This window comes from Nicotiana tabacum, chromosome 5 (assembly GCF_000715075.1).
Source record: "Nicotiana tabacum cultivar K326 chromosome 5, ASM71507v2, whole genome shotgun sequence".
NCBI lineage: Eukaryota > Viridiplantae > Streptophyta > Magnoliopsida > Solanales > Solanaceae > Nicotiana > Nicotiana tabacum.
In genome coordinates, this window is record NC_134084.1 from 57,413,109 (window position 1) to 57,485,197 (window position 72,089).

Consider the following 72,089-nt stretch of genomic DNA (forward strand, 5'->3'; position numbering starts at 1 on the left):
GTGGTACTTTCTTTTATCCCCGTAACACTCCTACGGTACCTTTAACTACCCCAACTCCTATTTGAATATACCTCAAGTATTATAATGACATTACTGCGAGGTTGAATTCTCCATGTTGGGGTTTACTATATTTAGCTTGTATGATCTGCTGATTTTTCTGTAATATCCTGTCTATCCATGACTAGGCTCTTCCTAAATCAACTACTAACTGCTCGTCGACCCATTCTCCTATCCATATTCCGCGTAATCTCTCTTGGGTTATTTCCTTTGTCTAACTTACCTCTTGCAATGGCGCCTTATTTATCAATAACCTTCCGGGTAGGAACCCTTACTTCCTTTTTTTGAAGTTGTTCTTACATAATGTTCTCGAATCATAGCATATCTGTAGGATTCGGATAAGTACAATCTCATCCCTTTCTCATTTTTATCGCATTCTTCCTTTATCATTACATATTCCCCCCTTTTAGGGGGAGTACTAAGACTTGGAGTTACGACGACCTGCCTATAAATGTTTTTCCTCTCCATCTTTGGCATCCTTTCGCATCATCAATGACCCTTACTCGCCTTGCGGTAATCCTTATGTACCAAGGATAAAAAATTCCTCACTCGCAATGGTGGCACTTAGTGAAAGTGGAACATATAGTCCCTTAAGCTTAACTTTGCTCACATTGCTTGCTTTAGGGAAGCGTTTTCCTGAATGACCATCCTCTGAATTCGTCATGGATCTTCTTCTGTTGTCCATTCTATTATTGCTGGAATGCAATATGAAATTGTCATGATGTTGACTATTATCAAATCACTCAGTTCCTAATTCATGTTTGGTTTATCTTGTTCACCAGTCCATATTGATTTCCATTACTCCTTGGTCTATCTTTCCCTTTTGTTAATCACGTTAGAGTCGCGAACTTATTTCTAGAAATGAGGACGTGACTATATGGCATGTATTCTTTTGTTGTCTTAAGGCCCATCACCCTTCGTCTCTTTCTTCATTTTACTATAGATTCTATAATACTGTCATCTTTTTGACCTACCATTGTCATTCAGGTATCAAATCTTTCTCTTAATGCTTCATTAGCTCTCTTCTTATTTCCTGCTAACATTTCTGTCTATCACTTTATTCTGAAACTTTCAACAAGATATTCTTTCGCTTTTAGCTCTCCTTGCTTCATTCATCGGCTCTTCAGGTTGCTCAAATCCCTCGCTTTACTAGGGACGAGAGTCATACTAAGGTAATATTTATCCCTTCTAGGCTTTCAGTGCCTATCTCCGAAATTTGTTTTGATCACGCAAGTATTCTCATCTAATCGTAATATTCTAGAGTGCACCACCTGGGTGTCTCACAAGGAGATCTATTAGCACCTTTGTAATATACTTCGGAAATGTCAACTAACGCAAACCATCAATTCCTCATCATTTGGGTTACTCTAACCCCAGCCGGATCCTAATATCTTGTCCTTCTCTTAAACCATATCTGTTAGCTCACATAGGGCATAACTGAGTTCGGCAGTTGTTGATACCTAATTTTTTCCTATATATTTTTAATACATATAAATACAATCAAATAGCATATATGCATATATAAGCATGCATAAGCATTTTTTATAATTTTTCTATAATTTTTAAAGGCTTCAAATTGATTTATTTCCTCCCTTTTTACTCATAAAATTTCTAATAATTATCTTTCAAACTATTTTTTTGAGGTAATTTAGCCATCTAAATTCCATATTTATGCCAAAATACTGCTTAAATATTTTTAGTGCATTTTCTATAATTGCATCTACATTTTTTAGTTAATTTGCATATATTTGCAATACTAGCCCTATTAAAGCATAATTACGTTTTAATACATAAAATGGTCTTTTATATTTTAAAAATATTAAACAATTATTTTAAATCATTTTAATACATGAAATTATTTTTTCAAAAATCATTTAGCATTTCTTATAAATTATTAGTGTTAAAATGGTTATTTAAAATATGGCCTAGTCATATTTTAATTTTAGCCCCAATCCAATCCCAATACCCAGCCCAATTTCTGATTAAAATACTCGGCTCACACCCCAAATACCCGATCCGGCCCCCACAACCTTTAATCCCAGCCATTGATCACAAAGATCAACGACTACCATTTCCCCCTTCCTAAATTAAACCAAAGACCCCCTAAACCCTATCATTTTCATTTACACCACCGTCTTGAAATCCCCTCTGCTCTCAAACACTCTCAACCTAAACCCTAATCTCCAAACACCGACCCCTTATCTATGGCCATCTCCGGTGACCTTTCACCATCTCTCAAGCCTCCAATGGTTTCTCTCATGTCATTCGTGCCATCTCTAAGGCCCTCAATGGACTAGGGCCATGTCGACTTGCATCTAGGGTTCATCTCTCGACTGTTCCTAGCCATCCCAGTGTGATTTCGAGTGAAATTGTCCTATACTAGCCACGATCTATGATTTTCTAAACAGGTTTCTTCATCTTTGTATGGTTCTCTTCGAAACCCTAATTTCGTTTCTAAAACTCCTACATCTGTACAGATCTAAGACGATTTGAGTTTGTTCTTTGTGTGTTTTACAATAGCCTTGAGTTTTTTTACAAGAATCATATGATTTTAAGTGACTTTTCATCTTTTTCTAAAATTAGGGTTTCCAGAATTTCTTTTAAAACTCTGTTTAATGATTTTTTGAGTTTAAACTTCTGTTTCTCACATATTTTGACTGATTCTATGAGTCTACTAAAGCCTTACCTCGCATGTCCTGAAAGCCCTAATTTTTAGGGTTCTTTGTTTGGTTTTTGAGTATTATTATATCTGAATGGTTCTTTCTTTGGGTTCTTGTAACTTTCTTGCCTTAATATGCTTCTACTGAGTTTCTTAGTTTGAGCTTTCACTGATTTTTTGTGATTGTGTTCATCTTGACTACTCACATCAAAACTTGTATATTTCTCCTTGAATCAGTGTTGTTTAACTTTTTTTGTTAAATTTATGTATTGATTTTTTACTACTCATGCTTTACCTCATTTTATATGCTTTACTCCTTTCCCTAAATACTAAGTATGTTTTACCATTGGTTGAGTTGTCCATTGATTAAAGGAATCTTGCTGATTCACGTATGGTTCCCCTGATTTACTACTTAATTGATTTATTACCTTGTTTGTTAAGTTTTTGATTCCTATATAAACCTCATCTTCTTTTAAAAGAAAAGGAGAACAAGGAACTCTAGTTCATCTACACTATTATACTCTCAAAAGCTCTCTACTCTCTACTGTTCCTTGCAACTCCTATTAGTTTAACTAGTTGTAAGCCAAGTTTGATTATTGGCATCATCTTTACTCTGTATTGTGCATTGTTTACCGTGAAAATGGTAACAACAATTAAATTTGTAAATGGGATTCTAAAAATATGTGATCGATTCCCGAGCTAGTTGTTAGAGCAGTTGATGATAAGAACGTGAAGCTTAACAATGAAATGCAAGCTAAAACAAGACAGTAATCAGATCGAAGGGGCCTGTTGCCCAGATGCAAAGTCGGTCGATAAGGACCTTGGGGTCGGGACTCTAATCGAGCTCGAGCTATCGGGGTCAACTAGGAATAGGATAACAATTAAGGATATGATCAAGCAAGGCTCTTTACGGTCAAAGTTGCGCAATATAGCATGAAATAAGTAAGAAGAAAATAGATATTAAAGTAGCCTCGAGCCACTGAGAATGAACAAAATAGGAGAAAGCGAAAGAGAGAGATTATTGCTTTTGTAGAGAAATGAAGCAACATCAGCCCTTACAAAGTGGTATGGGTTCCCCTTATATAGGTGAGGGAACACGGTATGGCACAAATATGTGGAGATTAAACACAAAGTATGGAGATGGGATGGTTAAACGTCATGCCTTAGCATAGGCTCTGGATAGGCCGGGCCTGTCAGACGCAGCCATGTGCCTTGGGGGCTTCCCCCTGCATCCTGGCTTCGGGCTTTGTTTCCTTCGAGTTGGGCTCCGACGAGCCCCAAGTCGGGAACGTGGTCGCGGCCTACCGCCCTTAAGGTCCCAAGTCATGCTTCCGAAATGCCCCAATAGCGAGAAATCAAGTCTTCTGATTTCGCCGCATACAGATAGTCTCCGCATTTCCCATAATGAAGAGATGGGAAATGATTCTGACACTTGATTCCTCGAGCTTCTTTCGGCGATGACATACAGATGATACAACTCCTGGCCTGAGCTTCGCGGTGATTGGACATCTACGGGCCCGTGCTTTTAGACTTTATTCATTATGCTCCTGTAGGCTTTTGCAAGTAGTATGTAACGACCCCTCGAGGGCTACTTGTACACAAACTTTTATTAATAAGAATATACCCCGTTGACTTTTGCTTTTGAACTTTGCTTTGTTTCTATATGCTCTCATTCCCTTCGGGGCCCTTTGAATGTTTTCTTTTGTTTGCTGGCTGCTGATATTGGGCTTGGGCATGGGCGTCCGTCCCAGTCTTCTACTGATCGGCATAGCTCTCATCCGAACCCATCATCATACTTCGGACCAATGTTGGATTGATCTGATAGGTACGGGCTATCTAGGCCTTCCAAGTTGTATGGAGATCATGCATCGAATTCTAGGGCCTTCGGGAATGTTACCCTGGATGAAGGTCATCTTCGGGTACCCCAGGGGCCCTATTGATCATGATGTAGATAGATTCTTTAGAATGTATAGGATAGACTTCTGCTGAGTAGTTTTCCTGTATTTTGGCGCTTCCTCGGACCTTCGTGGAGCATTCGCGATCGGAGCTTCCTGTATTTATTCCTCTTTTCAGAAAGAGGGGATCACGAGACCACGTACTTGCCTTGTGTTAAGTGTTGGCGTTTAAAGCTTCCCGAAGTCCGACTTCTTTGGGTCGGGGGTTCTTGATGTAGAGTGTTATCTTGAGCTCAGAGATAATGTGAACGGCCCCTCGAGTCTTTACTTCTAGTCGAAGGGTGCTTTCTAGATCGGGTATTGACAAGTCAACCTTTATCGAGGCTGTTGGCTTCCCGGGGCTTGCCTCGGGCAGGCGAGTCGTCGCTAATTCTCGCATAAATGTGGGGCGGCTTTGGCTTTTTCGCAAGACTTCACTATTTTTAGACAACTATGTTTCTACTTTGGAATGGGGTATTTCATCTCTTTAGGCGCAAAAAGTGTTGGTGCGCGCCCTTGCTTTGACCTGTTAGTTTTACCATAGTCATGGAAACCACTTCGGGGCCGATCCGGTAGGGGACGGGGGGTGCTGCTCCTAGTGCTCATGAACAGAGGGAGTTCACTCTGGAGACGGCATCCTTGATAAAAGAAGAACACCTGGAGATGGCGAGGAGATACTGCAGGTGGAGCGAGGGGATAATACTGCAGGTTCTTTCCCCAGATGAGGGCATTGCGGACTCCACCGATGGATTCTTGAGCGTGTACCTATAACCTTTCGAATTAGGCCGCCCTGATAGGGTTGAACTTGATATTTTCTTGAAGTATCGGGTTACCCTGGCATAGATACATCCGTCATTTTGGAAAATGCATTGATGATAAGGTTATTCGCGGAGAAAGTCGGGCTTGAATTCACGCTTGATCACCTTGTCAGGATATATCGGCCCTTCCATCATCGAGGTCTTCTAACTCTGAGGTGTCGTTTGTCCATGCCCTTTGTTATTGATGACGAGGAAAGCGGGGATCGAGAGTGGTCCAGTTGGTTTATCCAGGTCCGGACGACCGACATTATTCCTGTGGAGTTTTTGCCATTTCCCGAAGGGTGGAATTATGCACATGAGTGAGGCGTTTGGCGCTTTTCAGGTTTTGCCTATAGCAAAAATCAGCTGAGTAATAATGTTGTCTCCATTGTTGCAGCAACTTCGTGGACGTCAGGTGAAGTCCATGATCTGCCTGGCTGGGTCCGGAAGTTGGTGACCCATTCGTCCTACGACGAGCGTAGGTGACGACTGTACTTCGTACCGGATGGGGAGCGTAGTACCAAGGTATGTGTGTATGCTACCTTTTGTCTTACCTTAGCATACCCGAGGTAATATTTTCCCTTCCATTTGTGTTGGATTTTCCGTTTGCAGATATCGGGTGGTTCCTTGGGATGAGGCACCCGCGGTGTGACGGAGCCTTTAGTGGTGCTGGTCGGGCTCACACTTCCAAGGAAGGGGATTCACCCGGTTCCGCTACTCCTAGAGTGCCTAATCGCTGGCCGGCGGTTCCTTTGAGCGAATACAATGCGAGGTCGGTTCTTCTGGGTCCACAGGGGCAAGATTAACAGGAGTGTGTTCCGACTTCGAGGAAGTCCATCGACTTCACTTTGTGGTGTGTTTATGTACACTTTCCCTGTGCCTCGTGCCCTCCTCCCTCTATTGAGCCTTTCTTGTGCAGGCCTGTGATAGGCTCAGGTCTGAGCTGCTCCATCAAGGGGCCAAGCTTCAGAAGATTTTGGATGAGGGCGAATCCCTTAGGTTCCTTAGCGAGGAGAAGGAAGTTGAGCTACAGTATTGGTGATATGAGGTGTACCAGAGTTCAAACTATGAGAGCTATTTGATGGAGTAGGTAACTTCATGTAGTACGTGCTTCACTCCTTTCTATCCTTAAGGCTAACCCCTTTTGTCGTATCAGTTGTAGAGGAAGGCGGAGGTCTTGGAGTACCTCAAAGGCACCGTCAACCATGTCAGAGTTGCTTGCAGGGAGCTAAAAGCTCAAGTTTAGGCTCGAACTTTGGAGGAGATGACTGCCTCGGCTAAGGTTCCTTCCTTCAAGGTCCAACTCCACTTGAATCATGACAACACCAAAGTTCAAGCGGAAATGATTGGGAAACTCAAACTTGATCTCTCGAAGGTTAGAGCTGAGATAAACTTGAATCATATGAAGGATGCTGTTGATGCCCAGGCTGAGCTAAAGCGAGCCCTCGACCGGGGGAAGAGGATCGAGGAATTGGATCGAGCAAGGGTGGATGAGCGTGACGCTCGGTCATTTCTTGTTTTCGTTGCGGAGGGCGAACTCGACAAGCCCTTTAGCGCAGAGTGTAAACTTTGCCATTTTGTCGCTTTAGACTTTGACATTTTGTCGCTTTGTCTCTGACATACATAGGGCATGCCTGTAGATGGAGAATGCGCTTTTTTCGCGCATGTAATATATAAGAAGAAACTTGAAGCTTTATTTCTTCTGTACCTTTTTCTGTTGTTGCTTTCGATTGGGCCGGCTGGTTTTGGGGTTTAGCGAGGTCCTAATAGGGCTAGAACTGATCTGACAGACCTGGAGGCTCTTAAGTGAGATCCTTGGTGTGAGCAGGTGCTGTGGACTCCATGCTTGGCTCGGCTGTTTAGGCTTAGTCCCCGAGTCGGGCTCCGGCTCGAGCCTTCTTGTCCTCGAATTATTTGTGCCCGTGGGAGCAGGTAGCAATCATTTTTATCTCTTGCCCTTGGGCATTTGCCGTTCAAACTGTTTTGGGTCCAGTCTTCGAGTCGCATTGTGACTCGAGCTTCAATTGACACTCAAGCACTTTCCTGCCTGCATGGGCGGATGATGATGGCCCTTTGTGCTCTGGGTCAAAGTGACCTTACGGGCACGTGGCTTGGAGGTTTACTCGGCCAGTGATACTCGCATTTATGCCATGCCCTTAGGCGTATTGCAGTTTTTGGGTCAAGTCTCCGAGTTGCGTTGCGATTCGAGCTGTAATCGACCCTTAAATTTCCTTGATTTCCCAGACGGCGACAGTGGTTCGTATGTCGTGCCCTTAGGCGTATTGCGGTTTTCGGGTCCAGTCTCCGAGTCACGTTGCGATTCGAGCTATAATCGGTCCTTAAATTTCCTCGATTTTCTGGTCGGTGATAGTGGCACTTATGCCGTTTGGCTATTGAGATCTTTTAGTATGTGGCCCAGAGGCTTGCATAGTTAACTATTTTGGATCCGGTCTCCGAACCAGGTTACGATTCGAGCTCATTTTAATCCTCAAGTTGTAAAAAAAAAAATTTTAGCTGGCGACAATGGCTCTTACGTTGTTTGGTCATAGAGACCTTTCAATATGAGGCCTGTAGGCTTGCTTAGCTGGCAACAATGGCGCTTATGCTGTTTTTGCCCATGGGTTTTTTTGTAGGCTTTGTTTACGCTCGTTAAGGTATTTTAAAGTATTTTTTCCTAACCTGTCATCAGTTCCAGAGATACCTCGATTTCAAGTCGTTGTCGGCGATGTTTCGAGCACCTCATAAGGTTCATAGCTCATAGGTCGAGTAGATCGACGCTCTTGCGATTTGGAGCCAACATGGTCGGAGCTCGTTTTTGCCTGTTGAGGGAAGCCTGTTTTAACCGGTTTTTTCTGGAGTATATTCAAAGTAGTGGCTTGCGATTTTTAGCGACAGTCAGGCGTCCTCGAGTCGCGTTATTTTGGTTGTATCAGCCGTTTTGACCGTAGTCATATGCATTTGGCCGTAGCCATTTTTGATCCCAAACGATAGTTTAGGCATCTACACCGAGGGTATGCCCTTTAGGGATTCTTACAAATGCGATGTATAGCCTAAACTTCGGGGTTTTCATGCTTGTTGAGGTCTTACAGTTTGTCATGCCTATTGAGGTCTTTTAGTTTGTCATGCCTATTGAGGTCTTACAGTTTGTCATGCCTATTGAGGTCTTACGTTTGTCATGCCTATTGAGGTCTTATAGTTTGTATGATGTGGAATAGATATAGTTATGCCGAGTTTACTCGTTAGGGGTCCTACAGTTTCGGATTTTCCAGTGCACGGCATTTGGCGACAGTCTCCGAGTCATCAAGTTTGTTTAAGCTTGAAGACCACTTACCGTGAACTCGGAGTTGCATCGTGAGGGCTTTATGAGCCCGGGGTTCTGACCCTAGGGTCGTGTGGGCGTTGAACCATTTAAGTCTCCGAGTATCTTGGGACGTATTCAGCGGAGAGGCCTTTGCTGTGAATATGCTGAAATAGCCCTTTTCAAAGTATTAAATGCCAAAAAGATACTCTTTATTGCTTGGCATAAATATAGACTGTAAATACATGTTGTCCTGTTGCTGCGAGCTCGACCCACGTGGGTATGGCTCGTGGTTAGATTCTTTGCTAGCGTGCCGAAATCTGGCGCTTGGTTCCCCGACCTTCACTGTTATTAGTGCTTCGGCACCATACAGTAGAGAGAAAGGTGTCTCCCCTATGCTTGATTTTGGAGTCGTCTGATACGCCCACAGCACCTCGGGCAGCGTCTCTCGCCATTTTCCCTTGGCGCTTTCTAATTTCTTCTTCAGGTTTTGAATGATGGTTTTATTCGTGGATTCGGCTTGGCCATTCGCACACGGGTAGTATGGCGTCAAAAGGATCCTTTTGATTTTGTTGTCCTCAAGGAACTGTGTTACCTTGCTCCCGATGAATTGCCTCCCGTTGTTGCATGTTATTTCGGATGGGATCCCGAAACGGCATATGACGTGTTCCCATATAAAATTGATGACGTCCTTCTCTCTTATCTTTTCGAAGGCCTATGCTTCCACCCATTTTGAGAAGTAATCAATCATAAACAAAATGAATCTAGATTTACCTGGTGCCGTTGGCAAGGGGCCAACGATGTCCATTCCCTATTTCATGAATGGCCATGGTGAAAAAATAGAATGTAGTTGTTTGCCGGGTTGGTGGATCATGGTGGCAAATCTCTGACACTTGTTGCATCTTCAGGCGAACTCCTTGGCGTCCCTTTCCATGCTATCCTAGTAGTAGCCTACTCTGATTACCTTTCGGACTAGGGAGTCTGCCCCGGAGTGGTTTCCGCAGGTACCCTCGTGGATCTCTCGGAGCACATAATCCGTGTCGCCTGGTCCTAGGCATATTGCCAGGGGGCCATCAAAAGTTCTCCTGTACAGGGACCCATTTTCGTCGACCGAGAACCGAGCCTCTTTGGTTCGCAAGGCCCTTGACTCTTTTGAATCGGCGGGCAGTTTCCCGTCCTTTAGATAAATGGTGTATTTGTTTCCCCAATCCCATGTCAGTCTGGTGTAGTTGATTTCTGCGTGATCTTCCTCGACCACGGACATAATTGGACAACAGCTCTGGGGAGAAGGTCTTACTCCTCAGTAGACGATCCCATGTTGTCTAGGGCATCAGCCTCGTTGTTCTGCTCTCGGGGTACATGGACTAAGGTTCATTCTTTGAAGCGGCACAACGTGATTTGGATCTTATCCAGATATCTCTGCATCCTGTCATCCCGGACTTCGTAGCTCCTGTCACACCTCCTTTTTCCTACACCCGAAGGTATATAAGGGAGTTTTTCCAATTAAAGGACAATCGGAACCGGATTATTTTAATTTAAAATTTAGAGTCACCACTTGGGAATATTTTATGGTATCCCAAGTCACCGGTTCAAATCCCGAATCGAGGAAAAGATTGGCTCTGTTTTACAGTCCGCGAACATAGAAATCCGGGTAAGGACTTTATTTAACCCAGGAGAAGGTATTAGGCATTCCCGAGTTCCGTGGTTCTAGCATGGTCGCTCAACTATTATTATTGGCTTAATTATCTAATTTAATCACATGTTTTAAAACCTATGTGCACTATTTAATACTTTAAAACTGCATTTATTCAAATTTTAAAGAAGATTGAACGTCGTTTTAAAACACGTCTTTGGATCGCGCCACATGAAATGCACTCGCAGTCCTAAACATATTTTATTCAACGTTGTTGAGAATTGAAATTGGTCACATGAAATGCACACCCGAGTTTAGGAAGGTAACATTATTAAACTAACGCGCCTAAACCAACTATACATTTGCAGCTTTGCGAGTACCGTGGTAATTTTCCTAAACGGCGCGCCTCGAATCTAAGGATAAAACAGAATTTAATTAAAACGAGGGCTATGCAATTGTCATTTTTGTTTGGCATAATGCATCTTGATTCTAATTTAAAAGGGTTCTCAAATTACATTTGGAGGGCCATGGACTATTTATTATCTACTACGGTTCACCCCTAATCTACTTTGAAAAGAAAACCAATTAATTAGATAAAGAAAGAAAATTAGAGAACCTCTATTTGTTCGAAATAAAATTTCAATCTACTGGCTAATTAGAAAAACATTGAATTAAGGGAATATTTAATTCAAGAATCTAATTCACAACTGCTTTCAAACTTGACCCAACAAGCCTACTTAGCCTTCCAATTTCCAATTATCTCATTTACTACCTACTTAGCCTTCCAATTTTAATCATCTTATCCCGTCGTGAATAACACAACTCAGTATTATACAATCAGGTAAGCATGCTTGATTCAGCTTTTACTAATTTTAACATGACTCTGAACCTTAGCTTCACTAATGGGCATGTTTACAAGGCAGAATATGAGTGAATCGATACAAGCCAATATTTAGCAATTCACTGGAATCAAATGGTTACCCAAGCTAAGGCAACTAGTCTACATTATAAGCTAAACAAGAATCTACAACCCAAAGCATTACATTATACCTTTATACAAAACCTTAGTAAATCTTTTAACTAGCACCCACTTAGATTCGTTAAAAGAAAAATAAGTAAATGGAATCCATAGTTCATACATCAATACAAATGCGAACTTATTACTGCAGACTACTCTTCACGCACGAATTCAGAAAAACCTAACTGACATTTGTAATTCAAAGACTAACTACATAATATTGAAACAGCAAGAGAAACATGGGAGGTCAAATTCAAATGCAGCTTCTATTCAACCAGAATTTCGTTAGAATTACATGTCCAACAGTTGTACTGTACTCATAAGCTAAAGAAAAGTACCTGAAATTCGAAAACAACACGGAAAATGAGAAAGCAGCAGCATGACAGTAGCAATAACAGTGATCAGCAAAAGAAACCACCAGGTAAACCAGTTTTAAACCAGGAAACGAAGTGCAACACTCACGAGAACGCGGCCAGAACTTTAAAAGAAACAAACTTTCTAAAATACCAAACTCAAATCATTTCAGCCTAGATAGCACGGAAACTATTTCAGAAATTGAAAACTTTAGAAATCAAATCAAAGCTCAATGGAACAGTAGCCAATTTTTTAGCAGTTTCAGTTTTTCTTTTTTGAGTCCTTCTCTCTTCCCTTAGGTCTGTCCCTTCTCTTAAGTTGGTATCTCTCTTAGAAAGTTTTTCTTCCTAATCTCCTCAGCCCTCCCTTGTCTCTGTGTGTGTCTATTTAAAGACTAGAGCCAACTCCCTTTTTATTCAAATTTTTTCCCTTTCCATCTTGTATATTCCTTTACCATGTGTATTCCTTAGCCTTTTAATCACCCCCCCCCATGTTCTTTTGATTTCCAACTCTTAAAAGGGTCCTTAAACGAGTGTAGTTTCCACTATCAATGGCCTTTTCTATTTTTTAATTCATTCCATTAACCTAGTGCTTTTAATTAATTCATTAATGCAATTTCTACCCTACCACTACTTCCTAAGTTAGGTAAACAATCTCCTTCTATTGAATAATTCCCAGACTAACCCTTTAAGTTCATAATTATTCAATTATAATCTCTGAAAGTTATAAACATTTACAGAACTTCTAGGCAACAAAACCAAAGGGCATCAGTTTCTGAAACCTAAATAGGTTTAGCATTAAAACAGAGTCAAAAATAACCCTTCATATGAACAATCTGAACTAACATTAACAAGAAACGAAAATTGAAGAGCCTATTTAAGATTCGACCTTTGACACATTTAACATAATCATATTAACAAGGAATCAAAACATCATGAGGATACTAATATGCTGCCTATTAGAATAATATAAACCTAAATTGAAAATTGACAACCTATTGATTCAAAGGCAAATCCATGAACTTTAAACAACTATTCACAGAATCTGTAAAACAAACCTACAATCAGAAATCAAAACAAACAGGACCAAATAAATTTAAAAGGAAAATTGAAATTAACAGAAATAAATATGAATAAATAAACTAACCTAAAGCAAAGAAATCGGGTTCGAAGCTAGTCGTAACTTTACTCAGAAAAATTGACCAATCAAAAACATATGTAGAAGAGAAGGAGAAGAGGCAGAGGAGAAATGGATTTAAAGAGGAACAGAAAACAATAAAGGGAACTCACCGGCTAGACTTGAAATTACCCTTGATACTTCAATTCACCCGAAACTGATGTTACTCATTTGTTCTTTGCCAAGAAAAAATGAGTAACACCGGTTTTGTAGTGAATCGGCCTTCTAATCAAAGAAAATTAGAGGCTTGACTCGATGCATGTCATCAGGTTCAATGGAAATTGATTTTGAACTTTTAGGGTTAAAACTTGGATTTAAAATTCGACGAGTCTTGGTTAGATTCGAAGGAAACTAATGATGGATTTGGTAAGAGGGGATCGGGGTGGTTCTATGGTATAAAGATGAGAGTGATTGGATAGGCTAGGGTTTTTGACTGAACTTCGATTGAAGATTCGAGGCGCTTGGCTATGATTCAAAGAGAGGTGTTTGGATATTTGGAATGGGGAGGTCGAGGGGGTTCTGGGGTGTATTTCTGGGGTTGTTTGGCCACCGTCCATCGCCGTGGGCGATTTCCGGCGGGCGGAAGGCGGTGGTGTGTGGTGGTATGTGTTTTGGTCTCTGAAGAGACGAATGGGGGGTGTTTGGCATATTAAAATGAAGAATTAACCGGGGTCGTTGGATTAGAGGAGATCAACGGTCCAGATCAATTAGGAAAGGAAAAAGGGGGTCGTTTGGAGTTCTATTAGGCGGTCCGGGTATGGGAATGGGTCGGGTTGTGGGAAGGCTTGGGACCGTTTGATCAAAGGAGATCAACGGTCCTGATCAAAGCGTGTCCAAACGATGTCGTTTGGTTCTGGTAGGGGCTGGACCGGTTGGGCTTTGGTTTTGGGTAATCGTTTGGGCTTCTTGAATTAAACTGAATTTGGACCATTTCCGACTTCCTTTTCTTTTACTTAATTCTTTTCCTTTTCTTTTCTTCCCTTTTTTGAAAAATTAAAACTAAAATCCTAAATTAAATTATAAAAACCCAAATTAATTTTAAAATACTAATTAACTCTAAATGATAATTATCACGAATAATTACATGCTAAATTAAAAGAAAATCACACAATTTGATTAAAAATACAAAAATATGTTATTATTTTTGAACTTTCATTTTTTGTAAAACACCTAAGCATTTTCTTAATCCGAAAAAATGTAAAAATCAAATCCTAAATGCAGATACTATATTTTTGTATTTTTAATGCGTTAATAAAATTAAACATGTACACAAATATATGCAAACAATCAGGCAAATTGCAAAGTAATCCCTAGAATAATGCATAATTAAAGAAAAAGACCTAATTTTGAGATCTTTTGGAATAATTCATGTGAGGCAAAAATCACGTGCTCACAGCTCCCGTTCACTTGACTTACCACGAGGAGCGAATCGCATTTTTCCTCGATAACCTCGGCTCCCAAGCCCTTAGCCAACTCCAAACCTACAATCATAGCCTCATACTCGGCTTTGTTGTTAGTTAGCTTTGTGGTTTTTATGGATTGTCTGATCATGCCGCCGACGGGCGGCTTTAGGACTATATCGAGTTCGGATCCTCTGACGTTTGTGGCACCATCCGTGAACAGGGTCCATACCCCGGAGGACATGCCTGATTTTAGTAAAAGTTCCTTCTCTACCTCGGGGACGAGGGATAGCGAAAAATCGGCCGCAAAATCTGCCAGGATTTGGAATTTAATGGCCGTCCGAGGTTGATACTTGATATCATATCTTCCGAGTTCAATGGCCCATTTGGCCAGTCAACCCAACAACTCAGGTTTGTGTAGTATGCTCCGGAGAGGATAAGTCGATAAGACACAAATGCGGTGGCACTGAAAGTAAGGCTTCAGATTGCTTGAGGTGCTTATTAGTACGAGCGCCAATTTTTCTAGATGGGGGTACCGGGTTTCGGCGTCCCCCAAGGTTCGGCTTACATAATACATAGGAAATTGCGTACCTTGCTCTTCTCGAACTAATACACCGCTCCCCGCTATTTTGGACACGACCAGGTATAGGTACAACATTTCATCCTCCTTAGGCGTGTGTAGCAAAGGCGGGCTAGACAGATACCATTTCAGTTCTTCCAGGTCGTGTTGGCACTTCGGAGTCCATTCGAAGTTGCTCTTTCTTTTGAGTAGGGCAAAGAAGTGGTGGCTTTTGTCTAACAACCTCGATATGAATCTGCCCAGGGCCGCGATCCACCCCTGTCAGCCGTTGGATGGCTTTCACATTGTTCACCACCGTGATTTCTTCGATGGCCCTTATTTTGTCGGGGTTGATCTCGATCCCCCTGTTTGAGACCATGAAACCCAGGAATTTGCCCGAGCCTACTCCGAAGGCACACTTTTCGGGATTGAGCTTCATGTTGTAGCTTCTAAGGAAGTTGAAAGTTTCCTACAAAATGGGTCAGATGGTCCTTTGCACGCAGGGATTTAACTAGCATATCATCAATGTATACTTCCATTGATTTACATATTTAATGCTCGAACATTTTATTAACTAGGCGTTGGTATGTCGCTCCTGCATTTTTTAGCCCGAAGGGCATCACGTTATTGCAATATGTACCATATTTCGTGTTGAATGAGGTCATTTCCCGATCCTCAGGGTTCACCTAGATCTGATTGTACCCCGAGTAGGCATCGAGGAAGGTGAGGGTCTGGTTGCCGGCCGTGGCATCGATCAGACGATCGATATTAGGCAGCGGGAAGGAATCTTTGGGGCATGTTTTGTTTAAATCTTTATAATCTATGCACATCCTTAGTGTATTCCTCTATCTTGGCACTACATCTACGTTAGCTAGCCATTCGGGATACTTTACCTCCCTAATAAATCCAATTTTAAGAAGTTTTGTTACCTCCTCTTTGATGAAGGCGTGTTTTACCTCGGACTGCAGTATCCTCTACTGCTTTGCGGGATTGAATTTAGGATTGATGCTCAGCCAGTGGGAGGTTATTTTTGGTGGGATACCTATCATATCCTAGTGGGACCAGGCAAAACAGTCGATATTGTTACTAAGAAATTGAATAAACCCTGTCCTGAGTTCGGGGGTCAACCCCGTTCCCAAGTATACCTTGCGATCCAGGAGGTTCTCGATCAGAATGGTCTGGTCCAGCTCTTCGACTATCGACTTGGTCGAATCGGATTCTTTAGGGGCGACGAAAGTTTGGGAGGTGAAGAAATCTTCCTCGTCGTGTCCAAGAGTCCGCATGCTTATCTTCTCGTTTGAGGTCGAGTGTATAGGGGTCGGCGTCTCATGGTGGAGCGCAAACATTTCTCTCGTTGCCCGCTATTCTCCATGTATTATCATGATGTTGTCCCTTGTGGGGAACCTTATCACCTGGTGTAAGGTCGAGGGCACTACCCTTATATTATGTATCCAAGGCCTGCCAAGCAAGGCGTTGTATCTCATTTCACCGTCGATGACCTGAAACTCGGTGCTCTGGGTTGTGCCAGACGTGTTGATCGGGAGGGTGATTTATCCTTTCGTTTCTTCTACGATCTTGTTGAAGCCGTGGAGGATTCGAGGGATGGGAACAACTCGATCGAGCAAACCCAGTTGTTCTACTACTTCTGACCTGATTATGTTGTCCGAACTGCCCGGGTCCACAAGCACGCACTTTATCCTTGTGTTGTTTAAGAGAAATGAGATCACCAGCGCATCATTTTGTGGTTCCCCCATGGCCTCGAGATCCTCTTTTCTGAATATAAGCGTTTCTCTGGATAAGAGTTTTCGGGTCGGTCCCTCTTATGTAGCGGATGTTTTCGTTCGTTTGGACATAGGTCCTTGGAGATCGTTAGTCCCTCCGATAATCATGTGGACACTTTGTTGGGGACCTCTCTATTTCGCCCTAATTGAACCCGGGGGTGCACCAGACTCTAGGTTGGTCGTGCCCACTTCTCTGTCACTTTTGAGGTTTCGATTTCTCATTTCACTAGTCGAGCCAGGCGTCATGCCTTGAAAGTTAAGATCCTGGGCAAGAAGAAGTGTGAAAGATAACTTGCATTTTTGCAACGAAACCAACAAGAAAATAATCACTATTATTTTTAGCCCCACGGTGGGTGCCAAACTGTTTACCGTGAAAATGGTAACAACAATTAAATTTGTAAATGGGATTCTAAAAACACGTGATCTATTCCTGATCTAGTTGTTAGAGCAGTTGATGCTAAGAACGTGAAGCTTAACAATGAAATGCGAGCTAAAACAAGATAGTAATCAAACCGAAGGGGCATGTTTCCCGGATGCAAAGCCGGTCGATAAGGACCTCGGGGTCGGGACTCAAATCGAGCTCGAGCTATCGGGGGCAACCAGGAATAGGATAACAATTAAGGATACGATCAAGCAAGGCTCTTTACGGCCAGAGTTGCGCAATATAGCATGAAATAAGTAAGAAGATAATAGATGTTAAAGCGGCCTCGAGCAAGTGAGAACGAACAAAATAGGAGAAAGAGCGAGAGAGAGATATTATTGCTTTTGTGGAGAAATGGAGCAACATCAGCCCTTTACAAAGTGGTATATGTTCCCCTTACATAGGTGAGGGAACACGGTATGGCATAAATATGTGGAGATTAAACACAAAGTACAGAGATGGGATGGTTTGACGTAATGACTCAGCATAGGCTCTAGATAGGTCGGGCTTGTCAGACGCAGCCATGTGCCTTGGGGGCTTCCCCATCCATCCTAGCTTCGGTCATCATTCCCTCCGAGTTGGGCTCCAACGAGCCCCGAGGTCGGGAACTTGGTCGCGGCCTCCCGCCCTCGGGACCTAAGGCATGCTTTCGAAATGTCTTGACAGCGAGAAATCAAGTCTTCTGATTTCGCCGCATACATGAATACTCTTCTTAACTGGTATGTTCTGATTCAATTCACATTCCAAGCTATGTGTTTACTTTGTTCTTGCAGTTTATCAATCTTGATTTCCAGTTTATGAGCTATTTTACTTAGTATACAATCAGCATGCCTAGATTATTGTATCACAAAGCATGTTTTAAGTTTATGGTTTCATAGTGTTTAGCATGACCAAACCCTGCTTGTTCTAAAATCTTGAATGTTTTTCTGGTACAATTTGTTCTAATGTAATTATGTTTATGTCTTAAACCTATGTGTTCTCAACTTAACTTTGCAACTACCATATATGTATTTGGTTTCCATCACTAAAGTGTATGATAGGTGTTCCCCTACCTCTTCCCTTTGTGTGAGATCTATTCTGAAGCTGTATGTTCTCTAGCCTGCTTTTTGACTATTTTTTAAATGTCTTCTTAAACTATTCCTACTCTTAACTCTGTTCTAACTTTCATAAAAGTTCTTTCTGCTACCAAGATCTTCTTTCTCTGTCTACCAAACCCTTTCAAAGTCATTATGCACTCCCACATTACTCCTAGAGTATTAGGTTCTGCCCATCTGGCATGTGTATTGCCTTGAGATCCTTGAGATCTCTCTGAATTCGGGCATGTCAGAGCTGGCCCTTCCACACTGCACTTAAATCAGTTATTGTTGAAAAAGGGTCTAAGTGTGAGCACGGCCCGGAATTCTTGAGGTCCTTAGGGAACTTTGACACACCTAGACATAATATAGTCTATGGAACTTTGGTATTGAGGCTATCAGAGGCTTAGGAAGTCATTTGAGCCTGTTTCAGGCTCCCTATAGTTAACTTCTTCTTTTTCTTCTTTATTTGTTTATGTTATTTATTTCAGTTGGTCTGTAATAATTATTTGTAAACAACATTGGGGTGATTAGTGAAAAGAGATGGATAGTTATATCTGTTAGGGTAATTCGGGTAGATACCATGCGTATAGGATTGTGTTAATACACTTGCTATGTTTGCTTTACTTTCACAATATTAGAAATCATGTCTATAGGGTTAAAATCAACTTTATAATTAGAAATCATTCCTATATGAACTGAATGTCTTTGTAATTAGAAATCATGCCTATAGGATTTAAATGGCTTCAATAACTAGATACCATGCCTATAGAGTGTAAAGTAATTGAGTTCAATTTCTGCCACTGCATGTATTTGCATTTGTTTCACTAGAAATCATGCGTATAAGTTCCAACATCAACTATTAACAAATAGATACCATGCTTATAAGAATTAAAATCAGAAATTCTGCCTACAGAACTAAAATCAGTTTGGTTAAACAAGTCAGTTTAATTCATGTCTAATTCGTGTTCAAATTGGCTCAATTACTGTCCGTTTCTTTAAATGAGTTTCCAAACACTGCCTTAATTTACTACCACTAGAAAACATGTCTATAGGATCTCAAGTATTCGTTTAAAACTGTTCGCTGTTTTACTAAATCAATGTAGATATCCTACTCTTAGGACATCACTGTGTGCGTTTAGGCAAGCTTATAGGGCGATTAAAATTCTGCAACTCTGAAATTGTGCTTTTGCTATTTAAAACTATCCAGATCTAACAGGTTTAAACCAATAGGCAAGCTAAATAGGATTTTGACACTTTGTCCTAATTCAAGGCTGTGTAATCCCTGCTCACCTAGATACCATGTTCTAGGATCTTCTCTTAAATACTTGACTGTTGTTTGAAGACGTGCAATTACTTGTTATATTTGTGGAGGTAACTGTAGGCCTATAACTTGTTCCCTTTTAAATGCAGTCCTAACCGTTCTTGATTGATGCCTAGACTTTTATCCTTTACACCTTTAGGAGGGTCTAGAACTGTCCAAAAGTAGAGGTCCTGAAATACCTCCAAGGCCACTAGGAGGGGACGGGTAGTGCACGCATAAGACATTTTAAGGTTATTTAGAACACTTTAGTTTATGACCAAAGAGGGGGAAATTGGGTAGAAAAGGATATGATGACTACGCGCTAATGTCACGTGTAGCCCCTTATTAAGGAGTGTTTACCGGGCATTATGTGGGGTGATCCTGTAGGCTAATCAACGTAGGACCCCTTTCTCCAATTCCCAATGTTTAAACTTTACTCTTTTATATGCAACTTGCTCAAATTCTTTGTCTTATTATTATTTGAGTCAAACAGTGTCCGATATGCTTTCATTTACAAATTATGTGTTTCAACTTCTTGTTTGTTAAAGGACTAATTCATAAGTATCAGTTCGGCCGGGACCCACTATTGTGGACAGAGAGGGGTGCCTAACACCTTTCCTCTAGGTTATTTCGATCCCTTACCCTAAATCTCTAGTAATGCAAACTAGTCTAAGAGTTAATTACTCTAGGTGCCCTAACGCACAATAAATCTGTTAGGTGGCGACTCATTAAATACCCAAATCCCAAAAGGAAATTATTTATTACCCCCATGAACGTCGGAACTCGGACTTCTCTCCGCGGAGGGAAAAATGGAGTGCGACAGGTGTGACCAATTGTACATACCTCAGTTACTGTTGAATATTACAACAACAAAAAAACTTATGTTCCTCTGCCGAAATTATAAACACTATTAACCTTCATTAACTGGGCACCTCATACCCTTCTTCATCTTGCTTCCTTTGCTTATTGAAACTTGTATTCGTCTTCTTAATCTCTCGTTGTCTTGTACCATAGAGGTGGATAGGCATTCTTTCCTTAAGGCTTCTTATCAGGAAGCTTACACCTTTCAGTATACCCATGATCTGCTAAAGACCTCACATTTACTTATCGTAGGCATCATACAAAAATCCAATTCCTCTGACTCAACTCTTCCACAACTATCTATCTTTCCAACCTTCTTTCCGGATGTAGGTATTGTCTTATTATGAATAAAATAGAATTTCAGAATTTGAATTCTTATAAGTGAGCTCTATCACACGATCTAGAGTAAGAAGAAAGAGTGACAATCCTAAATGCCCTATAGCCTCCTACTTATAATTGTGGTGCACGACACATCCATAAACAAGACTCTACTAGACACGGCGAGTAGACTTCCTAGGACAGAACTACTCTAATACTACTTTTGTCACGACCCAAACGGATGGGCCGTGACGGGCACCTGGTACCTTACTCAACCGAGTACCAACGTAACATATATTTCATATCATTCTATCATAGGTAAATGAATCGGAGTAAAGCATGAGGGAATACAAACTTATACATATGAAGTACAGGCCTATAAGACCAAAATAGCCACTCGTGTACTGAACATGGGCCGATAAGGCCATAGAATCTTTTACGTAAATGGCATTTGTCTACAAGCCTCTAAGAATATATAATTTTCATAAAGATCGAGACAGAATGTCATAAGACCATTTTGCCTTTGAGTAATATCATAAAGTAAACTCTTTTCAACTTTCGTATTTTTCTGAGACCCATGAGCAGATGATAGAATAATATGACACATGGGGACTCAAGAATATAGACATCCCTAATATTTCTATGAATAGAGTCATTTAAGAAAATTATGTATTTTGCGTTTCATTTGTATAATATGGATCATACGAAAAAAAAGAAGGGATAGCCTTAACATACCTGATCTGATTCTCTTGACGACCCCTCTAACATACATCAATTACAACAAAAATGTAACAGCGGATCGAAGTAGAGGAGAATCCGTATGATATTCTTGAGAAAGATTGCACCGTACCCCCTTAGAATCGCAAAATCCCGCTTTTGGAAATTCTTGAGCTTCCTAACTCATACCAGGCTCATGCTTCAAAAATTTGTTGCAAGGGAAGGCCAAGACCTCAAAACCTTTATCCTTGTTTTGGTTATAGAGTTGAGTCATTTAGATATAATTGGTGCTTGTGAACCCACATTTGGAGGCAACATTAACGACAAGAAGCATTTTTCCTTTGTACATGCTAAGGTCTACATCTTTCCCTTTAATGTTGTAATGACCCGGCCGGTCATTTCATGAGTTACCGCTCCGTTTTCCCCAATTCTGCTTATTATTCCCTTGTTCAGTTGTATTATGTGTTATCGGGTTTGTTGGCTTGGGTTTGGAGAAGTTTTTGTAAGGTTTTAGACACTTAGTCTCTTTTGAGTGAGCTTAAATTGGAAAAGTCAATCGGATGTTGACTTAGGTGTTAAAGGGCTTGGATGTGAGTTCTGATGGTTCGGATAGCTTCAAGAGGTGATTTGGGATTTGGAATTTTGGCATTTTTGGGTTGATAGGTGAGATTTTGATGTAGGGGTCGGAATGGAATTCCAGGAGTTGCAATAGGTCCGTGGTGTCAATTGGGATGTGTGTGCAAAATTTCAGGTCATTTGGACGTGGTTCGATAGACCTTTTTGATCGAAAGCGGAATTTAGAAGATTTTGAAATTCTTAGGCTTGAATCCGATGTGTTTTGGTTGTTTCAATGTTGTTTGAGGTGTTTTGAAGATTGGTATAAGTTTGGATGGTGGTATGTGGCTTGTTTGTGCTCTTGGTCGAGGTCCCGGGAGCCTCAGGGTGATTTCGGATAGTTGGCGGAAGATGGAAGTTGGGTTGTGACAGCTGAAGTTTTTCCCATTGCGATCATAACCGCACCTGCGGCTAGGAGACTACAGGTGCGGTCTCACGGAAGCGAGTTTGGAGCCACAGATGCGGCCAAGGAAGACATCAATTGGAACCGCAGAAGTGGTTGAGGTGGCGCACCTGCGATAGCGCAGGTGCGGGATTCGCTTCGCAGATGCGTTGCCTGGGATTTAAGTGGTGACCGCAGAAACGGTTGCGCAGAAGCGAGGACTAGGTCGTAGGTGTGAAAAGCCTGGGCCAGAAGGTATAAAAGAATTCCTTCGCTCTTCTTGAGTTATTCTTCACCATTTCAAGTCGGTTTTGGAGCGTTTTGGGACATTTTAAAGAGGGATTCAAGGGATATCGTCTGGAGGTAAGATTTTTGAACCTAATAATCGATCCTAAGGCATTATTTCACTGATTTGGCCTATGATTAATGGAAATTAAGGGTTAAAATTTGGAAAACTAGGGCTTGGTATTGGAGATCTTGACTTGGGGATTTGAGGGGCCATTTGTGGTCGGAATTTTGGGACTTTTGATATGTATGAACTCGTGAGGAGATAAGGAACCTATTGATGTAAATTTTATCGAATTACGAGACGTGGGCCCAGGGTCGGGTTTTTGTTAATTTGGGGATTTTTGTTGTAAATTTATTATTTTCGCATGGGGTTCATTCCCTTAGCATATTTTAACATCGTGATTTTGATTTTCGATAGATTCTACGCGAGTTGAGGCCGATTCGAGGGGAAAAGGCATCACAGGCTATAGTTTGGACCGGGTTGAGGTGAGTAATGATTTTAAATGTTATCCTGAGGGTATGAAACCCCGGATTTCACATCATTATGCTATATTGAGGTGACGCACACGCTAGATGACGAGCGTGGGGTCATGCACCGTTGTGGATTGTGACTTAGCCCATCCCGAATGACTGTTTTAACGCGTAGTTGATTGAAAACTGTTTGCTATCATCTTGTTTTGGGTTGAATGCCATATTTGTGCCTCGTGCCAACTATTTGGACTCTTAGGGGATTTTTACTAATATTTCCTCACTGTTTTGTATTTTTATATTTGTACTCAGTCATGGTATATTATATTGTTTTCATAACTCAGCCATGTTTACTCTGTTTTAACACTTTAAATGATATTTTGGGTTGAGCATCATGTTTTACTGTTGCCGAGTGGCTTATGAGATTCTGGCTGAGTAACGTCGAGGGCTTGTATTGTGAGGATACATTGGGTTGGGCTGCACGCCGTAGCAGTGATACACTGATTATGATTATGAGGCCGAGGACCTGAGTTGTACGCCACGAGTTGTCTTGATATGAGACTGAGAGCCTATTGATTACGCCACGAGATGGATTGATATTGCACTTGGGCCATAAGGGGCCCCTCTCGGAGTCTGTACACCCCCAGTGATCGCGGGCACCCATTGTGATATGAGATATAGCCCGAAGGGCTGGTGTTATTCCATGTTGTTGCCCGAGGGGCTGACTCTGTTGGTATTATGCCCGAGGGGCGATTTTTATGTGTTTATCTTTTCTAGTTGCCTGTCATTTACTTGTTTAACTGTTAAAAAGGTATTTCAAATAAGCTTAAACTGAACTAAGGTGTTTTCATGAGATTTCACTGTTTTATCACACTTTACTGGTTTTGCTCTGCTCTTTATAGCATGTTGTTGTGTTTCTACGTGATTTCTTATCGCTCAGTCTTCATTTATTGTTATTACTCACTGATTAGGAGTACTCACTTTACTCCCTGCACCCTGTGCATAGATTCAGGTGTTTCAGGTCCCGCTAGCGAGTGCTGATTACTTCCAGCTCAAGTGGTTCGGAGTTCACTAGGTAGTTGCTCGGCATTCGCAGCCTAGTGCTTCTCCCGCTATCTTATTTTTCCTTGTTTTAGTTCTATAATAGACTATGTAGACTCTTCCTACTTTTAATCAGTTATTAGATGCTCATGATTGGTGACACCCCGATGTCGGGCTGTGTTTGGTTTTCCGCAGTTGATGTATTTCACTCTATTATGGTATTTATTATTATTAATGACTTAATTATGAATTATTATCTATTAATTTAATTGGGTGTTGTGTCGGCTGGCCTGTCTTCACGAGAGGCGCCATCACGACCAGGTATGGGTTTAGGGTCGTGACAAGTTGGTATCAGAGCCTAGGTTACATAGGTCTCATGAGTCATGAGCAAGTTTAGTAGAGTCTCGCGAATCGGTACAGAAACGTCTATATTTATCTTCTAGAGGCCGCAGAACCTTTAGGAAAAACTTCATATTCTTGATTTTTTTGTCGTGCGAATCTGTTGATCCGAGTACTAAACTTCTGTTATTCTATTCTCTCACTAATGGTGAGGACACGCATTACTGGTCAGGATGGACGACCACCAATACCACTAGTTATGGCCACTAGAGGCCGAGGACGCGGTCGTGGTCGCAGTAGGGGCAGGGGTGTAGCTCGCACAGTAGCTATGGCAGCACCCGCAGATCCATCAGCCGCCCCAGTTCAGGATCAGGTCCCAGTTATGGGTGCTCCAATAGCACCAACTCAGGCACCAACTGTGCCCATTGTGATTCCGGGTCTTCAGGAGGCCTTGGCTCAGATTCTATCGGTATGCACTGGCCTAGCTCAGGCGGTTTCAGTTACTACAGCCGTAGCTACTTCTCAGGCCAGGGGAGGCACTCAGACTCCTGCCATTCGCACACCTAAGCAGGTCATGTAGGGACTTTATATATTGGGGGCACATCCAGCTCAGCCAATTGCAGCTGCTCAGGACTATGTAGCTCTTGCCATGCCCGAGGACGAGCAGCACAGGTTGGAGAGGTTTGGTAGACTTCAGCCTCCAACTTTCAGTGATGCAGAGGGCGAGGATGCCTAGGGTTTCTTGGACAAGTGTCAGAGGATTCTTCGCACAGCGAGTGTTCTGGAGACCAGCGGGGTCGCTTTCACTACTTTTTAGTTTTTTGGAGTTGCCTTCATTTGGTGGGAGGCTTATGAGAGGCGTAGGCCTGTTGGTGCAGCACCCCTTACCTGGAGCAGTTCTCCATTCTCTTTTTAGAGAAGTATGCGCCGCAGTCTCGCATAGAGGAGCTGCGCAGGCAGTTTGAGTGGTTGCGCATGGGAAAGATGACTGTGACACAGTATGAGATAAGTTTCTCTGAGAGAGGATTAGGAGGTTTGTTGATGGCCTCACATATCAGCTTCATATTCTCATGACCAAGGAGAGGGGGTCTGGTGCTACTTTTGAGGAGGTTGTTGACATTGCTCGTGAGATTGAGTCAGTTCGTCGCGATGAGAGAGATGAAAGAGAGGCCAAAAGGTCTCGAGGATTTGGTAGTTATGGTGGTGCTCCTTCGAGAGGTCAGTTTCAGCATGGTAGAGGCCGTCCATTCAGGCATGCTCAGCCAGCTTGCCCAAGTTATCGTGGGGCGTCATCGGATCATGGTTCTCACAGTTCTCATCAGAGCCAGTCATCACTTAGTGCCTTTCCAGCTCAAAGTTCGTCTCGTGCTCCATCACTTCAGGGTTCTTATATGCCAGGTGCATCTACTAGTCATTCTGGTGCTAGGGGTTCCTTTCAGTCCCCGTCTCTAGCACCCAGGAGTTGTTATGAGTGTGGAGAGATGGGTCATATAAGGAGGCAGTGTCCTCGTCGTCTTGCGAGTTCATCTCAGCAAAGGAGTCAGCCATCGGCTTCAATGCCATTTACTTCACCACCACCCACCCAGCTATCTAGGGGTGGAGTTTAGTCGGCTAAGGGTCGCCTTAGAGGGGGAGGTCAATCAAGTGGCGGTCAGGCCCGTTTCTATGCACTTCTAGCTACACCCAATGATATTGCTTTCGATGCTATTATTACATGTATTGTCTCAGTCTACCACAGAGATGCTTCTGTATTATTTGATCCCGGTTCCACTTATTCATATGAGTCATCATACTTTGCTCGTTATTTGGATACGCCCTGTGAGTCTCTTGTTTTACCTATTCATGTATCTACTCTGGTGGGCAATACTGTTATTGTAGACCATGTGTACCAGTCGTGTGTGGTGACTAATAGGGGTCTGGAGACCCGAGTGTATCTTTTGTTGTTATGCATGGTGGATTTCGATGTTATTTTGGACATAGATTAGCTATCTCCGTGTCGTGCTATTCTGGACTGTCATGCTACGATAGTGACATTGGCTATACCGGGTGTGCCACGGATTGAGTGGCGAGGTTCGACTGATTATGTTCCTAGTAGGGTAATTTCATTCTTTAAGGCCCAGCGTATGATTGGGAAGGGTTTTCTTTCATATCAAGCCTTTGTGAGGGATGTCGATGCAGAGACTCCCAGTATTGATTCTGTTCCAGTTGTGAGGGATTTTCCCGATGTGTTTCCTACAGACCTATCGGGCATGCCGCCGGACAGGGATATTAATTTTGGTATTGATATGGTGCTGGGAACTTAGCCCATTTCTATTCCATAGTATCGTATGGCACCAGCGGAATTGAATGAGTTAAAGGAGCAACTTCAGGAACTCCTTGATAAGGGGTTCATTCGGCCAAGTGTGTTTCCTTGGGGTGCACCAATTCTATTTGTGAAGAAGAAGGATGGCACGATGAGGATGTGCATTGATTATAGGCAGTTGAACAAAGTAACAGTTAAGAACAAGTATCTTTTGCCTCGCATTGATGATTTATTCGACCAGCTTCAGGGAGCGAGAGTGTTCTCCAAGATTGATCTTTGTTCAGGTTATCACCAGTTAAAGATCAGGGACTCGGATATGCTTAAGACAGCTTTTACGACCTGATATGGTCATTATGAGTTCTTGATGATGTCTTTTGGGCTGACTAATGCCCCAGCAGCGTTCATGCATTTGATGAACAGCGTGTTTCAGCCTTATCTCGACTCGTTTGTCATAGTTTTCATTGATGATATCCTGGTGTATTCACGTAGTCAGGTGGAGCACGCGGAGCATTTGAGAGCTGTGTTGTAGAGATTGAGGGAGGATAAGCTTTATGCAAAGTTCTCTAATTGTGAGTTTTGGCTCAGTTCAGTGGCTTTCTTGGGGCACGTAGTGTCCAGCGAGGGTATTCAGGTTGATCTGAAGAAGATAGAGGAGGTTCAAAGTTGGCCTACACCGTCCTCAGCCAGAGACATTTGCAGCTTTCTTGGTTTGGCGGGTTATTACCGCTGGTTTGTTCAGGGATTCTCATCTATCGCATCGCTCTTGACCAAGTTAACTCAAAAGGGTACTCTATTCAGGTGGTTGGACGAGTGTGAGGAGAGCTTTCAGAAACTCAAGACTGCCTTGACCACAACTCTAGTGTTAGTTTTGCCATCAGCTTCAGGTTCATATACCATGTACTGTGATGCTTCAAGAGTTAGTTTTTGGGTGTGGGTTGATGCAGGAGGGTAGAGTTATTACTTATGCTTCTCTCCACTTGAAGCCCCATGAGAAGAACTGCCTTGTTCATGACTTGGAGTTGGCTGCCATTATTCACGCGTTGAAGATTTGGAGGCATTATTTGTATGGTGTGTCTGGTGAGGTGTTTACTGATCATTGTAGCCTCCAGCACTTGTGCAAGTAGAAAAATCTCAATCTGAGGCAGCGGAGATGGTTGGAGTTACTAAAGGGTTATGATATTACTATATTGTACCATCCAAGGAAGGCTATAGTGGCCGATGCTTTGAGCCGAAAGGCGGTAAGTATGGCGAGTTTGGCATATATTCCAGTTGGGGAGAGACCTCTTGTAGTTGATGTTCAGGCCTTGGCCAATCGGTTCGTGAGGTTAGATATTTCGGAGCCTAGTCGGGTATTGGCTTGTGTGATTTCTCGGTCTTCCTTATATGATCGCATTAGAGAGCGCCAGTATGATGATTCTCATTTGCTTGTCCTTAAGGACAGAATTCAGCATGATGATGCCAGAGATGTGACTATTAGTGATGATGGAGTATTGAGGATACAGGGGTGGATATGTGTGCCCCATGTAGATGGGCTTCGGGATTATTCAGGAGGAGGCCCATAGCTCGCGATATTCGATTCATCTGGGTGTCGCAAAAATGTATCAGGATCTGAGACATCATTATTGGTGGAGGAGAATGAAGGAGGACATTGTAGGATTTGTAGCTCGATGTCTTAATTGTCAGCGGGTGAAAAATGAGCATTAGAGACCGGGTGGCTTGATTCAGCAGATGGATATTCCAGAGTGGAAGTGGGAGAGGATCACCATGGACTTTATAGTTGGGCTCCAATGGACTTTGAAGAAGTTCGATGTTATTTGGGTGATGGTGGATCGGATAACCAAGTCCGCGCACTTCATTCCTGTGTGTACTACTTATTCTTAGGAGCGGTTGGCATAGATCTATATCCGGGAGATTGTTCATTTTCATGGTGTCCCAGTTTCAATCATTTCAGATAGGGGCACTCAGTTTACTTCGTAGTTTTGGAGGTCTGTGCAGAGAGAGTTGGGTACGCAGGTGGAGTTGAGCATAGCTTTTCACCCTCGGATGGACGGACAGTCCGAGCGCACTATTCAGATATTCGAGGACATGTTGCGTGCTTGTGTCATTGATTTTAGAGGGTCATGGGATCAGTTTCTACCACTCGCAGAGTTTGCTTATAACAACAGCTACCAATCGAGTATTTAGATGGCTCCATACGAGGCTTTGTATGGGAGGAGGTGTAGATCTCCAGTTGGTTGGTTTGAGCCGGGTGAGGCTAGGCTATTGGGGACAAACTTGGTGTAGGATACTTTAGAAAAGGTGAAGGTGATTCAGGAGAGGCTTCGTACAGCGCAGTCGAGACAAAAGAGTTATGCTGACAGGAAGGTTTGGGATGTGTCCTAAATGGTTGGTGAAAAGGTTCTATTGAAGGTTTCACCCATGAAGGGTGTTATGAGATTTGGGAAGAAGGGTAAATTGAGTCCTCGGTTCATTGGGCCTTTTGAGGTGCTCTTGCTTTGCCACCCAGCTTGTTGAGTGTGCATCTGGTATTTCATGTTTCTATGCTCCAGAAGTATATTAGGGATCCGTCTCATGTTCTGGATTTTAGCACGGTTCAGTTAGATGGTGATTTGACTTATGATATGGAGCCAGTAGCTAGTTTGGAGCGTCAGGTTCAAAAGTTGTGATCAAAGGATATAGATTTAGTGAAAGTGCAAAGGTCGGCCCGTGGAAGAGGCTACCTAGGAGACCGAGCGAGAGATGCGGAGCAGATATCCTCACCTGTTTGAGGGTTCAGGTACGTTTTTTGACTCGTTCATTGACGAACGTTTGCTTAAAAGGGGGAGGGTGTAACGACTCGGCCGGTAGTTTCATGAGTTACCGCTCTGTTTTCCCCATTTCTGCTTATTATTGCCTTGTTCAGCCGTATTATGTGCAATCGGGTTGGTTGACTCGGGTTCGGAGATGTTTTGGTAAGTTTTGAGACACTTAGTCTCTTTTGAGTGAGCTTAAGTTGGAAAAGTCAACTAAATGTTGATTTATGTGTTAAAGGGCTCGGATGTGAGTTCCGATGGTTCGGATAGCTTCGGGAGGTGATTTGGGACTTAGGAGTGTGATCGGAATGTGTTTTGGAGGTCGGGAGTAGATTTAGGCTTGAATTGACAAAATAGAAATTTTGGCGTTTTCTGGTTGATAGGTGAGATTTTGATGTAGGCGTCTAAATGGAATTTCGGGAGTTGCAATAGGTCCGTGGTGTCAATTGGGATGTGTGTGCAAAGGTTTAGGTCATTCGGACGTGGTTTGATAGACTTTTTGATTAAAAGCGGAATTTAGAAGATTTTGGAATTGTTAGGCTTGAATCCGATGTGTTTTGGTTTATTCGATGTTGTTTGAGGTGTTTTGAAGATTGGTATAAGTTTATATGGTGGTATGTGGCTTGTTTGTGCTCTTGGTCGAGGTCCGAGGGCCTCAGAGTGATTTCGGATGGTTGGCGGAAGATGGGAGTTGGGTTGTGAAAGCTGAAGTTTTTCTCATTGCTATCATAACCGCACCTGCGGATAGGGGACCGCAGGTGCGGTCTCACAGAAGCAAGTTTGGAGTCGTAGAATCGGCCAAGGAAGGCATCAGTTGGAACCGCAGAAGCGGTTGAGGTGGCGCACCTGCAATAGCGCAGGTGCGGGATTTGCTTCGCACATGCGGCACTTGGGATTTAAGTGGTGACCATGGAAGCGGCGCTTGGGACCGCAGAAGCGAGGACTGGACTGTAGGTGCGAAAAGCCTATGCCAGAAGGTATAAAATAATTCTTTCGCGATTTTTGAGTTGTTCTTCACCATTTCAAGTCGGTTTTGGAGATTTTTGGGACATTTTAAAGAGGGATTCAAGGGATATCGTCTGGAGGTAAGATTTTTTAACATAATAATCGATCTTAAGGCATTATTTCACTAATTTAGCCTAAGATTAATGGAAATTAAGGGTTAAAATTTGGAAAACTAGGGCTTGGTATTGGAGACCTTGACTTGGGGATTTGAAAGGCCATTTGTGGTCGGAATTTTGGGACTTTTGATATGTATGAACTCGTGAGGAAATAAGGAACCTATTGAAGTAAATTTTATCGAATTCCGAGACGTGGGCCCGGGGTCGAGTTTTGGTTAATTTCGGGATTTATGTTGTAAATTGATTATTTTCGCATGGGCTTCATACTTTTAGCATATTTTGACGTCGTGATTATGATTTTGGATAGATTCTACGCGAGTTGAGGCTGATTCGAGGGGCAAAGGCGTCGCGGGATAGAGTTTTGACCGGGGTTAAGGTGAGTAATGATTTTAAATGTTGTCCTGAGGGTATGAAACCCCGGATTTCACATCGTTATGCTATATTGAGGTGACGCACATGCTAGATGACGAGCGTGGGATCGTGCACCGTTGGAGATTGTGACTTACTCCATCCCGATTGACTATTTTACCGCGTAGTTGATTGAAAATTGTTTGCTATCATCATGTTTTGGGCTGAATGCCATATTTGGGCCTCGTGCCAACTATTTGGACCCTTAGGGAATTTTTATTGATATTTCCTCACTATTTTGATTTTTATATATGTACCCAGTCATGCTATATTATACTGTTTTCATAACTCAACCATGTTTACTCTATTTTAACACTTTAAATGATATTTTGGGCTGAGAATCATATTTTACTATTGCCGAGTGTCTTATGAGATTCTGGCTGAGTAAGGCTGAGGGCCTGTGTTGTGAGGATACTTTGGGTCGAGCTGCACGCCGCAGCAGTGATATACTAATTATGATTATGGGCCGAGGGCCTGAGTTGTACGCCACGAGGTGGCTTGATATGAGGCCGAGAGCCTATTGATTATGCCACGAGATGGCTTGATATTGCACTTAGGTTGTAAGGGGCCCCTCCCGGAGTCGTACACCCCCAGTGAGCGCGGGTACCCATTGTGATATGAGATATAGCCCGAGGGGCTGGTGTTGTTCCATGTTGTTGCCCAGGGGGCTGACTCTGTTGGTATTGTTCCCGAGAGGCGATTTTTATGTGTTTATCTTTTCTAGCTGCCTGTCATTTTCTTGTTTAACTGTTAAAAGGTATTTTAAAGAAGCTTAAACTTAACTAAGGTGTTTTCATAAGATTTCACTATTTTATCGCACTTTACTGGTTTTACTCTGCCTCTTTATAGCATGTTATTGTGTTTCTACGTGATTTCTTATCGTTCAGTCTTCATTTATTGTTATTACTTACTAAGTTGGAGTACTCACTTTACTCCCTGCACCCTATGTGCAAATTCAGGTGCTTCAGGTCTCGCTAGCGAGTGCTGATTGCTTCCATCTCAGGCGGTTCGGAGTTCACTAGGTAGCTTCTCGGCATTCGCAGCCCAGTGCTTCGCCCCCTATCTTATTTTTCCTTGTTTTAGTTCTGTAATAGACTATGTAGACTCTTCCTACTTTTAATCGGTTATTAGATGCTCATGACTAGTGACACGAGGTCGGGCTGTGTTTGGTTTTTTGCAGTTGATGTATTTCACTCTATTATGGTATTTATCATTATTCATGACTGGTGACACGATGTCGGCTGACCTTGTCTTCACGAGAGGCGCCATAACGACCGGTTCTGGTTTAGGGTCATGACAAATGTCCATAAAAGAAACCATTATAAAGGGATGACTTAAGTCTACTGGAGAAATGGAGTTAGGAATGGGCAAAGATGACATAGTAATAAAGAGATATTAATTCCAATAATAACAGCTTTTGGCTAAAGGGATTGAAAATGGGTATCCTATATATGGATTTCTTGAATGTGAATGCATTGGGATCTGGGACCTTAACTTCATTTGCCACCTTTCTAGTTAACTTAAATAGTCATACATGGGGATTTGGGGGTGCTGCCACGTGGAGAGGTTGATCTTATCCAAATATAACCTCAATTAATTAGGTAATGTCCCGTTACCCGGTAATTAATCAATTACCCGCAAAATTGAGAATTATTCCCACATACTTCAAATATTACTCACTTTACCTTATACACCTTACTATTATGGTCATGTGGTACCTCATATGGTACTAGTCCATAAATATTGAGTATTTTAGCTCGAGCCATATTTTATCGCAACATGCTAAACTTGGACGAGAATTCATTTTATTTGGCTTGCTTCCCCTCTCACCTTCACGAATTTACTTATTACTTGTTTGAAATATCATAATCCTTATAATCTCCAAATAATTTTTTCCTTGGACAGATGTTAATTACCTTACGACAAATTCAATATACAACACTACAGGATGCAACATCGTCGTAAGGTAGTACGGTGAGACGTGACATCTCACTTCCGGGCTCTCATTAATTTATTTATGGCATATTTTCATGTACGAAATATGGGATGTAACAGGGTTGCATGCCGCAATAATATTATGTGGGATCGGGTTGTACGCCACAATAAAGAGTAATAAGAGCGAACAGGTGGGGTCAGGTTGCACGCCGCAACATCATTATATGATTTGGATCGGGTTGCACATCGTAACAATATTATATGATTTGGATCAGGTTGCACACAGCAACAAGAATGAATAAAAGTGAATATTGATTCTTAGGGTGAGAACAAGAGTAAAAGCACGAAGGGTGATGTCGTGCACTTTCTATTGCTGTGTTTATTTGTTGTTATCAATTCAAGTGTTTTAACTGTTTGAATTCCTTGATTGATGTGATTCTTTGTGTTAGAACCTATAGTGTTTTCAATACCTCGCCATATTATATATATATATATATATATATATATATATATATATATATATATATATATATATATACATACATTCCAATACATCAAATATCAATAATTGTTACATCTTTAATTCAATTAGTTTATCAATTATATCCCCTTAAACCGTTTGAGGTTGTATTTTACTTAAAAAGGAATTTCTACTAAGTTTTTAGTTATTAACTCTCATGTTAAAGGTAATAATCCATTCGATGTTGTATTTTAATTTAAAGGGGTACTTTCTTTACTCAAATAATTTCAAAAGAAACAACTTCATCTTTTCTCGCTGGCCTTCCTAATTAGTTTAGAAATTGCAATTTACTAATATTAGGTAAATGAAACTTCTTGAACATCTTGTGTGCATTTGTATGGACATTATGTATTGTATAGAATGTGGATTTTGTTGTTAAAAGTGAGATGGAAAATATAGGGGCACAAGGTGCCATGTGTATTGAAGGTTCGGAAGTTGAGATTATGATATGAGAAACCGAGGTTGGAGATGGTCGGGATTGTGTATTACACATGATGTGGTTGATTGAGTTGGCATTGCCTTCTTTATTTGAATACATTCTTACTTGTCTCTGTTCCTGTTATGGCAGTGTTGATTTACTTGGTTATCTGATTTACTTAGTTATTTGACTTACTTGGTTATCCGATTTGCTTGGTTATCGTTTGTTACTACCCGTGTTCTCCCTTTATTGATCCTACTGTTTGTATTTTGATTTCTCTCTGCTGTTGATATTACCTCGTTATCTTTATCTCAATATTTTATTATCATATCTTGCTCATTTCATCTGACCAGTAAGTGTCTTGATTGTTCCTCGTCACTACCCCACCGAGGTTAGTCTTGATACTTATTAGGCACCACCGTGGTGTGCTTATACTACACCTCTATATATTTTTTTATGTACAGATCCAGGTATTGATCGATAGTAGTTGTGCGAGTCGTCGTGGTGGAGACTCGCGGTAACTTGTTGTTATGTTCGCAAGCCTTGGAGTCACCTTCGTTTGTAATTAGGTTCCATTGATTCCTTCTCGTTCTGGAACAGTGTAGTATTTATTTTGTATAACTACTCCTAAAAAGGCTTATGCCTTGTACTACTGATTTTGGGAATTGTGATTTATTGAGAGTTATTTAATTTTAAGTCAGTAAATATTAATGTTATTTCAGTAAATGTTAGGCTTACCTAGTTTAGAGACTAGGTGTCATCACGACTCCTTCAGAGTGATTCTGGGTCGTGATAGTGACTGAGTACGAAATATTAATGAATTCAATGAGATGACCGCAAGAAACGGCCACAATGGGTCCCAACAATATCACGATAAACCCTAAACATGATATCTAGCATGATGTAGAGCTCATTTATTTTATCACATGATGAAAACGCAGATATCAATAAAATAAGGCCACTATTCAGTGCCCTGGAAACAACAGAGTCACAACTCATAGGGTGCACACCCACACCCATGTCACCTAGAATGTGCGTCACCTTAACACCAATCACATAAATTTGGGGTTTCATACCCTCAACACTAAGTTTAGAAGAGTAACTTATATTAATTAAGCCAATTCTGACACCGAGCAAGCCAAGTGATACTCCAAGAATGGCATCACGCGCGTTCCGACCTCCGGACGGCTCGGAACTAATCAAAAACAACTCAAATAAATCAAACAATGCTAAAGAAACCAATCCCAAACGAAAAAGGTCAAATCTTTAATCAAAAGCCCAATATCGGCAAAATATCCCAACCCGGACCCATACCTTGTTACCCGACAAAACTCACAAAATCTATCAACCCATTCAATTATGAGTTCAACCATACTAGTTTCACTCAAATCGGACTCCGAATCGGTGTTCAAAACTCAAAAATTCATATTATGAAACTTTAGGCCAAAACCCCCAATTTCTTCTTTAAAATTCATCAATCAAAAGCTAAAAGCGAAGACAGATTCACGAAATATAACAAAAACCGAGTAGAGAACATTTACCCCAATTCATATGCTGAAAATTATTTCGAAAATTGCCCAATTTCGAGCTCCCCAACTCAAAATATGTTAAATGCACAAAACCCTCATTTTAACATTGTTCTGCCTCGTTTCTTGTGCTAAAAGATCTCGAAACTCTCTTTTGATTCTTAGGGTGAGAACAAGAGTAAAAGCACGAAGGGTGATGCCGTGCACTTTCTGTTGCTGTGTTTATTTGTTGTTATCAATTCAAGTGTTTTAACTATTTGAATTCCTTGATTGATGTGATTCTTTGTGTTAGAACCTATAGTGTTTTCAATACCTCGCCATATTATATATATATATATATATACATACATTCCAATACATCAAATATCAATAATTGTTACATCTTTAATTCAATTAGTTTATCAATTATATCCCCTTAAACCGTTTGAGGTTGTATTTTACTTAAAAAGGAATTTCTACTAAGTTTTTAGTTATTAACTCTCATGTTAAAGGTAATAATCCATTCGATGTTGTATTTTAATTTAAAGGGGTACTTTCTTTACTCAAATAATTTCAAAAGAAACAACTTCATCTTTTCTCGCTGGCCTTCCTAATTAGTTTAGAAATTGCAATTTACTAATATTAGGTAAATGAAACTTCTTGAACATCTTGTGTGCATTTGTACGGACATTATGTATTGTATAGCATGTGGATTTTGTTGTTAAAAGTGATATGGAAAATATAGGGGCACAAGGTGCCATGTGTGTTGAAGGTTCGGAAGTTGAGATTATGATATGAGAAACCGAGGTTGGAGATGGTCGGGATTGTGTTTTACACATGATGTGGTTGATTGAGTTGGCATTGCCTTCTTTATTTGAATACATTCTTACTTGTCTCTGTTCTTGTTATGGCAGTGTTGATTTACTTGGTTATCTGATTTACTTAGTTATTTGACTTACTTGGTTATCCGATTTGCTTGGTTATCGTTCGTTACTACCCGTGTTCTCCCTTTATTGATCCTACTGTTTGTATTTTGATTTCTCTCTGCTGTTGATATTACCTCGTTATCTTTATCTCAATATTTTATTATCATATCTTGCTCATTTCATCTGACCAATAAGTGTCTTGATTGTTCCTCGTCACTACCCCACCGAGGTTAGTCTTGATACTTATTAGGCACCACCGTGGTGTGCTTATACTACACCTCTATATATTTTTTTATGTACAGATCCAGGTATTGATCGATAGTAGTTGTGCGAGTCGTCTTGTGGAGACTCGCGGTAACTTGTTGTTGTGTTCGCAAGCCTTGGAGTCACCTTCGTTTGTAATTAGGTTCCATTGATTCTTTCTCGTTCAGGAACAGTGTAGTATTTATTTTGTATAACTACTCCTAGAAAGGCTTATGACTTGTACTACCGATTTTGGGAATTGTGATTTATTGAGAGTTATTTAATTTTAAGTCAGTAAATATTAATGTTATTTCAGTAAATGTTAGGCTTACCTAGTTTAGAGACTAGGTGTCATCACGACTCCTTCAGAGTGATTCTGGGTCGTGACAGTGACTGAGTACGAAATATCAATGAATTCAATGAGATGACCGCAAGAAACGGCCACAATGGGTCCCAACAATATCACGATAAATCCTAAACATGATATCTAGCATGATGTAGAGCTCATTTATTTTATCACATGGTGAAAACGCAGATATCAATAAAATAAGGCCACTATTCAGTGCCCTGGAAACAACAGAGTCACAACTCATAGGGTGCACACCCACACCCATGTCACCTAGCATGTGCGTCACCTTAACACCAATCACATAACACATAAATTTGGGGTTTCATACCCTCAACACTAAGTTTAGAAGAGTAACTTATCTTAATCAAGCCAATTCTGACACCGAGCAAGCCAAGCGATGCTCCAAGAATGGCATCACGCGCGTTCCGACCTCCGGACGGCTCGAAACTAATCAAAAACAACTCAAATAAATCAAACAATGCTAAAGAAACCAATCCCAAACGAAAAAGGTCGAATCTTTAATCAAAAGCCCAAAATCGGCAAAAAATCCCAACCCGGACCCATACCTTGTTACCCGACAAAACTCACAAAATCTATCAAACCATTCAATTATGAGTTCAACCATACTAGTTTCACTCAAATCGGACTCCGAATCGGTGTTCAAAACTCAAAAATTCATATTATGAAACTTTAGGCCAAAACCCCCAATTTCTTCTTTAAAATTCATCAATCAAAAGCTAAAAGCGAAGACAGATTCACGAAATATAACAAAAACCGAGTAGAGAACATTTACCCCAATTCATATGCTGAAAATTATTTCGAAAATTGCCCAATTTCGAGCTCCCCAACTCAAAATATGTTAAATGCACAAAACCCTCATTTTTAACATTGTTCTGCCTCGTTTCTTGTGCTAAAAGATCTCGAAACTCTCTTTTGATGCCTCCAATAGATTCCTTGTGAAATTCTGGTCAACGTAGGCTCTTGAATCACTCCATTTGACCTTATATTAAAGGAGATATGTTGGTTTCAATATTTGAAAATAGTACAGATTTTTAAATACACAGTCAAATGCAATTTTGTAATTAATCTGAAAAATCTAGCAACCCAATTCTTAGTAAAATGACCATAAAATCCTCATACGATGTCCAAATTTGACGATTCTTTTTGGTATGGCTCTGTAATTACGATACAGATCTAATTCCTCAATCAAAACAGAAATTAGAGCGCATTTGTTCAATGTTGTACCATTTATACTTGAAGAAACGACGTCAAAACATAAGAAAAACGAGCGCAACACAACTCAAACCTATTTGAATCTTACTTAAGCCCCTCGAGACCCTGTCAAAACATACCAACAAGTTTCATATCATAATACGGACCTACTCGAGGCCTCAAAACACACATAACAATATCGAAATGACGAAACGCACCTTAAATCAAACTTAATGAACTTTCGAACTTTCGACTTCCAAAAATTCACGCCGAAACATATCAAATCAACTAGAAATGACCTCAAATTTTGAACCAAGTCACATTTCACATTATGGACCTACTCCAACTTCCGAAATCGGAATTCTACCCCGATATCAAAAGGTCCACTCCCGGTCAAACTTTCCAAAATTCCAACTTTTGCCATTTCAAGCTGAATTCCACTATGGACCTCCAAATCAAAACCCGGACGCACTCCTAAGTCCAAAATCATCCAATGGAGCTAACGGAACCATCAAAAATCCAATCCGTGGTCAAATACTAAAAAGTAAAAACTTGGTCAAACCGTTCAAATTTAAAGCTTCTAGCTGAGGATCATTCTTCCAAATCAATTCGGAATAACCTGACAACTAAAACCAATGATTCACACAAGTCATAATACATCATACGGAGCTACTCATTCCCTCAGAGCAAAGTACAAATGCTCAAAATGACCGGTCAGGTCAATATATTTTCCCCATTTAAACATACGTTCGTCCTTGAACGTGCCCAGAGTTGTTCCAAAAGACATCAAATCGCCGTATAACCTTACTATGCACATACTCGGGGGTGATCCCACGTCACCCTATCCCATAGAAATCAGATAACACAACATGACTGAAATTTCTTAATCTCTAACCCATAAGTCTTAGAACACAATTTTCAATATCCGAAATTTTCTGTAAGATCAGAATCTCGCATCTACACATTGTATAAGTTCAAACAAGCAGTGTCAAACCATATCCGTAACCCAAGATGTAATCACATGATATACCACATAACTCAAACACCCATGGAGATAACTTCTAATCACAGTAGCTGCTCAAAACAACCCAATACCGGTAATAAACCTCTTATCAAATAAAGCCTCGTTCTAACACCTTCATATACTACCAATGATGAAAGAAACACATAGAAACTCATAACCATTCATCGGACCAACAAGTTGTGAAACTCCCTCTCCTTTGATAGGAACTATAGCAAATTTCTAAGCAGATCAGCATCAATATCCTTCCAAATATACTGCAATCTTATTCAATAGCACCTCTTCTAGAAACGATGACCTCATCACATCTAACATAATCACACTAGTGACATGACACATTAATACAACTTAAAGCCATACGTGTGCAATTCGTGCACCCAAGAGCAACATCCCAAATGTACTCAATCATGAAAATGACTCAAATGAGAGAACTGTCCCGCCAGCTTAACAAGTACCATCACAACACCATGCTAAGAGCCTATCACACTCCATAGAACCAAAACACACGAATCTGACACCAAGGATCATATCTCAACATAACTTCACTGCAATGCGTGACCCCATCCAAACGTCGGTCCAATTTATATTCCTCGAGCCGCCTTGCTCAAAATCAATCACCACATGAAATTTGACATCAAGTACCCAAAGTACATTACCATAACCAGGGAGAGTAAATAACATAGTGCCACCATCCAAAAAGAACATAGCCAACGCGCAATCAATCACACAATACCTGAATACTCATCTTACTCAAATTCTCGCTATAAGCCCAAATATAACCGCATCATGTGTGCATATAACCAATGATTTACAACTCCTCGTAACATAGAAGGGTAACTCACAGATCATTTCAGAACACGAATAAGCTCAATAACATCTGAATGGCACATCCCTGAACAATAGCAGTTCAGAGTCAACAAATCTGACTCGATGCAGAAGACATATCCATATTGGGTCTACCAATGAACCCCAAATCATCTATGATCCCCCATAATAGATAAATGGCCCTCCAAAAGTCCACAATGACTGAATCACAACACATACTAACCTTGGCTACATTTTCACATTCCACAACCACGAAATAATCTACTCACGAGAACTCTCAGCCTCCAAATCCTTAGAACATACGAATCACCATACCTGATCTCAACTCCACCGCCTGAATGTCCACACTTCTCCAATTACACGGTCATCCCACTAGGAATACTTCTATAATTCTTCTGTGCCACAAAGCAAAATTCAAACATCAGCAGTCGATCAAACAAGAGAATGCTGCAATACCAATGAAGTGTTCATAAACCAAAACACATTGCCCATTTTGAAATATATACTCTCATCACGCCATACCAAATAGTAATGTCATTTACCTAGTCATCTGAAATAGTCTGTGTTGACTAAGGACTCATGACCTTTCTTTCTAAATTGAACTGTGACCTTCCACATGCCAAATCTCGATGCCCCACAACACACCACATATACCATGCCATCCTATGATATATATGAGAACTTCATAATCCACTCCAAGTCACAAGCAATTACATCCCAATTAGCCAAGAACTTTCTATTTGATCACATCCAGGAAGAAATCACTATACATCACATGCTCCTCGCGCTAGTAGAAAATATATATCTCTAACCGTTGTAAAAACCACCAAAAACTCTCTGAATCCCAGTTGCACATAACCAAACCGACAGAACTGAACCTCTTTAACTCAACCAAGACACGTAGGTCATCAAAACCCAAGAGTATCGCCACACAACACCTGTAGAAACTCACTACATCATAAGAATCGAAAGAGCCCATCCCGTTACTATGTTGATCCAACCCATTACCAAACTGTCCTAATTCACCGAGTTCCTTCTGGATTACCTTCAAATTGATACTTCTCCTCGCCATAATACCACAATCCTCAACTCAGACTCACCACACAAGAACCAAGCATAAAACCATACTGACCTAAGGCTCATAAGCCGTTAATACTCTCTTAAATATTCCCAAAAGTACTACATTCAAAATACTTAGCCTGAAGAGACTTCCTGAGAATCTAAAGCCATTACCTTCACCTTCCTGATACTGATATATAGAATCCATAATGATATAGAAATGCCACAAGTCTTGACACCATCCAATGTAAACCTCGATTTCTAGCCAATTACACATCCCGAAGATCCCCAATTGCTACATATAAATATTGAATCAATTAGAACCATTCTCGAGAGTCATTCACTCTACTCCGGTCTCAATTAAACTGATCAAATGAACCGAACGACCTGCGTCCCATTAGTACAGAAACACATAAGAAAGTAACTCATTCTTTTAAGCCGCCGAGTGATTTCCTACTCTATACACGTTACATCCCTTACAAATAACAACTAAATCACCCAATGTTTCTCATATACCCATAAAGCATAACACAACCCTTATCCAAAATTTCCTTTACTCAAGTCATCCTCGATCTCAACCTCTGTAAGCCATAACTGATTTTTCGGTATACCTTAAACTGAAACTAATACAACACATAATTGTGCAATCAACTGATCAATAGCAGACTCCCCCACTTGGCTCAAAGCCATAGATCAAAAAACACAATAACGCACAATGCCCATACTCTATTACTGACATAATGCCATGGTGAGATTCAACTAAACCCTTCATAAGCTCGTGCAACACAAACCATCTAGTATTTCAAATCATCTACAAATCTCGCATTCACCCTTGTAATAGTCAATCCCACTCTCATAAGCGATCCAACCTCAAATTGCGACACACATAATTCACTGGTAAAAGAGAACTAGCTATAAAACAACATGGGAATCACACAACCCTCGGGACACCCCACATGAGATAACCACCTGCTTCGCCTCAAACTAACATCTCTTTATACCCTCCCACCCTTATATACATTATGCAATCACTTAATCTTCCAGAGTCTGAACTCATATCACGACATAAAATCTACCTCATTCCCCAATTAAACAGCATGAAAAGATCTTTCAACACACCCATAACTCGGGGCTATACATAAATCAAGATAGAATTCAAGCACCAAATAGTTCTTTCTACACCTCAAGCAGACCCTTCTCGTCACATTCAAATCATATGAACACATCGCGTAGTCACATTATACTCATCATGTAGCCATCTAGTCACGAATTCTACTAATAGGGATACTACCGGACATATAAGTCCAATAGCACGTGCTCACACAATCAACACCTATGTGCTCAACTACAATCAAAACCCGGCCTCAAGTCCTCCGGACTGGCCCATCATCAGCATATCGAAATCACATCTCAAACCTCTTCCATGGAATCATAAGTCGTCGATGCATAGCTGATACCGAGCGCTCATGTGCACATATGAATGCTTGGAAGGAATTCAAATGATTACGCTTCCAGCTAAATCGATGTTCCATGATAAGGAAAGAAAGATGGGAAGTATATCCTAAATATCATGTAGCTTGTCGAAGATAGGTATGGACGTCATCATACTGATTCGCAAGACTCTACTAGATACTTGCTCATGACTTGTAGAACCTATGAACCTAGAACTCTAATACCAATATGTCACGACCCAAAATCCACTAGTCGTGATGGCACCTAACCCAACCTGCTAGGTAAGACAACTACTAAATAATTCAATTTCAACATTGTTAATAAGTCAGTTAAACAAAATAATTTATCTGAATCTATTACACCTCCCAAAGACTGGTAGTACAAATCATGAGCTTCTAAGAATAGAATTTACAAAGCTTATATAAAGAAAAATACATCCTCTATTTGAAAAGTACATAAACAAAATTTTGTAATCTAAGGCTACCGTGAACAAGAGGCAACTACAGCAGGAACGCATGTACGCCTCAAAATCCAGCAACCATCGAACGCAACAACATCAACATCGGGGATTTGCACGCAATGTGCAGGAAGTGCAGTATGAGTACAACCGACCCCATGTACTCAAAAAGTAACAAATCTAACCTCAGGTTGAAAGCAGTGACGAGCTGGAACATAGGTCGGGTCCAACACCAATAACCAATAGTAGTTCATAGCAGTGTACAACAAGTACGTAAAGAAGCAGCTCAGAGATAGAATGCTCAGTCTTTTCATATTTTTCCAAAAATAGCCCGCCTTTCAAGATTATCAGTGAAAACCCCAAATCTTAACCGAAAACGTGATGAAATATGAGATAGTTTGAAAACTGTACTTTTTTAGAAAAAAAACTCATTTTCACAATAAATAAGATATTTCATTTTCTTTCTTGATAACAAGTGTCAAATACCTCTCTATGCCACATATCAATGTGTGTAAAAGTCATGAATGATGTGATACCGTACAACATGAGGAAAATGCATCTCTATGCATGTATGTCATATATGCATGCCAATGCCATGTATCTCAGAGATGAATCATGTACTCACACTCTCAGAGTACTCAACCTCACTATATCACACCTTCCACTCCTCATAATCAACCACTCGGTACTATATATGGCCCATATTGGCCTAGGGAAGATCCATCCCGGAATATATACATCACTGATTAGAAGTCACCCAATACCGAGAAAACATGCCAATCTAGCCTCATGGAGAAGATCTATCTCCATACCAAGGGAAGATCCATCCCTAAATATAATCAACCGCGCTCATTGGGGTTTGCAGACTCTGGAGGGGGCTCCTTCAGCCCAAGCACTACAACAAGCCAATCTTGGCATAAATCAATCAGGCCCTCGGCCTTACTCAACAATCAATAAAACATGTTACGGCGTGCATCCCGATCCCATAACTGTCAATCATAATCAGGCTCTCGAGCTCACTCAGTCATTTATCTATCTATTCTCACCCGCGGGCTCACAATGTCATGAAAACTGACGCGGAACAATGATATGATGTATCAATAAGCAACAATTGAGACTGAGATATTATTTGAATGCATAAATATGACTGAGTACGAAAAATCAATGAATTCAATGAGATGACAGCAAGAAACGACCACTGTAGGTCCCAACAATATCAACATAAATCCTAAAAATGATATCTAACATGATGTACAATTCATTTATTTTATCACATGGTGAAAACACAGATATCAATAAAATAGGGCCATTATTCAGTGCCCTGGAAACAACAGAGTCACAACTCACAGGGTGCATTCTCACACGCTCTTCACCTAGCATGTGTGTCACCTCAACACTAATCACATAACACAGATATTCGGGGTTTCATACCCTTAGTACTAAGTTTAGAAGAGTTACTTATCTTAAACAAGCCAATTCTGATACCAAGCAAGCCAACCGATGCTCCAAGATTGTCATAACGTGCGTTCCGACCTTTTGACGGCTCGAAACTAATCAAAAATTACTCAAATACATCAAACAATGCTAAAGGAATCAATCTCAATCGAAAAAGGTCGAATCTTTAATCAAAAGCCCAAAATCGGCCAAAAAGCCCAACCTAGTCCCGCACCTCGGTACCCGACAAAACTCACAAAATCTGTCAAGCTATTTAATTACGAGTTCAACCATACTAGTTTCTCTCAAATTTGACTCCGAATCGGCATTCAAAACTCAAAAATTCATATTATGAAACTTAAGGCCAAAACCCCCCAATTTTTTCTTTAAAATTCATCAACCAAAAGCTAAAATCGAAGATAGATTCACGAAATATAACAAAAACCAAGTAGAGAATATTTACCCTAATTCATATGTTGAAAATCGCCTCAAAAATTGCCCAATTCTAATCTCCCCAACTCAAAATATATTAAATTCATAAAACCCCCGTTTTAACACTATTCTGCCCCGTTTCTTGTTCAAAAGATCTCAAAACTTACTTTTGATGCCTCCAATGGTTTCGTGTGAAATTCTAGTCACGTTAGATTCTTGAATCACTCCATTTGACCTTATTGAAGGAGATATGTTGGTTCCAATATTTGAAAATATTGCAGATTTTTAAATCTGCAGTCAATGGCAATTTCGTAACTAATCTGAAAAATCTAGCAATCCAATTCTTAGTAAAATGAACATAAAATCCTCATACGATGTCCAAATTTGATGATTCATTTTGCTATGGCTCCGTAACTACGATACGGATCTAATTCTTCAATAAAAATAGAAACCGAAACTCATTTGTTCAATGTTGCACCATTTATGCTTGAAAAAATGATGTCGAAACATAAGAAAAACAAGCGCAACACAACTTAAACCTATCTGAACTCACCTGAGCCCCTCAGGACCCCGTCGAAACATACCAACAAGTTCTATATCATAATACGGACCTACTCGAATCCTCAAAACACACATAACAATATCGAAACAACAAAACACACCTCAAATCAAACTTAATAAACTTTCGAACTTTCGACTTCCAAAAACTCACGCCGAAACATATCAAATCAACTCAGAATGAACTCAAATTTTGCACCCAAGTCACATTTTATATTACAGACCTACTCAAACTTCTGGAATCGGAATTCGATTCCGATATGAAAAAGTCTACTCCCGGTCAAACTTTTCAAAATTCCAACTTTCGCCATTTCAAGTTGAATTCCACTATCGACCTCCAAATCAAAATCCGGACGCGCTCCTGAGTCCAAATCCATCCAACAGAGCTAACGGAACCATCAAAAATTCAATCCGAGGTAAAATACTAAAAAGTCAAAACTTGGTCAAACCTTTCAAATTTAAAACTTCTAGCTCAGGATCATTCTTCCAAATCAATTCCGAATAACGTGAAAACTAAAACTAGCGATTCACACAAGTCAAAATACATCATACAGAGCTACTCATGTCCTCAAACATCCGAGCGAAGTGCAAATGCTCAAAATGACCAGTCGGGTCATTACAAGAATAATCTTCCACCGGTCGCCAAACAACGCTTCGCAATATCCCACTCACAATTGCGTATAAAGAAACCAACAACAGAAAATCATCAGTAATCCTAAATTTTCCGAAATGCGCTGAACATGGTCCAAATCACACCCGAGGCCCCCGGGACCTCAACCAAATATACCAATAAGTCCTAAAACATCATACAAACTCGCTCGAAGCCTTAAATCACATCGGACAACAATAAAACCATGATTCGCACATCGATTCAAGACTTATGAACTTCTAACTTCCGAAACTAATGTCGAAACACACCAAACCAACTCTGATTGACCTCAAATTTTGCACATAAGTCATAAATGAGACATCAGACCTATTCTAATTTCCGAAACCTAAATTTGAGCCCGGTAACCACAAACTCAACTCTCGATCAAACTTCTCAACTCTCCAAACTTCAACTTTTCCAAATTTCGCCAATTCAAGCCAAAATTACCTACGGACCTCCAAATCAATTTATGGACACACTTCTAAGTCCAAAATCACTATACAGAGTTAACGGAACCATCAAAGCTCCATCTTGGAGTCATTTACACAATAGTCAACATCCGGTCAAGTCTTTCAACTTAGGCATCCTCCCTTGGAACTAAGTGTTTCAATTTATTTTGAAATATCCCTAGAACTAAAATGGGGAAACAAGGCTATAATACTCAAAATGACTTGTCGAGTCATTACATCCTCCCCTCTTAAACAAACATTCATCCTCGAACAGGTCCAGAATCATACCCGGAGTCTCAAATAGGCGTGGAGTCTCTAAAACACATTTTTCTAATGAATTATTCAAATGAGATCTTTACCGGCAACAGGGAGACCTCTAGCCATGGATGTTCAGACGTTGGCTAATCAGTTTGTGAGATTGGATGTTTCGGAGCCTAGTCAGGTTCTTGCTTGCGTGGTTTCTCGATCTTCTTTGTATGAGCGCATCAAAGAGCGTCAGTATGGCAACCCCCATTTGTTTGTCCTTAAGGATACAATATAGCACGAAAATGCCAATGAGATTTTCATTGGAGATAATGGAGTGTTGCGGATGCAAGGATGGATATGTGTACCCAATTTGGATGGGCTGTATGAGTTGATCCTTGAGAGGGCCCATAGTTCGCATTATTTCACTCATCTGGATGCCGCTAAGATGTATCAAAATTTGAGGCAGTACTATTGGTGGAGAAGAATAAAGAAAGATATATTGGAGTATGTAGCTCACTACTTAAACTGTCAGTAGGTGAAGTACAAACATTAGAGGCCTGGTGATTTGCTTCAGAGACTTGAGATTTTCGAGTCGATGTGGGAGCGTATTACCATGAATTTCATTGTTGGGCTCCCATAGACTTTGAAGAAATTAAATGTAGTGTGGGTTATTGTGGATAGGTTGAAAAAGTCGGCATATTTCATTTCGATGGTGACTACCTATTCATTAGCAGCTGGCTCAGATCGATATCTGAGATATTGTTCATCTTCATAATGTCCATTGTCCATTATCTCTGATCGAGGCACGCGGTTCACATTTCATTTCCAGAGAGCTGTGTAGCATGAGTTACGCACACAGGTTGAGTTGAGTACGTCATTTCACCCCTGAACGGATAGGCAGTCCGAGCGCACCATTCAGATCTTGAAAGATATGCTATGTGCATGTGCTATGGATCTCAGGGATTCATGGGATCAGTTTCTAACGTTTTTAGGGTTCACCTACAATAACAACTACCAATCGAGTATTTATATGGCTCCTTATGAGGATTTATATCGGAGACGGTGTAGTTCTCCAGCTGGTTGGTTTGAGTTGGGAGAGGCTAGGTTGTTTGGCACTGATTTGGTTCGAGATGCCTTGGAGAAGTCAAGTTGATTTAGGACTGATTTCGTACAGCACAGTCTAGAAAAAAGAGTTATGTTGATCGAAAGGCTCGTGATGTAGCATTTATGGTGGGATAGAGGGTTTTTCTTCGAGTTTCACCCTTAAAGGGTATTTTGAGATTCATGAAGAAGGGAAAGTTGAGCCCTAAGTATTGGTCCTTTTGAAATCCTTGAGAGAGTTGGTGAGGTGGCCTACAGACTTATATTGCCACCCAACTTATCGGCAGTTCACCTGGTGTTCCATGTTTCTATTCTCATAAAGTATTATGGTCGTTCCATGTATTAGATTGATCCAGTCCAACAAGACAAGAATTTGACTTATGTTGAGGAGCAGGCGGCCATCTTGGATAGGCAGGTCCGAAAGTTCAAGTTAAAGAATATTGCTTTAGTGAAGGTTCAATGGAGTCATTAACCTCTCCTTTTTGTCACTTAATATATGTCTCTATGCACATTTAAGGACGAACGTTTATTTTAAGAGGGGGAGGATGTAATGAACTGACCGATCATTTTGTGTATTTGAGCCTTGTTTCTCCTTTAGATGCTTTACACATGTGTATTTGCTATTTTATGACATGTAGGGTTGGTTAGTTTCATTCCGAGAAGGTTTTGAGTTGATTTGGACCCTTTTGGTTCTTGGTTTAGAAGTCTAGTTGAAAATGTTGACCAAAGTTTGACTTTTGTGAAAATGATCCCGGAATGGTGTTTTTTTTTTTGCTCTGATAGGTTCGTATCATGATTTTGAACTTAGTCGTATTCCCAGAATCAAACTCGGAGGTCCCTAGGTTGATTTGACTTGTTTTTTCGAAAGTTGGCAATTTAATGTTTAGAAATTTTTCCAATCTTAACTGTAGGTTGACTTTTGCTATCGGGTTCGAAATTCAGATTTGGGGCTTGGAATAGGTCTGTTTTGCTATTTGGAACTTATCTGCTAAATTGGATATCATTTGGAGTTGGTTTGAAAGGATTTGGATGCTTGATTGTAATTCTAGAGGTTCTTAAGCTTTCTTTTGGAATTCAAGTGTTTTAATATCCGATTCATAGTTTTAGATGTTATTTTTGTGTTTTGATTGCACCAGCAAAATCGTATGATATTTTTATACTTGTATGGATGTGTGGTTTGGAGCCCCAAGGGCTCAGACGAGTTTTAGACGTGTTTCGGAAAAGTTTGACCCAATTACAGGTTGTTGGTGTGTTGGAGTCTTAGGTATCGCAATTGCGAACACCAACGTCGCGAGGTGACGAGTGTGCAAATGGGCTTATATGTGTTATTTGAGTGGCTTAGACTCTTACTATACTTATAAGTGCTTCATCGAAGTTAGTATTCGTTGTTCTATCTGTTGTCGTAAATTCTATTCTTACATACTTTAGTTGAAGTTATTATTACATGTTTTAGACTATCATTGTCAAAGTTACTCTTATACGCACTTATTATAGTTGATGTTACATGCTATCCTTTTCGTTAGAGTGGCTCTCATGCATTTAGACGTTATATTCCATGTTATCCCTTTCATAGTTAAGGTTATGTTATGCACTTGTAGTAAATGTTGCTATTTCTTGGAAATACTTTCTTCTAAGTTATTGGAGTTGTCGTTGTAAAATCTAACAATACATTGAGATTGAAGTTGTTATTTATCAAGATAAATTTTCTTGTGTAGTTATTTCTCATTCATTTTTCTATTATTATCTTTCTTGTAAGCATTGTGGTTGAGACGCAGGCTATGAGTTGTGGTGCCATTGTTATTATTCATTTGGTAATGTTGTGGCATATGGGAATACGTAGTGCGAGTTGATTATTGTGTTGCGATATTTATATGCATGTGGTGGTATAAGAGTGGATAATGAAACCCGTGCCATGAGATAAGGTATGATTTATATGCACGTTGCTAGTAAGGGAATTACTTAAAGTCACGCGGTGAGATAAGAGGGCTAAAACGCATTTAGCTATTTCGGTAAAAGTATTATTAAGAAATAAATGCAAAGCTCATGCGATGATATAAGGAAGATTATGATTGTGACTTGTGAAATGAGTGCCTCGGTTGTGATTCTTGTTTACATTCCATGTTATAAGTCTTGTTGATTTGAATAGCCAGTATCTTTTCTTTATTGTTTTTACTTATATTTTTACGGTACTTGATCACTTGTTATTCATATAATGTGTTCACTCTTTGATGCCTTTATTGCCTTAATTTCCATTGTTAGCCTTATACCATCGTACCGTTCTATGGTTACATATTTACTTGTTTTTTCACTATTAGATTATAACATATTCTTTTTAGGCTTTCTTTTCATCCAGTAGGTGTCCTGACCTGACCTCATCACTACTCTACTAAGGTTAGGCTTGATACTTACTAGGTACTATTATGGTATACTCATGCTATGCTTCTGTATATTTTTAAGCAGATCTAGGTACATGCGCTATGGACGGACCCCAGTGATTTGATCAATTACTTCGGAGACTTCACGGTGAACCTGCTTGACTCTCGCAGGCCTCGGAGTCACTCTGCTTTTGGTTGTATTATTTTTTATTATCAATTCAAAATAGTATTGTATTTAGAGATTCTAAGTGTACTTGTGTTAGAGCTTATGACTCGGTTCCACCAAATATGAGAGTTATTTGGCAGTTGTACCGTTTGGGTTATATTATGATAGCTTAACAGTTTAGTTTGATATCTAAGTTGTTATTTCTGTTAATTCTCAATGTATGTTAGGCTTACCTAGTCTTAGAGACTAGGTGCCATCACGACATCCTAAGGTGGGAATTTGGGATCGTGATATGATGTAGTAGAACTGTCAAAACCTTTCAAGATTAGTTTCATAGGTGGATAATAGGGTGCTTTTAAAAGTTGTTCACGGAGTTTAAGAAAAAAGAAGACTTTTGCAACTTTTGGTTTTAAAAGCTTAAGGGTGAAAACTTTGTGGAGCCATGACATTTGTGTGGTTATAAAATCTTCTCATTAAGGGTAAAATAGGTAAAATGAAGAGCTTAAAGTTGAATTATTTCAAAATTTAGGAATATTTCATTTATTTTGGAAAAGACTAAAAAAGAAAGTACCTCATCTAATTTGAAACAGAGAGAGTATTTTTTATGGATCAGAAGTATGGTTGCTATTATACTATCTTAAGTAATAAGCTATGCTTACTATGGACCCTCATAGTTCATATTTAATTGCATCTAAAGATGCAGCTTGAGTAGTGTTTGATCAAAAAGTGTTAAGCTCTTTGCTGAACCAATTAATGAGAAGGTGAATGATAAATCTTATCCAAGGATAATTAACTTTAGATCTAAGCACATTGAATAAGAGCATAAGATATAATCAAGCTTATAAACTTTATAAGATATCAAATGTAAATGATAGGCTTACATTCTTGACATATTATCCTATGATGCAGCGATTAAGACAGAAAAGACGGAATGCAATCGATGATGACGAGATCTATTTTTATTGATTCAATGAACACGATTACAAAGATTTGTCTTTCCTATTTAAACCCTTTCTTGGTTTTATTCTCTTTCTTTTTCTGGGAGAGAAACCCCCCACCCTTCTTGTCTTCTTACCTCCTATATATATTATCAGTATTCCCTTTTGTCCATTGGTCCTTAAACGGAATACTTTCATCCCTTGACTATCCTTCATGTCGGCTCCCTCAAAGATCACGATATTTACTTCACCATACAGGCTTTTGGACAGCTCGATCTCGGTAGTGGCCGAGCTCTTCGTTGTTATTACACCCTGTGGGTAGGACCACGGCTTAGTCGACCTCTTACTATTCCTATTAGTGCTAATCCGCGTATGGTGAGATTTTGACCCATACAGTTAGTCCCTTCGCCCATTGGGGTCACCTACTGGCGAGTTCAATGGGCGGACCCTGTTAATACAAAAGCTGGGAGAAATATGAATGCATTATGTGAGGGGCGAGGTAGCGACGTGATGCTTCGAGAATTCCATCGGACCGTTATATCAGTTCAAGATTGGACTGTCACGTTAGTTCAAGATGTCATCAATATCCCTCATGTGTCATTATGGTGCGCATTTTCTAGGTATTGTATCATTTCCCGTACCTTTTCCATTTTCTAACTGGCGGCTCTTGGTTTTCCCGCTCAGGACATTTATATCCCTATAAATAAGGGAGAGCTCCTCATATTAACGTTACTTTTTTCAGTTGCTTAAGAGAGAATTTCACAAGTCTTCTCCTTTTTCCTTAATTTCTCATATCTCTACTTCTGCTAGGATTTGTGGTGACCATTGTCATTTTCATTTATCATTTTTTCTTCTTTCGATCAAAGAAAATAGATGGCCAGTACTTGTTCCTACTCTGATAAAGTTGTAGGTACTCCGATGCAGGAGAATGACGCATCCCTTCTCGAAGAGGGAGTGGAAATGGTAGAAGATGAGGAGTTCTCGATGGTGGATGAGGTAGTTCCCCGCCTGAGGAAAGCGAGGAACGATTTTAACAGCCCCGTCGGAGATGAACCTAAGCCCATTCCTTCCGTGATGGATGTTGCGGTTCAAAGCCAAATGTGGGATCTCCAATCATATTGAAATGGTGCCGACGGATAAGGATATAATGCATTTACATCGCCTGGATACAAACTTCCCCGTCCTTCCTTGGTGGCTGACTTCTGCCGCTTTTATGAGATGTTCCTATCTCAACTCTCTCCGTATACGTATAAGCATTTCCTCATGCTTATCAAATATACAGAGCTGTCCGGCCGAGGAATTTCTCTAGGGCACATGCTCTACCTATTCATGCCCCATTTTCTAAGGGGTACGGTAATTATTATGCGTCATCAAGGAACCAAGAGCTTGGTGGTGAAGATGGATGACAAGACCAACTGACGCTTCTGGGAAAACTACTTTTATGTCCTCATAGAGCACGTCGTATCGAACCTGGCAGGGTTTTTTGAGAAGTGAAATTTCGCTCGTAAGTTCTCCTTTCTGTTTACTTTGTGCAGTTCGTCTCCTTTTGACGAGTTTGCTGAAGATTTACTTTTGTTTTTGTAGCTGAAAGACTACCTCCTCCACTAGTTGTCGATATCTGCGAGTGGGTGAGCGCGATTCTCCCTCACACAATGGGGATTCGCGAGTGGGCGTCTTTCCATAAGAAGTTTGGACGCAAGCCACTTACTGGTGAGTGGTTCATCGTAGTTTCGCTTTGTTTTACTTCATAGTTTATTTTTTTATCTCGTCGTTATGTGATCAAACCCCTCCTTACTGACAGGTCAGAGAGGAGAAAGAAGGACGAGGGCTCCTCTGCTCACGTTCCATTAACCGATGCCCTCTACTCGGCCTGCCCCAACAACAATTGTGGGCGAGGGCGTAGAAAGTCCAGCCGCTCATCAGACCATGACCATGGCCAAAGCCGTACGCTTAGAGGTTACTCCTCAACCGGGGACTCTAGTTCCCGCCGTCCGTTCAATGGGCAAATCTTCCCACGTCGGTAGTATAGAGGCCCCATCGAAGAGGCGAAGGGTAGTGTTTGAAGGGGCTTCTTTAGCCGAATCACCCTCAAGGGGAGACCTTGCTTTAACGGTGCCTGAGACCAGTGGTGGTGCCAGCCTTGATACGAATGTGACGCCCATTGTGAGAGTTCAAGAGGCTATTGTGATGGAGGGCGAAGTTCCGAGGCTACTATTTTTATTCCAAATAGGCTATCATCTCGGCCGAACCGCACCCTTTCTTCGACCAATGAGTGGGGGAAAGGTGTCATGGTTGAGGATTATGAATCTAAATCCGACATTGACCCCGAGGACATGAGGATGTTCGAGAAGGGTTTTACTTGAACTGTGGTAAGGGCGGAAGGCCCTTCTTGAATACTAGAAATTCCGTCGGGCCTCAACCTATTGCAAGACACGGTCGATTTGGTGCCACAGTTCGATCTTGTATGCTCCGCCGCTGAAAGCGAATCTCTTCAAGAGGTCAGCGATTCTGAGTTGTCATGCGGTGTGACAGCGATGGCATTAAGGGTGAGTTCTCTTTTGCTTTCTTCGTTTTTATGACCTTAGTTTATACACTGACTCTTTCTCCACTTTCCTTTTTAGACTTACATGCTGGAGGTCGAGAGTGCTCATAGGGCGGAGACACGGGCTGAGGTTTTTCTAAAAATGGCCGAGAAGTATCGGTGGTACTGCAACAGATGTCGTGACATGCGTGAGCAACTCTGAGCGGGCGCTAGTACCTAGTCCATCATGGAAGAGTTGGATAAAAAAGATGAGGAGCTGATGCAGTCTATCCGTAGGTACAGTGAGCTTAAGGAGCTGCTTCATGCCAAGGACGAAAAGCTTTAGGTAGGCAAAGGGGTTGTCGCGGAGCGCAAGGACCTTCAGGCGAAGGTGCTGAACAGTTGGAGAAAAGAGATGAGGAGCTGATGCGGTCTATTCGTAGGTACAGTGAGCTTAAGGAGTTGCTTCATGCCAAGGACGAAGAGCTTTAGGTGGGCAAAGGCGTTATCGCAGAGCGAGAGGACCTTCAGGCGAAGGTGATGTCTTTACGAGTTGAGTTTGAGCAAAATGCTGCTAAAGTCGACGCTCTAAGTGTAGAATGGGCGGAGAACGTGGACGAGCTAGAAAGTAAAGTGGTCGAGTTGGAGGGAGCCAAGGGTGCTCGAGTGTCGACGTTAGTAAGGGAGGCGGTGCTAGAAGACACTATTCATGTCCTCAAATCCGAGCAGGAATCTGAGAGAGGGATGGCCATGCTGAGAGAGGCACGGCTCAAGGAGCGAATTGGTGAACTCGACCGGAATGCTTAGAGATTGGGAGACCGAGTTGTGGCTCTTAAAGTTGAGAAGGCGCAATTATTGGCTCAAGCTCCGCCTCAAAATTCTGCATCGGCTATCGTTCCCCACCACCTGTACGAGCTATGGGTCCATGCTGAGGCCCAACCTGATATATACAAGGGTTTGTGGGAGGCGAGGAGCATTCCTGAGGCCGCTTTTGAAGATGTTCGGGTGAAGGCAGGCGAGGCTCGGTTTGCCTGCAGTTACGACCCTGCGATACCGGAGGCTGGTGAGGGTGTTAATATTGAGGATGGACCTCCTTCTGATAATGATGTTGTTGGGGAGAACGGTACTTGGGATAAGGTCGAGTGAAACTTTGTTGCAGCTTCTATACTTAGTTTTTTTTTTGTTATTTTGTTGTTTTTTTCTTTTTCTTGAGGGCCTGATTTAGCCTTTTGTAAGGTGCGGCTATTGCACATGTAAATTTGAATAAAATAGTTGTTTCACCTTTGTTTGTGTATCATTTGACTTTATTTTTCCTTCTCTCCCGTTTCTTTGTTTTTTCTCTCTTGTAGAGGTCTTTGGATTTCTCTATGACAAGTCCATGAACTTCTAATTGGGAATTCGAATAAGGACGGATCTAGTTTGCTTGATCTTAGCGAAGTCGGATTTCGTAGTGTGAGTTCGAATGAAATCACTTCGGATCTACAAGCTCGGACGAGGTTGACTTCTGATTTTCCAACTTGGGCAGAATCAACCTTGATTTTTATATTCGAATGAGGTCGAATCGACTTGCCAACTTAGGCGAATTCAATGTTGACTTGTACATTCAAGAGAGGTCGAACACAGAGTTTCCAACTTGGGCGAAGTCAATCCTGACTTATATATTCAAACGAGGTCGAATTTAGACTTTCCAACTTGGGCGAAGTTAATCTTGACTTATATATTTGTTTACCGTGAAAATGGTAACGACAATTAAATTTGTAAATGGGATTCTAAAAATACGTGATCTATTTTTATGCTACTTGTTAGAGGAGATGATTCTAGGAATATGAAGTTTAATGATGAAATGCAAGCTAAAACGAGGCAGTAATCAAACTGGGCGGCCTACTGCCCAGGTATAGGACTGGTCGATGGGGACCACGGGGTCGATATCCGGGCCGAGCTCGAGCTATTGGGCATAGTCAGGAATGGAATAATAGTTAGGCTATGATCAAACAAAGCTCTATATCGCCAAGACCAGGCGGTAAATAAAGAACAAGTGGGAAAGCGATAAATGATAAAGTGACCTCAAGCCAGTGAGAACGAGCAAGTTAGAAAGAAGAAAGAGATATTATTGCACTTTGGTAGAATAGTTGGAGCTCTCCTTACAAGGTGTTAGCGACTCCCCTTTTATAGGAGGGGGAGCCCAAACTTAGTACAAGATACATTGCGTGATAAAGGAAATGGGATGGGACAATCGGCTAGCTTAATGACGTATGCGTGGGCCGATGTCGAGCTGCTTAAATAGACCTGATCGACCCCGGATGCATTCTTCGGGAGATTCCCGCATTCGTCGGGACTTCGGTCAGCATTATCCTTGGCTGGGCATTGACAGATCTTGAGGGAAGTGACTGGCTCAAGACCCCGAGCCTACAGGGTCACCCACCGGAGCATTTTGTCAAGGAGAAATCGGCCTCCCCGATTTCACCGCAGACAGATAGTCTCTACATTTCTTAGAGGGAAATGATAAGAAATTATTTTGACACCCCACTTCTCGGTCACCCATAACGACGTCGTACTAATGGTGTATCCCCTCTTTTTCAAGTGTCGAGGTGTTTTGCCTTTCCGCTTCTCCAGGATCATCCGAATGTCACGACTCTTCGTTCTTTGGGGTTGTGTTTTTTCTATCGACTCAGCTTCCATGAATGCATTGATTGCGCCTGCTGTTACGTTTTTCGAGGGCAGTTATGGTGTCATCGGTTACTTTTCCCTCCCCCTATAAATGGGGGTTCTTGTGGTTGGCTTCTTATTCAAACTTACTTTGATACCCATCTTTTCCTCCTTTCCTGCTATTTTTAGTCTTTGCCATTTCGTTATGTTTGAGGCCCATGGCCTCAAGATCTTACGTCATGTGTGCCTTGGCCCAACTCTCGATCCCTTTTTGGTTTGATGAAGTTGTGTCATTGTGATGCTATTGTTGCTGTTGTTGTTGTTGCAGTCACTGTTGGCTCGGGACGATGAGGCAGAGGGTCGATTTCCTCCGACCCTGAATGATATTGTGGATTATGCACCGCTGCCCAAGAGGGGGCTTGGATTATACACCGCTGCTCACCCTCCTCCCTCGGCTTGGCACTTACACCCCTTTTAGATTCCTGGGGGGTATGGTGACAGTCTCTGCTGGCTATTACCTCATGGGCCGAGGCAACGTTTCAAGAAGTGGCTTCAAAACGATAGTACTGGTAGAGTTCGTTCTAGCCAAATATTTTACCCAGCCACTTCTTGTCTTTTTCCGACCTCCCCTTCGTCATTTTACTCTTCTCCCCTCCCTCCTCTTCCATATCCTTACCTTTGAAGATTCCATTCCAGGAGGATTAGAATGGGGTCCCCGAGGGGATTGGATTTGGAAGATATTGTCTTTGAGGTCATACGCCTGAGGGGATGATAACGGAGATGCCGCATTTAGGGAATAGGCTAGATTCTTAGGCTCTTGTTGTATGCATATTTTTTGAACTTCTCTATTTTTACGCAAGGATCCCCCTGCAGGCTTTTGTAATCATATGTAAGGACCCTTCAAGGGTCATTGTAAGCAAACATTTTTATAAATACAAAGATACTTCCTTGATTGCTTCCTTCGATATTTGTTGTATTTCTTTATGTTTTTGGAAGCTCTGAACGTACGGTCTTGTTTTGTCGTCTATGATACTGACCTCGGATGTGAGTATTCTTCCCGGCCTTCGGTTGATAAAAATGGCTTCGCACGGGATCCTTCGTGATTTCTCGAACCGAACCCGAATAAGGCCAATAACCTCGGGCCGCTGGGATCCTGACTTTGTGTGGAAGTGTGAATACTGTTTTCGGGCCTCACACTAACCTTTCGAGAAGAAATTTGTTCGGGGACCCGCGAGCGGGGAACACCGGTGATTTCCTAAAAGCATCCCCTGAATGGAGACTTGCTCGTACTCGGACCATACTGGGCAGCATCCGGAGCCCGTTTTGTTGGGTGTTGTTCTAAAACGCTTATTTCTTCACAGACAGGTTTCCCTTGGTGGAGACCTTTGAAGTTGCATGCCAGTCTAGTGTTGATGGAGGCGTTGTTGGCCCTCTGGAGCGTCGTCTTATTATGACGGGGGTCTTTGGGGCTGAGCATTACCTTGAGACTGGAGATGGTGCCGATGGTTGGTGTCTTTGATTGGATTTGAATCATTGCTCCTCTTCCCATATGTAACGTAAGGCTGTTTCCGCATTCTTGGGGATCATCGGGGTCTGCTGACTCTATGGTGCTAGTGGATTATGCCCTTATCGGCTGTTATTTGGGGGATGGCAGAGACCGGGCACGGTCAAGTCACTCCGCTCGTGTGTTGACCACTGAAACAATACCTTTGGAACCCGTATTATTTGTTTTTAAAAATAGAACAATACTCTTTAGGAGGCGCGCTTTGTGCTTTGCCGGCTTTACTTATGGCAATAGTGAATTCAACAATCGTGCATTCCTTCCTCCGTCGCGTTTGTACGGGCGCTGTTGGTATTGGACGGTCCTTTAGGGGTGAGGCTATGCCCCTCCGGAGAGGGGGAGGAGTTGTAGGCTTCCGAGCTAGGGGACGACGGTGATAAATGAGATATGTGCTCATAATGCAATGGAGCTTTTAACGGGGCAAGACGGGCCTGCACTTCTGAGGAGAGCACATCATTCGAGCCTGCTATTTCTGGAGTCTTTTGTTCCAAATCAGTGGTTCTTTCGAGTGATTACGCCCCGGCCAATGCTGGTTCTTCCGGGCCAAAAAGATTTGGACTAATAGGAGTGTGCTCAGCCTTCGTGGAGGTCCGCCGACTTCATTTCGCGGTGAGTTTCTGCATGATTCTTCCACAACTCGGATCTTCCCTTTCTTATCAGGTTTTCCCTCACTAAGACTTCGATAGGCTCAGGTTTGAGCTACTCCGCCAAGGGGCTGGACTTCGGGGGCCCTAGATGAGGGTAAGTCCCTTAGGCTTCTTAATGAGGAGAAGGAGGGGTTGAGTCGGTGCACTGGCGATTCGGAGCATATCGGAGCTTGAATTACAGAAGCCTTTGCAGGAGACTTCTTGTGGTAAACGTTTCGCCTTTTCAACCTTTGAGGTTAGGCTTTTGCTTATTTGTAGGAAAAAAAAGGCGAAGGCTCAAGAGTACCTCAGGGGCGAAGCCGACCGAGCCAGGAATGCTTGTGGTGAACTGAAGGTTCAAATGCGGTCTCGAGCTTCGATTTAAGTGGACATGATCGCGAAGCTATAGTCTGATTCCTCAAAAGTCCGAGTTGAAAATAACTGGTGCCCGGACTGATGTAGTACTGAGTCGGACCGAGGACGATAAGGGAGTGGTGACCCATTTAAAGTACGTCACTGATGTCCGAGCTGAGTTGGAGCGGGCCCTCAATCGTGAGAAAAGGAACGAGGGATACGTTCGTCATAGATCTCGGGAGAGGCGCTTGAAGGGACCCGCAGCAGGGGTTCCGTCCTCCTAGAAGGGTTTGCTTGAGCGAAGGCGGTCGAGCGTAATGCTTGGTTGCTTCTTGCCGATGCCATGGAGAGTGAGGCTGGGGCCGGTAGGCCGTAACCTTTTGGGGTGGAGCGTATATTTTGCCACCTTTTATTTGTTGTTAGCAGAGCATGTTTGTGAGCGCGCCTTTTACGCATATATAAAACAAGATAAAACTTGAAGCTTTATCTTCTTTGTATATCTTCCCGTATTGCCTTTTGACCAGGTGGGCTGGTTTCGATGTTTGGCAGAAATTTCGTGGGTCCGGAGCTAATTAGGCAGGCCCGGAGGCTTTTAAGTGCGACTTTTGTCATAAGTAGGTGTTGGGGCCTCTGTGCTTTGCACGGCTATTTAGGCTCAATCTTTGAGCCCGGCCTTGGCTCGAGCTTACCAGACCTCCAGTCTCTTGTGCCTGCATGATCGGATGATAATCATTTTTATTTCTCGCCCTCGGGAATTTGTTGTTTCCACTATTTTGGGTTCAGTCTCCGAGTCGCGTTCCAACTTGAGCGTTAATTCACCCTCAAGTTTTTTCGTTCCTGCATGGGCGGATGATAATCGTTTTTATTTCTCGCCCTCAGGAGTTTGTTGTTTCCACTATTTTGGGTTCAGTCTCTGAGGCGCGTTGCGACTCGAGCTTTAATTGACCCTCAAGTTTTTTCGTGCCTACATGGGCGGATGACGATGTTTTTTATTCCTCGCCCTTGGTCATTTGTTGTTTTACCTATTTTGGGTCCAGTCTCCGAGTCACGTTTCAACTTGACCCTCAAGTTTTTTCGATTTTTAATCTGGCGACAATGGCTCTTACGCTGTTTGGTCATTGAGACCTTTTAATATGCGATGCGGAGCTTGTATAGTTAACTATTTTGGATTCGGTCTCCGAATCGGGTCACGACTCGAGATCATTTTAATCCTCAAGTTGTCAATTTTTAAGCTGGCGATAATGGCTCTTACGCTTTTGCCCGTAGGCATTTTGTAAGTTTTGTATTCCTCTCGTTAATGTCTTTTTAAATAATTTTGCCTGACCCGTTGTCGGTTCTAGAAGAACCTCGATTTCAAGTCGTTAGCGGAGACATTCGAGCACCTCGTAAGGTTTTTAGCTCGTAGGCTGAAAAGGTCAAAGCCTTGCGATTTGGAGCTGACATGATTGAAGCAGGTTTGCCTGTTGAGGGAAACCTGTTTCAACCAGTTCTTTCTGAAGTATATTCGAAGTAGTGGCCTGCGATTTTGTTTAGCGACGGCAGGCGTCCCCGAGTCGCGTTAATTTGGCTGGATGAACCGTTTTGACCATAGTCATATGTGTTTGGTCGGAGCCATTTTTGGTCCCGAGTGATAGTTTAGGCGTCTACACCGAGGGTATGCCCTTTCGGGATTCTTACAAATGCGACGTATAGCCTAAACTTCGGGATTTTGAGTTTTGTGCCTGTAGTAAGGTCTTAAAAAATTGGTCATGCCTGTTAAGGTCTTACCATTTGTCATACCTATTGAGATCTTATAGTTTGCCATGCCTGCTGAGGTCTTACAGTTTGTGTTGGTATGTAGAATAGATCTGGTTATACCGAGTCTGCCCGCTCGAGGTCTTACGGCCTCGGGCTTCCCAGTGTAAGGCGTTTAGCGACAATCTCTGAGTCATCGAGTTTGCTTAGGCAAGAAGGACGCCATTCGTGAGCTCGGAGTTACCTTGCTGGGGCTTTATGAGCCCAGAGTTCCGACATGGGTCGTACGGGTGCCAAATTGTTGACACTAAGTCTCTGTTTACTTCGAGGCGCATTCGGTAGAGGGATCCCTGCTATGAGTATGCCGAACTTTCTTTTTGTTGGAATACGAGGTGCTTTCGGTGGCAGATACCCTTCGATTTATTTACATAAACATATATTGTTATGTTGAATCGATCTATATTAGATCGAATTTGATCGCTCGACGATTTTCATGTTGCCTCGCCTGAGGTTTTTGTGGCTTCAGAGCTTCGACCCGGAGGCCGTCTGAGCGTTTGAACTGCTGGCGTCCATTCCCTAGTTTTTGGGACGTTTTTGGTGAAAGAATTTGTTACCTTACTCTGAGAAGGAGTCTTCTTTTTTCTTTTGACAAAATGTATTCTTTGATTGCTTGATATAATAGTACATGTATTCGCCGACGGGGGCCTGACTATATGGTCATGGCTCATTCGACCGTTCGGCCCGATACATTATTTTCCCATAGGAAACTTATTTGGCATTTCCAAAACTCCTTCGAGCGGGTTGCTTTCCGAGGGAATGCCCCTCGCTATTCAAAAATCAGCTGCAAGGGAAGTCTTGAGCATTTTGCGGGGTTCCCCCTTAGGCAGCTCGCAGATGTTGCCTCGTTAAAAACCTTGCCGGTAAAAGCCCTTTTTTGGGACAAAAAACTCGGTCGAAGGAAAAGAGTGCAAAGGGTGTGTTTAGAGAGCCTTGAGGTCTTCTGAGAGAGCTAGCATTCTGGCAGCTCTGGTCGGGTGCCTACATAGGGGTTAGTTCCAAATTTGAAAATAAAAAGGGAGATGGTCATACCTTGAAGTGAGATATGCTGGCGATGCCTCGGGATTGGTTCATTATAATTGCCTGGGGTGGAGATGCGGCATGGATTTCTACTTCGTTTTGTTAAGATCGACCGAAGGTGAGGCCCGATTCGCTTTTTGGTTTATTCGGGGGTGGAGGTATGAGCGTTGGTACCACGTCGTGTATTGAGAACATTTCCCTTGCCGCGTGTTGTTCCCCGTAGACGATTTTGATCCCGTTCTTTGCTGAGAATTTTATCATCTAGTAGAGTGTGGATGGTACTGCTCTCATGTAGTGTATCCACGGCCGCCCAAATAAGGAGTTATACCTCATATCTCCCCCGATGACATGGAATTTGGTGTCTTGGGTCGTACCAGCCACAGTAACCGGAAGGACGATTTCTCTTTTCGTTGTTTCACTCGCCATGTTGAATCCATTGAGGACCCGAGTGGTGGGCATGATCTGGTCGAGCAGTCTGAGCTATTCTATCACCCTTGACCTGACAATATTGGTCGAGCTATCTGGATCCACGAGTACACGTTTTATCTAAAAAGAATTTACAAGGAAGGAAATTACCAGGGCATCGTTGTGGGGTTGAGACAGGGCCTCGGTGTCCCCTTCGCTGAATGTGAGGGCGTCTTCGGGGATATATCCCCGAGTCCGTTTTTCTCTGGTGATGGATATTTTTGTTCTTCTCATCATGGGTTTGTGTGGGGCATCGGCTCCCCCCAAGATCATGTAGATGACATGTTGCGGTTCGTTTACCTCGTTTTTCTTGGTTGCCTCCCTTTCCCGGAACTGGTTTTTGGCTTGATCACTAAGGAATTCCCGGAGGTGTCCTTTGTTGAGCAGTCGAGCCACCTCCTATCGTAGTTGATAGAAATCCTCGGTCCTGTGGCCGTGCGTGTTGTGGAACTCGCATACTAAGTTGTAATTCCTCTGCGAAGGATCCGACTGTATCGATTTGGGCCACTCGGCGTCTCTGATCTTACTGATAGCGAACACGATGACTGATACATCGACGCTGACGTTGTATTCCGATAGGTGGGGCGCATTCGTTGGCACTATGTTTCGATCAAACCTGGTTCTATTGATAAGCCCTTGAGGGTCCTGTCCTCGATCCACCCTCCGATCATTGTGAGGTAGGTTGCGCCTTGGGACATTCCTCCTATCTTCGAGGTACGGCTGGTACCTTTCTTTGTTTGGTTTTGATTCCTTTGCCAGGAGTCTGTTTGGGTATACTGATCCCGAAGGGGCTCCCAACTGGTCATCCTCGACTCTGATCTTTTACTGATACCGGTTGTGGACATCCGACCAGGTCATGGTCGGTTACTCGATCAGGTTCTGCTTCAGTTGTTTTGAAGCAACCGAGCTTTGTTCGTTCAGGCCTTGGGTAAAGGCCTGCACTGCCCAGTCGTCGGAGACTGGTGGTAGCTCCATGCGTTCCATCTGAAAGTGGGACACGAATTCTCGTAGCATCTCGTCCTCTTTCTGCTTGATTTTGAAAACGTCAGACTTCCTCGTTGCTACCTTGATGGCTCCGGCATGTGCCTTTACGAAGGAGTCTGCTAACATGGCGAACGAATCTATGAAATTGGGAGCCAAGTTGTGATACCATATCATGGCCCCCTTCGAAAGTGTTTCTCTAAATTTTTTTAGCAATACAGACTCGATCTCGTCATTCTTTATATCGTTGTGTTTTACTGCGCATGTGTAGGTAGTAACGTGTTCATTAGGGTCGGTGGTACTGTTGTACTTAGGGAGTTCCAGCATTCTAAACTTCTTTGGAATGGGCTTCGGGGTTGCTTCCTCGGGGAACAGCCTCTGTATGAACTTCTTCGAATCCAAGCCCTTGAGGATCGAGGGTGCACCTGGGATCTAATCAACCCTAGAGTTGTAGGTCTCGACCTTTTTATCATTGGCTACAATCATTTTCTCACCCAATTTGATCCTTTTGGTGAGGTCCTCGAGCATCTTTACTATGGCAGGGTCGGTTGTGGACCCGTTATTGCTTGATCTTTCGAGCACTCGCTCGGCGGGGGGAGCTGTTTCTGGCGTTGTTGTGTTGGGAGTCTTCAGATGGCTTTGTAACTGAGCAATGGCCAACTGTTGTGCCTGCAACATTTCAAAAATAATATGAAGACTAATTTCCTGTTCTTCTCGAGCAGGGGTTTTTTGGGCTTCCTGTCGATCGTTGTGTCGTATGCTCCTGTCGGTGTAGGAAGTTTCGTCGACTTGTTGTGCGTCCTGTGAATCCGTGTCCGCTAGAATTGGTCTGGGCGTGTTATCGGGATTCTGTGGTGGCGCTCCAGCGGTCGAGACAGCCACACCGTTTTCCCCGTGGTTTTCGAGGTTGTCGTTCTCAACTCTATTTACCGAGCCAGACATTTTGACCTGAAATCACGAGACCTTGGACAAGAAAAGGTGTGAAAGATAATTTGCGTTTGTGCAATGAAACCAGTAAGAAAATAATCACTATTATTTTTAGCCCCATGGTGGGCGCCAAACTATTTACCGTGAAAATGGTAACGACAATTAAATTTGTATATGGGATTCTAAAAATATGTGATCTATTTTTATGCTAGTTGTTAGAGGATATGATGCTAGGAATATGAAGTTTAATGATGAAATGCAAGCTAAAACGAGGCAGTAATTAAACTGGGAGGCCTACTGCCCGGGTATAGGACTGGTCGATGGGGACCTCGGGGTCGATATTCGGGCCGAGCTCGAGCTATCTGGGATAGTCAGGAATGGAATAACAGTTAGGTTATGATCAAACAAAGCTCTATATGGCCAAGCCAGGCGATAAATAAAGAACAAGTGGGAAAGTGATAAATGATAAAGTGGCCTCGAGCCAGTGAGAATGAGAAAGTTAGAAAGAAGAGAGAGATATTATTGCACTTGAGTAGAATAGTTGGAGCTCTCCTTACAGGGTGTTAGCGACTCCCCTTTTATAGGAGGAGGGAGCCCAAACTTAGTACAAGATACGTTGCATGATAAAGGAAATGGGATGGGACAGCTGGCTAGCTTAATGACGTATGTGTAGGCCGATGTCGAGCTGCTCAAATAGACTTGATCGACCCCGGATGCATTCTTCGGGAGATTCCCGCGTTCGTCGGGATTTCGGTCGGCATTATCCTTGACTGGGCATCGACATATCTTGAGGAAAGTGGGCGGCTCGAGACCCCGGGTCTACGGGATCACCCTCCGGAGCATTTTATCAAGGAGAAATTGGCCTCCCCGATTTCACCGCAGACAATATTCATACGAGGTCAAATTCAGACTTTCGAACTAGGGCGAAGTTAATCTTTCATGGTGAGTTCAGCGATGGCAGGGGGTGAGCTTACGTGAGATCGAACCATGACCCATTAGGAGTTCGACGGGGTCAAGCTTTGATTTGTTGATTCGGGTGGGCGAATTTTTACTTCCACTCGGCGATTGTCGACGGCTGTAAGGTCGTTAATTCGAGCAAGGTCAAAATTGTAACCTATCATAAATTCGAGTGGGGTCAAACTTTCTTTCCGTTTGGCGATGGCCAATGGCGCAAGGGTGTTAATTCGAGTGAGGTCGAAATTGTAACCTGTTGTAAATTCGAGCGAGGCCGAACTTTCTTTTTGTTTGGCAATGGCTGTAAGGGTGTTAATTTGAGTGGGGTCGAAATTGTAACCCGTCGTAAATTCGAGTGAGATCGAACTTTCCTTTTGTTTGGCTATGGCCGTAAGGATGTTAATTCGAGCGAGGTCGAAATTAAATTATAACCCATTGTAAATTCGAGCGAGATCAAACTTTCCTTTCATTTGGCGATGGCTAATGGTCGTAAGGGTGTTAATTCGAGCGATGTCAAAACTGTAACCCGTCATAAATTCGAGTGAGATCAAACTTTCCTATTGTTTGGCGATGGCTAATGATCGTAAGGGTGTTAACTCGGGCGAGGTTGAAATTGTTACCCGTTATAAATTCGGGCGAGATCGAACTTTCCTTTCGTTTGGTGATGGCCGATGGCCGCAAGGGTATTAATTCGAGCGAGGTCAAAATTGTAACCCGTTGCATTACTTTTGTTGGAGAACATTAATCGTCACCATATTGTTTATGCGTGCGTTTGTGCAAGTCCCAGTTATCTTAATTTTGCCTTCAGTAGAGAGTACCTTGCATCGGGGTGAGTCCCCGTTTGTTTAACTTAGCTTTTATTGGAGAATACTATGCATCGGGGTGAGTCCCGATCTGTTTAACTTTGCTTTTATTGGAGAAACTATGCATCGGGGTGAGTCCCGGTCTGTTTAACTTTAGTTTTATTGGAGAATATTGTGTGTTTCATGGGCCCATCGCCTAGTCCCCAGGTTTTGGAGATTCTTTCTTAATAATGTCGACTTGTTCTGAACTGTTTCTATCATTTGTAGTACGGTACGGCTTAGAGGGCTTTGCTCGGTAATTGCTTACGAGATGGTATGGTACGGAACATTTTCCTAGTCTGTTTGGTGACGCTCTCTCCTTTCTAGCGTACCTGTGAGAATTCTCGTGTTCCTGTTCTGAACTAATAAGAGATCGTGACAAGTTAAACCCAAACAAAATTGCCTATTACCTTGGCCTGGTAAGTCAGTGAAAAGAGAAAAGGCATTGTAGGGTCACTCGTTACGCCTCGTGCTCGAATAGCGGTATCAGTTTTGGCAGGCGCGTTTGGCTTTGTCGTTAGTCGCATCTAGGCTTCTCATGGGTTGGACTTAAGTTTCCCGTTGGGATATCGGGGTCGAGTCTCAATCCGATCCTGTCCGATATGAGCAAACAATAAGGGAGACATGTCATACTTTGTTTATAAATCACATAGTGCGTGTGGGTACAAAAGTAATACGTGATTCGCTTGTTATTTCAAAGAATCACGCAGTAGTCCATCATCCTTCCCTAAGAGGTGAGAGTACAGGCCTCTATATAAGGGGTGCATCGAATAGTATTGTGATCATTCTAAGTGCGTAGTGACTGTGACCCTACTTTGAACATGCATATGATGTGCCAAACCCATCGCTACAGATGAGGCGTGGGTTTTGCATAGTCATCGGACATAATCTTGATTCATGTAGAGATCTCTCCTAGATTGGTTCGGTTATCTCAAAAGCTTATCTATCACTTTTTCGAGTTGGTGTTTACACCGAGATGGTGAGGCTATGACAGCTTGGAAGCGATACTTGGTACTTGGCTAGTTTTAGATCTAAAGGAAACTAAAAATTTGGCTAAGAAATCCCCACAGGTGGCGCCAAATTGTTTTACCAAAAAGTGTTAAGCTCTTTGCTGAACTAATTTATGAGAAGGTGAAGGATAAATCTTAGCCAGGGTTAATTAACTCTAGATCTAAGCACAATGAATAAGAGCATAAGATATAATCAAGCTTATAAACTTTATAAGATATCAAATGTAAATGATAGGCTTACATTCTTGACATATTATCCCATGATGCAGTGATTAAGACAGAAAAGACGGAATGCCATCGGTGATGATGAGATCTAACTTTATTGATTCAATGAACACGATTACAATGATTTGTCTTCCCTATCTAAATATTTCTTGGTTTTCTTCTCTTCTTATCTTTCTGGGAGAGAAAAAAAACCCTTTCTTATCTTCTTACCTCCTATATATATTATCAGTATTCCCTTTTTCCATTGGTCCTTAACCGGAATACTTTCATCCCTTGACTATCATTCACATCAACTCCCTCAAATATCACGATATTTACTTCGCCATACAGGCTTTTGGATGGCTCGATCTGAGCAGTGGTCGAAGTCTTTGTTGTTATTATACCATGTGGGTACAACCACGGCTTAGTCGACCTTTTACTATTCCTGTTAGCGCTAATCCACGTGCGATGAAATTTTGACCCATACAAGTAGCTTAATAAGGGTTCATGTGAATACTCGATTGAACCTTTCTTGGATAATTATTTATCCCAGAGAGTTACTGATAATTTTTTACGTATGTTAGGATGGAAATTGAGTACAGTGTGGTGAAGAGGTGATTCAGAGACCCTCATTTGTTGCATATTGTTGGGATATCACTTTTCAAAGTGTTTAAAAAAAGATTAATAGATGGCTTTGTGTTCAATTGGGTTTGCATATTGGCCTAGTTAAAGCAATAGTTATTGAGTTAGTTCATCCTATATTTGTGTCCTATGCTTTGTTTAAGGTGCCTTATTTCTGGTTGTTGGTGTGGTTGCAAGGAAGAGAAATGTGATATGCTTATAATTTAGAATGTGCATTTCTGCTGCATGTTTTAAGCTACGGAAGAGATTCAATTGAATTCAATACCCATATCTTTCTTGTCAATAATGTATATTAGATATTTGCTTCTCTTTTCTTCGGATTATTTACATTCAATCATGCCAAAAAATAGTTTGGTGCAAAATAGTACCAAGTGGGATGATAATATGCATATTATATTAATTGAGTTATGTGATCAAGAGATTAAAAAAAGAAATAGACCAAATACTTGCTTATATAAAGTTGGGTGAAAAAAATATGATAAATGAGTTCTCTAAGAAGACAGGAAAAGAATATAATAAAGTAAATTAAAAAATTATTGGGATTACATGAAAGCCGAATGGACTCTTTTTAAGCAGTTGATAAGGGGACAGACAGGTTGAGGATGGGATGTCACGAAAAATGCAATTATTGTAGATGATGATTGGTGGGAGAAAAATATTAAGGTACACCTCTAATATTGCTTATGTGTTATTCTTTTTTTTTCATTGTTAAATTTATCTATTATTTTAAAATGGCTTTGAATTTTTGTTTTTTACCGGAGAATGCTCGATATAACATTTATTGGAACCAAGATCTTTTGCTCATATGATTTCGTTATGACACTCTGTTTGATGATGTTGTCGCCACGGGAGAAAGAGCACGTAAAGATAATCAAGAACAAATGTCTGGCATTGGATTAGACCTCGAGGAAGAAGAAATGAATGATATTGATGATTGTGACAGAGAACAATTTACTCATCTTAATATTGAAAGGAGCGATGAAAGTGATGATCTACAAATTATGGATTCTATTATGTTTCCTGAGCCATCACTAAGAAGACGAAAATTAATTGATGGTATTAGCACTAGCAATCAAGTAAAAAAAAAGTAAGAAAAAAACTGGGACATCAATAAAAGAGGAAATACACTCTCTCATAGAGTTTATGTCTAGCAGAAGCACTGTTACATCTCCAGCAAAAGAGGAGTTCACCATCGAGAAGTGTATTAACATGTTGGAAAAGAAACCTGATATTGTTGTTGGGAGTAAAATTTACAACTATTCTATGAATATGTTCTTAAGAAAGACATGCGACAAATATTTTTGAGGGTGCCTATCAATGAAGCTAAGAAGTCTTGGCTGGAGTTTAACTATCAGATGTACCTTAAGAAAAGTGGCTAATGTGTCGTTGTGTTTAAATATTTTAATTAATTTTGTTTGAACATTATGATTGTGATGCCACTGGAATTTTTTGGTTTGTTTTTATTTGAAAAGTAAAAATGTTATGCTACTGGAATCTTTTGGTTTGTTTTTATTAGAATTTAATGTGTGATTCCACCTTGATGGGAATCAGTTTGGAATTCATGGAATAATTTTTTTTCTTTTTTGAGTAAGAAGGGTGTAAAAGTGGGGCTTCTGTGACTATTTGTTGAATGTAATGTGTGGTTTCACCCATATTGTCTTGCATTGTTTGTTACATGAAGATACTCTCACGCCTATCAAGTTGATCAGTATCAGTTAATTATCACTTTAAACTGTTCAAGATTGAGTACATAAGTGATACACTATTAGCACTCAGTGCCAAACTTCTCTTGTATCTGCTAGTGTATCTGTATATCACATGTTATATTTTAAATTATTAATTTGTACTCATTATTTTGTTTTTAGTTAAATGGAGAGTTGGGATATTAGCGATTTGATATATCCCTATCCAGGTGTTTTACTAAATGATGATAACGACGAGGAACTAGAAAAAATTCGGAGGGAGCAAGACGAAAAGGAATGGATGGCATTATGTCAAATAGCAGGTAAATGTATTTTGATGTACTACAAATAAGATTTATGCTAGGAACCATGTCATAGATCTAGTCGCTCGAAAAATATATTTATTCAAGAGATATTACGAGAAAGCGAGACTCGTTTTTATGAAAATTTTAGATTGAGCAAGTCGGTGTTTGTTGATCTATCCAATGACTTAACTGAAAAACACGGTATTAAACCCACGTGTGGAATGTCTATACACGATATGTTAGGCCTGTTCTTGATGACTTGTGCATACAGAACTGGGAACTGATTGATACAAGAGGTCTTTCAACACTCAGGAGAAACTATTGATAGACGCTTTCATAGTGTTTTGAAAGCCATTTGTGAGCTTGCAAGAGATATTATAAGGCCACATTTAAATTATAACAATAGTGCAGGAGCTCACAAGACATGTAACATACGATATCTTCCTTTCTTTAGAGTAAGGAACAATCTTTACACAATTATGCTTTATTAAACTTATAACGTAATTTCTCTCACTATTACTAGCTTAACTTAAATTAATACATATATATATATATATTTAGGATTATATTGGAACAATTGATGGCACACATATTAAAGCAAGATTACCGCAAGGTCAAAAGATACCATATATTGAACGTAAGAGTTATCCAACTCAAAATATTCTTGTTGTTGTAGACTTAAATCTGTATTTCACAATTGCATGGGTTGGGTAGGAAGGAGCATCTCATGATAGTCGTATATTTAGTGAGGACATTCGTAGACCAGAGCTCACTTTTTCACTGGAAACACGTATTATCTAGTTTATGCAAGATATCATCACATGAAGGGATATATGCCTCCATACAAAAGAGATAATGTGAAATACCACCTAGCAAAATTTTGATGCTATGCTACATGATAATTGCGAGAACCAAGAGGACGAATTAAAAAATTTAACTATTTGCATTGGTCTGTAGAAATATTATAGAGCACACATTTATGGTTTGGAATGCAATGTGGTCTATTTTGCGAGACATGTCTTTCTATTACATTAACACTTAAAGAGACATGTCTTTCTATTACATTAACACTTAAAGAGACATCGTACTTGCTACTATGGTAATTCACAACTATATTAAAAAAAATACAATGTGGATGATGCATTCTGAGCAGTTGAAAATGAGAGATATGTTCCATCTATTGATCCTGATATTGGTACATCTTCAAGAGCTAATAACAATATAAATGTAGAAAATGTAGAAGAACAAATTGATCTTCTTTGGATGGGTCTTTGCAGTTTGATTGCTGATGAAATTTGTGAAGCTTGATCCTTGTAATTATATGAATATTATATTTGAATCAATTAAAAAATACATTTGAAGTGTTAGCTTTAACTTATGAAATGCTTCAGAGGTCTAAAGCGACTTGATGAATTCTTAAATGTTTATTGAAAGAAAGCGAGACTGAAGATAGTGGAAGAATTACCACGAGTTTAATGAATCTGGGAATGGAGAGATAAAGGGAAAATATATGTTAATTAACAAGAGCTTAAGTTTCTTTATGTTCAAAAATTTGTGGAAACAAAAGGAAAGAATTCCTGTTCTTTGATGTTTCCTGTGATGTCGAAGAAGATGTCCCATCTGCTGTTTCTTTTATTTCTCTCCCTTGCAGTTTAAAACCTCTTTACATAAAGCAAATATAAAACTCACGTGTCTACAGATCTGATTGAGTTTTGGCCCGAAACAGATGTATGAGAAAAGTTTGTCAAGAAGTTACAATATATCATTTTTGTTGTTTCTTTTTCTTATTTATGAAGGACAATGAACTCGTTTTACTTTTATTGAAGTTTACTTAATTAAAAGTGGTAAAAAATAAGCATTCAAGAATTATATATATAAAAATTATCTAAAGTTATCAATTAAATTCAAATATAAATTATTTTTTATTTGTATTAATTCAAATTTAAATATATTGTACAAGGTAATAGCTATGAATAGTCATCGACTTCCGGGAAAGAGTACAAGAATGGGATCTATTATGGGACATACAATGCATTAGTATTCAGCTCCTTTATAATATTAACAACTTTAAAAAGTGTTTACGAGTACTTGTTTACTAAACATTTTGACGGTTTTTTTTAAGCTTCATCACTTTTATCCGAACAAGTAATTACTTATTTATAAAATAAGTTTT